At 39.4% G+C, this 72,089-nt stretch overlaps 1 protein-coding gene and 1 pseudogene across 2 annotated transcripts; one reads left to right on the top strand and one right to left on the bottom strand.

Annotated features, from left to right (window-relative positions):
* Positions 1-10,028: 10,028 nt before the first annotated feature.
* LOC138163974 (protein FAM50A pseudogene) lies at positions 10,029-13,091 on the bottom strand (annotated as a pseudogene).
* A 7,615-nt stretch (positions 13,092-20,706) lies between these two features.
* On the top strand, positions 20,707-55,827 carry LOC138164205 (disks large-associated protein 5-like). Of its 2 annotated transcripts, XM_069091809.1 has the most exons (15): positions 20,707-21,192; positions 29,209-29,475; positions 30,820-31,031; positions 34,767-34,829; positions 38,476-38,572; positions 38,676-38,777; positions 39,123-39,199; positions 41,125-41,423; positions 42,393-42,517; positions 44,575-44,704; positions 45,673-45,758; positions 46,748-46,908; positions 47,771-47,863; positions 51,500-51,728; positions 55,387-55,827. In XM_069091809.1, exons 2-15 carry the CDS (start codon positions 29,241-29,243, stop codon positions 55,464-55,466), a joined length of 1,989 nt encoding a protein of 662 aa, XP_068947910.1. In that variant the 5' UTR covers positions 20,707-21,192; positions 29,209-29,240; the 3' UTR covers positions 55,467-55,827. The 2 variants fall into 2 exon arrangements, with proteins under 2 accessions (XP_068947910.1, XP_068947909.1); XM_069091808.1 differs by lacking the exon at positions 55,387-55,827 and having other exon boundaries at positions 20,711-21,192; positions 38,491-38,572; positions 51,500-52,014.
* Positions 55,828-72,089: the final 16,262 nt, after the last annotated feature.

Here is a 72,089-nt window from a genome sequence, read left to right as displayed (position 1 = left end):
CATTCACATTATACATTAGTCAGGTTATAAAGACGGATTGTATCTGACAGAATGAAAAATGGTAAAGAGGACATAAAACCAAACAAGAAAAGGAAAAAGATCAGGTATTTTGCTTCCATCTGGATATAAACTCAATTCTTTCTAGTTCCTTCTCTGGATGCACACATTTCTCTCCATCATGAGTCTTTTGGGATTGACTGCTGAGAAGAGTCCAGTCTATCAAAGCTGGTCATCACTCATACCTTGTGTCTGTAATTGTGTACAAATTTCTCCTGGTTCTACTCTTCTCACTCAGCATCAGTTCGTATAAGCCTCTCCAGGTAAATATGAAGACAATCTGCTCCTCGTTTCTTATAGCACAATGGTATTCCATAACATGCATATAGCCACAACTTCTTCAGCCATTCCCCAATTGATGGGCACCCCCTTAATTTCCAATTCTTTGCCACCACAAAAAGAGCTGCTATAAACATTTTTGTACATATGGGTCTTCCTCCCACTTCTATGATCTCTTTGGGATATAACCCTAGGAGTGGTATTGCTGGGTCAAAGGATATGAAATTATTTATAGCCCTTCGGGCATAATTCCAGATTGCTCTACAGAAAGGCAGGATCAGTTCACAATTCCACCAGCAATGCATTAGTGTTCCAATTTTCCCACATCCTCTCCAGCATTTGTCATTTTCCTGTTTTGTCATCTTAGCCAATCTGACTGGTGAGATGTGGTACCTCAGACTTGTTTTGATTTGCATTTCTCTAATCAGTAGTGAATTAGAGCATTTCTTCATGTGCTTATAGATAGCTTTAATTTCCTTCTCTGAAAATTGCCTGTTCATATCCTTTGACCATTTATCAATTGGGGAATGACTTGTATTCTTATAAATCTGACTCAGTCCTCTGTATATTTTATAAATGAGTCCTTTGTCAGAGACATGGGTTGTAAAGATTCTTTACCAATTTCCCACCTCCCTCTTAATCTTTATAACATTGGCTTTGTTTGTACAGAAGCTTTTCAATTTCATGAAGTCAAAATTATCCATTTTACATTTTATAATGTTCTCTAATTCTTGTTTAGTCATAAAGTCTTTCCCTCTCCACAAATCTGACAGGTAAACTATGCCTTGTTTTCCAAGACTGCTTACAGTATCAACCTTTATACATAGATCACATACCCATTTATACTTGATTTTGGTATATGTTGTTAGATAATGGTTTATGCCCAGTTTCTGCCATACTATATTCCAGTTTTCCCAGCAGTTTTTGTCAAATAGTGAGTTCTTATCCCAAAAACTAGGGTCTTGGGGTTTATCAAACAATAGATTCCTATAGTCATTGACTTCTGAATCTTGTTGCCTAATCTATTCCATTGGTCCACTCCTCTATTCCTCAGCCAATACCAAGTAGTTTTGATGACTGCTGCTTTATGATACAGATTGAAATCTGGTATAGCTAGTCCACCTTCCCTAGCATTTCTTTTCATTAATTCCCTTGATATTCTGGACTGTTTATTCTTCCAAATGAATTTTGTTACTAATTTTTCTAGCTCTATAAAGTAGTTTTTTGGTAAATTAATTGGTATGGCACTAAATATATAATTTAATTTCGGTAAAATTGTCATTTTTATTATATTAGCTCAACCCAGCCATGAGCAATTGATATTTTTCCAATTAGTTAGATCTGACTTTATTTGTGTGAAAAGTGTTTTGTAGTTGTGGTCATATAGGTCCTGGGTTTGTTTTGGCAGGTAGATTCTCAAATATTTTATAATGTCTCCAGTAACTTTAAATGGGATTTCTCTTTCTATCTCTTGCTGTTGAATTTCATTGGAAATATATAGGAATGCTGAGGATTTATGTGGGTTTATTTTATATCCTGCAACTTTGCCAAATTTATTTATTGTCTCAAGTAGTTTTTTACTTGATTCTCTAGGATTCTCTAAGTATATCATCATATCATCTGCAAAGAGCGATAGCTTGGTCTCTTCTTTGCCTAATTTGATTCCTTTGATTTCTTTTTCTTCTCTAATTGCTACTGCTAACATTTCTAGTACCAGATTGAATAAGAGGGGTGATAGTGGATACCGTTGTTTCACCCCTGATCTTATGGGAAATGCTTCTAGCTTCTCCTCATTACATATAATACTTGATGATGGCTTTAAATAGATGCTACTTGTTATTTTAAGGAAGGCTTCATTTATTCCTATACTTTCTAGTGTTTTTAATAGGAATGGATGTTGCATTTTGTCAAAAGCCTTTTCTGCATCTATTGAGATGATCATGTGGTTTCTGCTAGTTTTATTGTTGATACGATCAATTATATTGATGGTTTTCCTAATATTAAACCATCCTTGCATTCCTGGAATAAATCCTACCTTATCAAAGTGTATTATTCTTGAGATAACTTGCTGTAGTCTTTTTGCTAGTATTTTATTTAGAATTTTTGCATCTATATTCATGAGGGAGATTGGTCTATAATTTTCTTTCTCTGTTTCATCTCTTCCTGATTTAGGTATCAGTACCATATTTGTGTCATAAAAAGAATTTGGCAGGATTCCTTCTACACTAATTTTCCCAAATAGTTTGTAGAGTATTGGAATCAATTGTTCTTTAAGTGTTTGATAGAATTCAGGAATAAATCCATCTGGCCCTGGAGATTTTTTTCTAGGGAGCTGACTGATGGCTTGTTTAATTTCTTTTTCTGAGATGGGGTTATTTAAGTAATTTACTTCCTCTTCAGTTAATCTGGGCAACTAGTATTTTTGTAAATATTCATCCATTTCCCTAAGATTGTCAAATTTATGTGCATACAATTGGGAAAAATAATTCCTAATTATTGTTTTGATTTCTTTTTCATTGGAGGTAGATTCACCCTTTTCATTTTTGATACTCATAATTTGATTTTCTTCTTTCTTTTTTTATCATATTGACTTAGGGTCTATCAATTTTGTTGGGTTTTTTTTTTCATAAAACCAGCTCTTAGTTTTATTTATTAATTTAATAGTTTTCTTAATTTCAATTTTATTAATCTCTCCTTTGGTTTTCAATATTTCTGATTTAGTATTTAATTGGGGATTTTTAATTTGTTCTTTTTCTAGGTTTTTCAATTGCATGCCCAATTCATTGACCTCCCTTTTCTCTAATTTATTCATGTATGCACTCTAGGATATAAAACTTCCCCTAAGAACTGCCTTTAATGTATCCCACAAATTTTGGTATATTGTCTCATTATTATCATTCTCTTGAATGAAATTGCTGATTGTTTCTATAATTTCTTGTTTGACCCACTCATTCTTTAGGATTAAATTGTTTAATTTCCAATTAGTTTTAGTCTGTCTTTCCATGGCCCTTTATTGCATATAATTTTTATTGCATCATGATCCAAAAAGGATGCATTTAATATTTCTGCCTTACTGCATAGAATTGTGAGGTTTTTATGCCCTAGAACGTGGTCAGTTTTTGAGTATGTGCCATGAACCGCTGAGAGGAAAGTATATTCCTTTTTATCCCCATTCAGTTTTCTCCAGAGATCTATCATACCTATCCTCTATAAATCCTGTTCACCTCCTTAACTTCTTTCTTATTTATTTTGAGGGTAGATTTATCAAGTTCAGAGAGGGAGAGATTAAGGTCTCCTACTAGTATAGTTTTGCTATCTATTTCTTCCTCTAATTGCTTTACCTTCCCCTCTAGGAATTTGGATGCTATACCACTTGGTGCATATATGTTAAGTAATGATATTGCTTCATTCTCAATGGTGCCTTTTAACAGGATATAGTTTCCTTCCTTATCTCTTTTAATTAGGTCAATTTTTGCTTTTGCTTTACCTGAGTTAAGGATTGCTAACCCTGCTTTTTTTACTTTAGCTGAGGCATGATAAATTTTACTCCAGCCTTTTACCTTTACCCTGTGTGTATCCCTCTGTTTCAGATGTGTTTCTTGTAAACAGCATATTGTAGGATTATGATTTCTAACCCATTCTGCTATCCATCTCCGTTTTATGGGAGAGTTCATTCCATTCACATTTACATTATGATTTTTATCTGTTTCTTTCCCTCCATCCTATTCCCACCCCTGTTAATGCTCATATTTTCCCCCCTTCTCCCTTCTACCTCTTAATAGTTTTCCTTTTGACCACCACCTCCCTCAGTATTCCCTGAGCCCCCCTCCCTTTTCCTCCCCTTTCCCCTTACTTCTTCCTTCCCTACTAACTACCCCCTCTTTCGTAGCCCTTTGCCCCTCCTACTGCCTGTATGATATTTTTATACTTAATGAAGTATTTTATTTCTTCTTCAAACCAAGAGTGACAGAAACAAATCTAATGCAAAGCTCCTCTCCCTCCCCTCTCCCTCTAAAATGATACTTTTTGCATTTCTTCTCCATAGAATCCTATGCTTAACTGGTTGTTATTCCCTCCTTGCCCCAGAACCAATGAAGGAAAAGCTCAGACGATTCTTAAAACCTTCCCTTCTTTTCCTCTGCTATATTGTTTTTATGCCTCTTTGTGTGGCATAATTTACCCTTTTCCATTTCATTCATTCCCTTTCTTCCATTGCAGTTCCTTTGTAGCCCTTAATAAGATTTTTTTAATTGTCATTTTGTGTATTTTATACTCATACCCTCTACTTGTCTATAACCAGTTTGCTCTTATCAAATAGCAGGGTGTGTGTGTGTGTGTGTGTGTGTGTGTGTTTTCCTTGTTTACCTTTCTACATCACTGTTGCATCTTGTAATTGGAGGTTGAATTTTCTATTGAGTTCTGGCTTTTTTATCAGGAAGGTCTGGAACTCTGTTATATCGCTGAAGGACCATCTCTTTGCCTGGAAGAATATGCTCAGTCTCGCTGGATATGTGATCCTTGGTTGTAACCCCAGCTCTTTTGCCTTCTGGAAAATTGTATTCCACTGCCTCCAATCTTTCAGTGTAGAGGCTGCCAAATCCTGTGCGATCCTCACTGTGGACCCTCGATATTTGAATTGTTTTTTTCTGGCCACTTGAAGTATTTTCTCTTTTATCTGGTAGTTCTGGAGTTTGGCCACAACATTTTGAGGACTTTTCAGTTTGGGATCTCTTTCATTAGGTGTCCAGTTGATTCTCTCGATTTCTATTTTACCCTCAGGTTCTAGTATCTCAGGGCAGTTTTCCTTAATGAGCTCTTGGAGAATCTTGTCCAGGCTCATTTTTTCATCATGATTTTCTGGTAGGCCTATGATTCTCAGATTATCTCTCCTGGATATGCTTTCCAGGTCAGTTATTTTTCCATTGAGGTATTTTAACTCTTTTTCTAATTTTTCATTCTTCTTGTTTTTTTTTTACTAATTCTTTTTTCTTCATAGAGTTATTTGTTTCAATTTGGTTGATTCTAGTTTTTGCAAATCATTTTCCTTGGTTAATTTTTGGAGCTCCTTTTCCATATCATACACTTCTTTTTAGAGAGATATTTTCTTCATTATGATGTTTTTCTAATTCTGCTATTTTGGTTTTGAGAGAATTATACATTTTGTCTTCTATCTTTCTCATTCGGTTTTCAAAGTTCCTTTTGATCTCACCTAGGAGAGCTTTCTGTGCTTGGGACCCATTCCCTGTTGATTTTTCAGCTGTGGGTGTGGAGTCCACATTGTCTCCCTCTGAGTTTGGTTCCTCCCTCTGAGGATAGTAGGACTCCAGAGTCTTTGTAGTCTGCTTTCTATCCATTTTGAGGCAGGGTGCTAGCCACACCCTTCCTCTAGGGACCCCAAGCCTTTACTGTAGAGGGTTTTGCCCTGGGGCAATAGTTACTATGTTTTCAGGGTCGGGGGTGGAAGGGTGGGGGGAGTGTGTTGGATCAGGTGAGGTTCACTGTCATCCTGGTCTTTAGAGGTCCTGATAGCAGCTTTTTTTTTTTAATTTCTGGGCTATGAAGTTGTAGCCCCAGGAGTATTTTCTGTCCAGGACAGGGGCCCCTATATTTGGTTCTTACCTTGCTCTTTCAAGTCCCAGCACTCTGGTGATAGGCCTGTTAGTGGCCCTTGTGTTTGGTGGGATGGCTTGCCCTCCGAGTTGATCAGGCACCTTCTGGTCTGCCGGCCACACCTTCTGGGCCTGCCTTGGTGTCTAGGAAGATTCTTTATTATACTCCTGTTAACCACAAATATTTGATCTAACAACAAACACTTATTGGACACCTATTATTTGTCAAGTATTCTGCTACTGTCCTGGAGGAAAAAATGGAATCAAACAATCCTTGCCTTCAAAAAACTTAGGTAATTGTTATGTAAGTGTAGGTTTCCTAGTCTATGGCCTCAGGCTTACCTACTTGAGGAATTGACTTTCTCCAAGTATGACTACAGACCACCAGGTGGTAAGTATTTCAAAGTCTGAATTGATTCTTCTCAGGAGTCCTTTTTTTTTTCTTTTTTAAAGCAAGTTTATGGGTCTGAGTGAAAATCTGAGCCATTTTTAATTGGATTGGATGAATCGGATAAAATTAGCTTTCTGAAGGACAGCTGGAATGTGTAGCTACAGTAAGTCAAAGGAGTTTGTTATGGCCACATTCAACAGTTAATGACACCTATAGATGCATTCATGAAATATTTTTAAATACATAAAGCAAAATATATAAAACTAAATGGAAGTATTTATTAAAATCTGAAGTTTAAAAAATATTTTTCCTAAATTAACTAGTGTAGACTGTACAGAAAGGTAGGGAAACAGAACCTTTTGAAAGGGAACTGGCCCCTAACGGTCCAATTTTCAAAGCATTAAGTAAAAGGCTCTGCCTGCTGCCCCTCTATATCATTTGGTTGGAGAAAGAGTTTATGAGTCGGCTTATTGAAATATACAATGGGGTTGTAATATAGAACTGATGGTCCCAATTCAAAGCTTTGAGGGTTTTTTTTTTCATACTTATCTCTTTACTGCATCATGAAAAAAAATCTTTTAAACAGGCTAATTGGCCACAACTGTTGAGAACCAAAAAGCTGTCTGACATGGAAGGGCTCAGTGGATATAGGCACATTTTATGCACTGTCTGTAGAACTGTGAATTGGTCCCACTATTCAGGAAAGTGATTTGGAACCATGCCCAAAGAATGTTCACTAAATTGAACCTATCCTTTGACCTAGTGATACCACTATTAGGTCTATGCCCCACAGACCAAAGAAAAATATGATTTTTATATCTAAAAACATTTATAGCTCTTTTGTAGTAGCAAAGAACTGGAAACTAAAGTGACTGAATATATTATGGTGTATTCATATAATTCAATATTGTGCCCGAAGCAGTGAAAAAAGATGCCACTTGTGGATGTGTAGAAATTATATTCAACTTTCCTTTAATCCAAATGAAAGGGTAGTTCAAGGAAACTTCCTCCTACCACTATCCCTCTAAGTATGAAAAAATTTTATCTTATGAACCCCTAATAATATAAAATATAAAATAGGGATTTCCCTTCCATTTCTCTTTACACTTAAAACTATCAAAACAGAACAGAATCGGGGGCAGCCAGGTGGCTCAGCAAGTAAGAGCACTGGCTCCAGTGTCGGGATGACCTGAGGATCAAATCCAGGCTCAGATACTTAGCACCACACCCAGAAATAACTGGTCATGTAACCCTGAGCAAGTTACTTAACCCTGATTGCTTTAAAAAAAAAAACACAGAACAGAATCCCATACCCACATCCCAGTCTTCTCTTATTTAGCTTTCTCTGAGACTCACAGATATTGGAGTTCTAATTGAACAAATGTATGTACTTTTTTTTTAAAGCAATTAGGGTTAAGTAACTTGCTCAAAGTTCCGTGGCCAGTTTGTGTGTGTGTGTGGGTGGGTGTTAAGTATCTAGATGTATGTTCTTTCAATATTTCTCTTACCTCCTCTGTTTCCATTTCCAAATGTCAACTCCCTTCTATTGTTTGTCTGGATTGCTTGGAAATCCTGATTGTTGTTGAATGTTTATTTTTCCCCCTGTAGAATCATACACACTTTCTCTCCCAATAGCTTATTCTTGGTTACAAGGCACTTATCTTTCCTTTTGAAACATAATATTCAAAGTACCTCATTGTTTTTTATAGTGATAGGCACCAAATAATTTTTTTGTGATTCTGTTTATTTAGTACTTGAACTTTTTCTTTTTGGTTGCTTGCAGTTTTTTTTTTTGGTTGTTTTTATGTAATAGCTCTGGATTTTTTTACTTTGATCTTCCAAATAATCATTTGGGGGTTTTCTTTTAGTAGATGACCTGGGGGTTCATTTCTATTGCCCTCCAACTCTAAGATATAGCCAATTACAATTTATTTCTTGTTTGGCTTTTTTGTTGTTTTTATTTTGGTCATGAATTTCAGAAAATCTGACGATTCTTAGACTATCTCTCCCTGACTGGTTTTCATGGTAAATTTTGGCTATTATATTCCTCACATTTTCCTCTTTTTAAAAAAAAAATACCTTTTCAATATGTTGCTCATGGATTTTGGTCCAATCTAATTTTTAAGGCATTCCTTTTTTAAGTTCCCCACTGTGTTTCTAAGGTATCAATTCTTGCCATTTTAGTCTCCTTAGCTATTCCATTTTCTCTCTCTTCCTCCCCAGATTCTCTTGTACTTCTTTTGGCTGGGACATTTTCTCTGAGGCTCTTAGGCCTTTTGTGGAGTTACTTTTCTGAGTTTGCCATTTTTACATCCCTCCATCCAAAGATATTTCTTTGTATTTGGTAATTTCTTTAGTTAGCTCATTTTACTAGCCTCAGGGTCTAGTTTCAGTACTTATTTGGGGTCCAGCTCTACTGCTGGATTCTCAGATAGTATAGGCAAAACCTACTTGTTTCTTAGTGCCTAAAATTAGGCTCCATCTTTTGCAGAAATTGATCTGCTTTGTTTCTTGCTGTGGTTTAACTCTAGTCTGCCTTGACTGATGGGTTAAGACTTCCTACTGTGGCTGGGGCTAACCTGCCTTTGAGGGCTTTCTTCTGCTTTTGTAGGGTTTGAAATCACCCCTAAGCAGAATTCTGCTTGAAGTCTTTCTTCCATTGTCCCTGGGCTTTCTAGTTGTACTGTCTGTGCTACTACTTTTGTGTTGTACTTTCCATCCAGCATTCTGATAGTTGTTTTTTGTTTGTTTGTTTTATTCTTGTCCAGCCTTAGACTAAAAGAGATTTATAGGGGCGGCCAGGTAGCACAGTAAGAGCACCAGCCCCAGTATCAGGATGACTTGGGGATTGAATCCAGGCTCAGACACTTAGCATCCACCCAGAAACACCTGTCTGTGTAACCTTGAGCAAGTTACTTAACCCCAATTGCTTAAGGGAAGCCAGGTGGCTCATCGAGTAAGAGCACCGGCCCCAGTGTCAGGATGACCTGGGGATCAAATCCGGGCTTAGATACTTAGCACCACACTCAGAAATATCTGGTCATGTAACCTTGAGCAAGTTACTTAACCCCAATTGCTTTAAAAACAAAAAACAAATAAAAAAAGAGAGATTTTCTAAATATCTCTATCTATCTCCCTCCCTTTTTAGGGCTTCCCTGGGGTATCTTTTTTTTCTCTCATGCAAAAGTTTATTCTAAAATAAAAAACATGTAAATAACAGTAGAATTAGGGAGTAGAAATCCAGGGACCAATTCTACCACAGTCCCAGTCAGTCTGTGCCAGTCCCAAGGTCTGTTTCACAGTTGGATGTGTGGACTTAGGGGACCCAGATACCCCTAGAAAAGCAGTGGGAAGGGTGAAGCCCCATGATGGGGAAGGTATAGAGGGTTAGGAGGAATGAGGAGGAAAGAAGGATATCTAAAGGTAGCTTCTAACTTTCTCTGTCAGGTTTAACAAATGAAAGAATGAGTGGGTGGGTAGGTGGAAATGGAGGAGAGCTGAGGTGACAGAGATCACATGCTATCTTTCATAGGTGCTATATCAGCAATGCAATAGTCACAATGCCTGCGGAAATTATAAATATGCTGATGTGGTTATTAATCACAAAATATATCAGGCTTTCTATATGGGTGATAAATCTAGAACATTTATTAAAACACCAAATGACTGAGTCCCAAAACCAAACAAGTCAAAGCCATCAGAGTAGTTATGAAATTGGCACAGGTAGATAAAGTAGAAAGCACCCACATTCTCAAGCCTTTAAAACAGAACAGGCTACCTCAGGCAAAGGTCTTCCTCTCCCCACTCACAGCAATAACTCAGCATCCAGGAAGCGTGCTCCTAGCAGCTCCGGACCCTGGCAGTCCTCAGCAGGAGTCCTTAGCAGAAATTCTGGCTGGCTCAAAAAGGGGTTCACGCCTCCACCTCCACCTTGGCACTACCACTACCACTGCCGCTGCCGCTGTCACCACCACTGCTAGTCACTGCAGGAACTCTAGCTTGGCTTCTGCTTCCTCTTATCCCGCCCCTTCCTGCTATGTCAGCAAGTCCAGTGGGGCATGGAAGATCATTAAATCCCATAACCCTTACAGGTGCTCATCGGATGGTGTATTTGTCCCACTTTTTCTCTGGGTCATAGGGCTCCCAGCGGCTGGCTGGGAAAATATGCTTGTTCTTCTCGTACCAGCTTCTTAGCACCACCTTTCCTGCGTGTGACTCATCCTTCTCTACTGTGGCATCGCTGAGCAGCCAAACATCATCATGGACATCAAAGTTGAAGAGCGGGCCACTCTTCCCTCTGGCTTTGGTGACGATGAAGTCATAGAAGCTGTGATGATGAGGTATAATCAGATCTTCCTTGATGTACATGAGCTGCTCCACACCTGCTGACCTCAGCTCACTGAAGTCTTTCCGCAGGATCTCCAGCACCTTCTGCAGAAACTGTTGCATCGTGTTCCCCTTCTTCATCTTTACGGTCCTTCGGTGCCCAGAGCCATCCCAGTAGCTAAATGTGATTTCAATTTCTTCACTCTTGATCTTCTCCTGCTTGGCCTCCCATTCCTGCCGAAGTTCCTCCCGGAGCCTATTTTCCTCTTCCTCTCAGTCACGGTCAGGAAGAAAGCTTGTGTCCACATCTGGGTTCTTCCCTAATTTCCTCTTCTTTGGAGGGATCTCTTCATTTAGATTGTTAACTCTCTGAAGGCAGGAAACATGTCTGTTCTTGTTTATGTCCACATTGACTTCCTCATCCATATCTTCCTCCTCCTCCTCAGGCTCCTCTTCCTCATCCAATGTGATGGACAGGCTGGAGATCTTTCGCTTCTCTTCCTTCTTGCATTCCTTTTCTCGAAGTTTCTCTAGCTTGAGCTGAAGCTCTTTGGACCATTCCTTCTTAGGCATCTGCTTTTCCCGCTCCTTCACCAGCGCTTCCTATTTGGCCTTCATGTCATTTAGCGTTACAAGACCCACCGTACTGGACTTGAGTTCAGCCTCTACCACATCATTATGAGCTAAGAATTTCTTATCAATGTTTGACTTCATGATGTTCTCCTCAGTGATCCCTGTGTTTCATCTGCTCCATCTGCTCCCGCTGCTTCTCCCGCTTCTTCATTAGATGAATGGCACAGCTCGCCTCACTGGCAGCACCCTTGTACTGAGCCATGGCAGTGGCAGTCACTCTGGGTCAGGGGCTGAGAAAGAAGTCTTGTCCCCACCCTCTGATGTCACTGCGCTGCTGTGTCAGCACCACGTGAGCAGCAGGAGGGGGAGGGGAGAAAGGAAGGCGTAGCTGTGCTGATTCGGGACATCTGGGCTCTTCTAGGGTCTGACATTTTCCTTTCCCCCTTCAGGTAAATATTAGTACAATCTGCCCTTAACAGAACTCCAAATGCTTTCTTTCCCATGACTGGATATTCCTCTAGTTGAAAATGGTCTGGCTAAAACTCTTATGGTATTCCGAGGTGAAGAACTGGCACCAATAAAGTATTTGTGTGCTTTTTCTGGGATCACTGAGTGCACGGCATGTATTTATTAAAACCCAAATGCTCATCATCATTTTGTAAGTGTTGAAAGTTTTTTTAATCTATAAATATGCAAAACCTTTATATCTTTAATCTCTGTGACATAATAAAGTAATAAAAAAAAATTTTGCCTTTCTCCATGCACAAGTACAATTTCTTTTTCCCAGGGGACCCCGCTCATTGGGTTTTTTTGTAGTTGACCTTTAAGATGCATGTACTGATTAGTCATGGATTCAATATACACTTGCATTGCACTTGAGGTCATTAGCCATCCCACATTCCCTTCTGGGTTCTTTTGCTGTCTCCAAGAGTACCAAGGAAAAAGTGCACCTAAGCTTTGATGCCATTCGGATGGGGTCAAATTCACAGCATTTAGTTGCTAGAAGTTCTTTTCTCATCTTTTTGGGGTGCTCAGAAAGTTTTTCCTAGGTATGATATAGCTTCTTTGGGCACCTATGAACCTGTATATCTGTCTAGTTTGTCAGCATTATAGTACAGACATTGTTAGCTGATCTGGGAGACTTAAAATACAGGGAAGTGGGAAGTTCAAAATTCTCCAAATGCTTTGAATTGTCTAAGGTGCTCCTCCTTGGACTGTAAGAGATCCAGGCTGGAGCTACTCAACAGTTCTTTCTCAGGGGCATTAGCTTAATATTCTTGCTTGTTCCAACAATCCAAATGAATCCTGGTCTAACTAGGTTGGTATTTTATAGACAACCTGTGAGACATGGCTAAAGTTCCTTGGCCTACCCAATTTGAGGGGGAGAAGCGTTATTTCACCTTGAAGTATCTTTCAGAGTTGGTCTAACGCCTATCATTGATGGAGACCGTCTCATGTAGTTAAGATACTCACTGACAATGCTGACCCCCCGTGGTTGTGCTCTTCTTGGCTTGACTCGTGTTAACCATGGGAACAGCTCATGCTACCTATGGAGTGGCAGGCCAGATTCAGACAAAGCAAATTAAAGGTTAGCTAAAATCTCCAGATTCAGGTCATCTTGACTTAAGCTACTTATCAGGTGCAGATCTTCACAGGACGTGTGACTATTTAATGCCCAGAAAGGGTTTATTGCTATCAAAAGGAGGATGTTTGCTTTATGGATCTGGTCATTGAGGTCCCTTGGGACAAGGTCTCCTCATGCTCTCAAACTTACCTGAAAGTTTGCTAGGAAGGAGGAGGTCAGGAAAATAGATGCTTCTTATGAGTCATTCTCTCAAGACAACTGGCAACCAGTGAGACCACACCTGCTGGGTACATGTAAGAATTCAGTGTCTAAGAGGATGAGCTCCAAAGCAAGCAGAGGGTTTTGTTTGCTAACTCTGGCATTAGCAGAGCAACTAGAGCACTGCCTTTGGCTAGGGCAATGTTACTGTGGTGAGTTATAACTGGACTGACTTTCTCCAAAACTAGGCAGAAGCTAGGGGTCTCTTCTGTGCCCAGTCTTTTCATGCAGCTAAAACTACACACACACACACACACACACACACACACACACACACACGTGCTTCCCCTCCTTCCCCCACCTCATCACCAAAGAAAACCACCTGTTAGAGAGGTAGAAAACTCATAGGGCATGTGGACAAGTGGCATCCTCTTGTTGAAAGTTATGTTGACTCAATTACCCGTCGTTCCCAGCCCTGTTTATCAAAGAATGAATGGAAAGGGAGATTTAGAAAACCCACTGCTCCAACAGAGAAGAGAGACTGCTTACCCCACCCTCACCATGATCCAAGCCCAGATTAGTTGTGGATAATGGGGATAGATATTCACAGTTCGTGGAGAGGGAAGGGGACTTGGAATGTGGGGTAGCCTGGGGTAGAACTTTCAATGCTTTGATTAAAAAAAGTTTCTCCTCTCCCTTTTCTGACTGTGGCCAAAGTTGGAGAGGCAGACAAGAGACAGATAAGAGAAATATTAGAAACCAGTGAAATAAGGTGTAGTCTGGGATGTGATTGGTAAAGAAAGTGTCTGATTAGGATGTGAAAGAAATAAGGGTGCAGTTTTAGCAAAGTTTTAAAAAGAAGCTAAATGGAATAGAAGGGAGATGAGGAGACAACTCTTTTCTGCTAGTCTAGTAACTATATAATCCTCATGCTTCTGATCAGCTACTGTTTCCCTTGGACATGTTCAATAAGTAAAAAAGACACTTGTAGTTGCTACATCATATTTAAGGTATCTGAGAATTTGACGATTACTATTTGAAGAAGATGCACAGATTTATCCCATACTTGCTAGTGATCTACACGCAGGCTGACATCAAGACATTAATGACAGCCACTCAACAGATTCTAGTCCCACCATGTATGTGTAACTTCAGTCCCCAAACCCTTTGGTGTGGGAATTTCTCCTTATTGGTGGAGACTGATGCCCTGCACCTGCATGAGGGGTGAAGTGGAATTGGGTGAGAGTTCTTCACTCTGTGTGTGTGTGTGTGTGTGTGTGTGTCATTGATTCTCTCTAGACTTCAGGCACCCCTGGTTTCCAGCTTTCAGAGGGAAGATAGAAGATGCCAATCTCACTTCAGGGTGCTGAAGGAAAATACTCTTAGACTAAGCAGATATTAGAGGAGCCAACAATCTTCATGTTCTTCAGCTTGCTATATGAGAGACTTTGGGGAGCTGCCCCTTGAGTGAGATTTAGGACTCTCTAGTTAAGCTGAGTTACCTAGCTCATAATGGGAAAGCTCTTTCACTCTGTATTGTCTGGCATATATTCTCCTTTGTACACTTACCCCTAATGTCTGTTTTTTGCTATTTGACTTGGACAAATGGATTTCTTTATAACCTCCCTATATGTGTTTATTATGGAACTCATTTTTATGGGGAGTCAAGGCTTGGATACAAATCTTGGAGTTGTCCTACTTCCCCCACTAATGAAACAGCAGTCAGAATTTAGATCAGACCTGAAGATCACACACACACACACACACACACACACACTATAAAGAGATCAGGTATAAATTCTAGCCTGGTAACCCCTCCCTCTGAGGAGAATGTAGCTAAACCTCTGCCTTCTTGTCAGTAAAGTCTCCCTAGAAGAATGTTGGGGGAAGAAGAAATCTCTATTTCATTAAATATTCATTTTTCCCTTGATGTGTTTGCATAGAGAACAGGCAGTGTCTCTCACCACATGTATCTTTTCTTCTGAGTGTTCTGAGAGTAGATGAGCAAACCTATTGTAATGAGAATGTTCTCAGGGGGAAAGTGTGTCCTGCCACATGTATCTTCCACTTTATACTGTGTAGTTTTGTTGATTTTTTTCCCCTTCTCTTTAAGGAAAGATGTCTCTCCTGTCTCCCTTCATTGTTGCTGTTATTTGTCCTTCCAAGATGACCAATGACATCAGGAGGGTGATGTCTTGACTTGCAAGTGAATTGGATTTAAGTGAGGCAGGGCCGTGCAAAGTCATCAGCTTCACTCTCCTCCAGAGTTGTTTGGAGTCCAGTGGCAAGACATAGGCTAAGAAGAGGTTAAATATGTCCATTCTGCCTCCCCTCAAGCCTCAAGATGACACCCCATGCTACATGGGGATTGGGGAGAATAGTCCTTGCCACACATTCAATTTATATCTCTTTTTTCACAAGAATACCATGGGAGACTTCTTACACTATGTACTGTACTTCCTAAGATAGTAATTCTGTCAAAAGGGAGAGTTTAGTTTGGCAAGACCTGATCTTGATTGGAAGAAAAAAAACATACTGGACTTATGTGATTGCCTCTTCTTTTCCTGGATATTCATTAACCATCCTTGTAATGAGTTTGTTGATGTCAAGTTCATTGGCTTATAGTCTACAGACTCCATTATCTTTGAATTTTTTGAAAACCAGGGCAACATTTTGCTTTTGTCTAGTCCTGAGAGTACTCTTTCACCCTCTATAATCTTCAAAAGATCACTGCAAGGGAATCAGTATTGCTATTAACTAATTGTTATAGTTTGTTTGGACTTGATGACTCAAACTCAGCAAGAGCAGCTCACTATTTTTTTCTCCTGTTGTCTTGACTCTATAACTTCCTTTGTCCTGTTATCTCTAGCTCAAAGATATTCTTTGTTGGCAAAAAACCAAGTAATATAAGAGGTGAGAAACTGCCTTCTGTCATCACCCTATCTAACCAAATGGTGATTTTTTTTCCTTGCCATAATTTAAGACAATTTTTTCAATGTTCCATGCCAGTCTCCCATCTTTTCGAGTTTTAGTACTTTGTTAATACTTTAGTTAGTACTAAAGAACTTAGTACTTTAGTACTAACACTGTTCTTTATAGTTCCCCATCACACTTTTGTATTTATACCATGTTACCTGCCCTAATTTACATCTTTTTTAGTTCTTGATTTTAAGTTATTAAGTTTATTTACATCTTGCTTTAGACCACTTGGACATCAGATCAGAATTTTCTCTCTGTTCTCAAAATTTCATTCAAGGATTTCTCATTCCTTCTGAGCTGATCCTTTTTTTCTTCACTCACCTAGAACTTTTAGGCCTTGGGTATCCACTCAGACTTTGGACTCTTTGAAAACTGCTCCTCTCACATCTTGCATTTATCAGACTCTTCCTGATTTCTCATCACAACAAGGTTTCCCCCCTGAAAAGAGGCAGCCGGTAGTGCAGTGGCTAGAGTGCTGGACTTGGAGTCAAAAAACCTGAGTTCAAATCTGGCCTCAGATACTGTTATATTTGACCACAAAGAAGTCACTTAATACCTGTTTGTCTTAAGTTTTCTCAACTGTAAAATGGGGATAATAATGGCATTCACCTCCCAGGGTTCTTGTGAGGATCAAATGAGGTAATATTTGTAAAGTCCTTAGCACAGGGCTTAGCACAGAACAGGTTCTAAGTAAATACTTATTTCTTTCCTCCTTCCCCCAGACTATTACATAAGGAAAAAACTTATTAATTGTAGCATTGAGATGTTTTTGCTCTGATCCTACTTACTTGAAATAAATATCAAGACTCTCTAGACATGCCTCATATTTCTTATCATAATAACCTTGTTGAGCAGGGACAAAAAATGGATGACTTGAATTTTTCCCAGTGTGAAGTAATCACTGCCTTCTGTAAAGGTAAGTTTTGATGTCTTCAAACAACCTTCTGAATGCTCTATATGCAATGAAATTTCAGAAACCAGAGTGTCCCACATTGATACTGACAGATTTTTGGTTGTAGAGGGACATTCTGGCCTTCCCCTTTGTAATGGGAATGGGAATTTGAAGACCTTCCTGCTTTGAAAGTAAACTCTGTCTTCTAATAGGCTGCATGTAGTCACATGGAGCCTGTGGTGGGAGAAGTTTGCTGAAGAAAAGAAGACCACACAGGAAACTGGGAATCAGAGCTGGCCAGGTGGGGGAGAGGGACACTCAGGCAAGGAGTCAGATAAACTTGTGAGTAGATATGGATCTTGTACTGGTTTGTGGGAAGGCTGAAGGATGCTGTGGCTCTCAGCGTTATTATGGCTTCTGAATATCTTTGGTACTGTGATGGAATCAGCTTATTGGTTTGGGGATTCGGTTTTCTGGTGTTAGCCTTAGTTTTTAAAAAGCATGAGATATTTGAAAGTTTTTGTAGTTACTTTCTGAAGATTGAAGAGGTTACCCATAAAGAGTGTTAGGATTGCTCTGCAGACCCCAAAGTACCAGGGTCCTGCCAAATGAATTTGACTCAAGTCTTCTCTCAGCCAAAGAAAAGTAAAGTTTATTAGAAATTCAAAAAGTTTATTAGAAGTTCGCTTGTATTGGACACAGAGTAAGTCTGTGCTATGTCATTCTATGGAGCTCTCACCAACGTAAAGACAACATGGGGTCTTATATACTGGAGGCTGTGGGAAGAATCTAGGGGTGTTCTGGAGGAGGAGTTTTGGGAGGGTCTTCAGGAGAAGTTAATGAGGTCAATGAGTGATTAAAGGTGGGAAGTTGCTGGAGGCCACCTGGAGAGTACAGACAATGGTGGGCTAGGCCAGTTCAAGGGTGGATCAACACTTTGATAGGCTTAAGGGTAGTAACAGAGGCTGGGAAGTCTAGTAACAGACTTGCCTCATGCAAATGCCTCATCAAATGAGATGATCAGAGTTCAAGGGGGGAGGGGCGGTTCCCAGAGCCCCATACCTCATCAAAGATAGTCTCATTCTGAACCATTCATTAGGGATAGAGATGCAAATATATGCCACCATTATCTTTTGCATAATCTCTGTGGGTAAAACTCAATATGAATATACTTTTGGAGGTAGGCTGTGCTGTTAGTTAGAAGTTGCTACTGATGGGGTGCTTGGGATCTATGTCTGTAGTATCAGTCTGTAATATCAGTTTGTAAAATCACATCCCCCCCGCCCCCAGTTTCAGAGCATTAACTCTGCCCCTTTGCCCTGCCAGCACTCTGCCCAGCAACAACTCATGAATTGTTTATTTCTCCTTGGAACAATAACAAGCTACACCTATGAATCCTTCACTAAACCATCTATAAACATTTTAGCTTAAGCAAATGTTATCTTCCCTTAGTAAAGTGGCCAGCTACCTCTATGAATCCTTCAATGAACTATCTACAGGTTAACTCCTTAGCCAATTATACACATATTGAGTCTCTATTAGCTTGACACTGATGGGTGGCAGACTAGGCACTTCTCCATCAGCCTTGACTGCTAGCTGACTTAGTGACTTTTCAAGCCTAAAACCATACCTCCAGGTAGCCCCACCTTGGGCTATTTCCCAGTAAATTATGGGCAGTATGCCTGCACAGTTGACATTAAAAGTGCATGTTCTTTTAAGCACTGATCACTCCTTAACTCCTCCCTAATCCCACCCTTACTCACCTAGTTAGCATAATTGATATCTGATTTGCCTAGATTCCTTAAAAACTATGCCTATGTCTTCTTTAAGTTTGTAGGTTCCCTAAAGAAGTCTTGCCCGCTGTAAAGCATAATAATAAACTTTTATAATCCTGACTCCAAGTCCGCTTGGGCCTACTGAATTCTTTCCAGACTGAATCGCAGGGATTCCGGTCATTGATATTGATCAGAGTTCCTGTATAACCTATTGCCTTCTCCCACACCACTACAACAGATGATACTGAATCCATGGTCATTATCATAAGCTTTTTAGCTCATAATCTTAGGAGGGGGCTTTCTTTTGTTTTTTTAACATGAATATTGACAAATTATATGTATATACATGGTTTGAAGTTCAATTTATTCAGTACTTGGTTTTAATAACTATCACAACAGAAAAAGACACTTCACAAAGACATACAGCTCCAAGTGAAGAACTGAATTGATGGCTGAGCTTACCAAACCATGATTCTCATTTTTCAGTCCCATCCACCCCTAATACAAAGGTCTGCATTGAAATTTGACAAGTAATTTTTTTTTATCTTCCTTGATTTTGATTTCTCGGTGAATTGACATATGTCATTGATCAATCTTGACATACGGCTAAGACAATTCCTAAGACAATGGCTTGGACCAAATAAGCATAGAGGGGATCCTTGCTGGAGACTATAGGTACAGTCATACTGAGAGATCAATTCACAGAGTATCTAAGAAAAAGGAAGGTACTAAAAGCATGACAGAAAATCTGGGATATTCATATGCCACAATGTATTCAATCATTTCCAAATCAATGGGTACCCACTTTGTTTCTAGTTGGGTTTTTGGTTTGTTTTATTTTTGTATGCCACAAAAAAAAATGTTGAATTTTGGCACTTTTCTGTCTTCCACTTGGAATACGTGACTGGTGGTGGGATAGCTGAGTTTAAGGGCTCAACAACTATCATTTTTCTTGCATGATTCAAAACTTTTCCAGAAAAGCTTTAATTAATTCACAATTCCACTAATTGATAAGCAACCTGACTTCCCAGAGCTCCTCCAATATTGTATATTTAGTAGATAAAGAAGCAACTTGGAGCAGTGGTTAAAGCACAGACCTCAAACGCAAGAAGACCTTCATAATAGTTGTATGACCTTAGGCAAGTCACTTAAGGCCCGGAGTCAGCAGGACCCGAGTTCAGTTCTGGCCTCAGACACTTAACACCCACACCCACCCACAAAACTGGCCGTGTGACCTTGGGCAAGTTACTTAACCCCGACTGCCCTCCAAAAGGCCAAAAAAAGAGTTGCCCGAGCACTTGGAGACAATAGCAGATGAGGCGCTGGGCGGGAAGGGGGGGGGGGGGAGCCCGGAGGGAGGCCCGGCCTCTCTGGCCAGGAAAGATCCAGGCTCTGCTCTGGCCTCCGACAAGGGCCGGCTGTGCCTTCTGAGCGAGCGCTTCAGGCCGCGCTGGAGCTGCTGCCCTCCCTGGGCGTCGGGGCCCTGTCTCTGTCGCCGTCACCCTGACTCACTTCCTAGGCCGGAGCGCTGTTTTCACTCGCACACAGAACGTATCTGTGTATATTCTATTATTACCGTTGGTTACTTAGGGACCGGCTTCATCTTTCAGACGAAGAAGGTTTTCCCAGCTCAACACCCGTTTGCTTGTAGCCGGGCCCCTCGCCAAGCGCCGGCAAGACCCTCGAAGGGCAGCGGGAGCGCCTTTTCATCACAAACTCCCGCCGTAGTGACCAGAGAGCGCTCCCAAAGCGCTTCCGGAGCCGCAGAGCGCCCTCCGCGTTCCGTCACGTGACGCGCGCGCGGGCTCCTCGGGAATCGGGCCTCTTCCGGCAGCCTCTCCCACAGACCCGCTCCAGCATCCGGGCTGAGGAGGAGGGAGGCGGCCACCTAGGCCGGAGGACGGATCCTTCCGGTTTGGACTGCGTAGAGCAAGGCGGAAGTCAACCGCGCTTCCCGCCGCGGAGGGGGGGTGAACGGACCGAAAATCCCCCCCCCCGCCCGGAACCACCCGGAGGCGCGGAAGCCCGCCTTCCCCTCCCCCCCCACTAGGCCACCGTTCACCTAGGGAGGCTGGGGGAGGGGCAAAGGGGACAGGTCAGCGGGCAGCCGGCATTGCCCAAAGGTCTGAACCACAAGAACAGTAAACCCAGTTATGCAACAAGTGGAAATGAGGCGGAGATCCGGCGCCGCCAGAACAGCCCAGTGGAAAGCAGTTACTGACGTCAGTCCCTTCCTCTACGGCCCCTCCCGGCACCCGCGCGCTCTCTTTTGTTTCCGACTTTAGACCAATCCGGGAAGCTATCTGAACCGACCAATCCGGGAAGCTTGCTGAACCGACCAATCCGGGAAGCTTCCGATAGAGTTCCACCAATCCTAAGCTGGAGGCGGGAAATTTAAGCGTCCCGGAGCGGAGGTGGAAAGTCTGACTTCATTGGGAAAACTGGGAGTTTCCGGCTTGGTGGCGAAAGCCGCGCTTTCGGAATTTTCTTTGGATTCTACCTTTTTGTTAGCAAAGTCTGTCTCGCAGGTAGGTCTATCCGGAGGGGCTGGGGGGGGGGGGGGGGGGGGGGTCCCGTCCGGGCCTCCGCCTCTGTGTCCCCCTGCGCTCCGATCCCGAGGGTCCCTTCGCCCGGTGATGACGGCTGCGGAGAAGAGACGCCGAGTAAATGACTGTTCTGTCCCTGCAGCCGGCGCTCCGAGAGCCGCCTCGGCGCGTCCGCAGGCTGCTGACCCAGCCGTCACTGCCCGCTCGTGTTCTAAGCCGTCAGTGCGGGGACGGCGCCGGTCACCGCCGGGACAGGCAGCGCCCTATGCTTCTGGCAATCGATTTTTGTTGTTCAGTCTTTTCAGTCACGGCCGACTCCCCGCGACACCATCCGGGGTTTTCCCGGCACCGATGCTGGAACGGTTTGTTTCCTTCTTCAGCACGTTTTATAGATGAGGCAGTTGAGTGACTTGCCCAGGGTCACACTGCTAGTGTCTGAGAGTATTTGAATTCAGGTCACCTTGACTTCGGGCCAGGCGAGCCATGCACAGCTCCGCCGAGCTCCGCTCTACCAAAGTAACATCATCATTCTAATGGCATTAGCACCACGGGTAGAGCATCGCACCCGGAGGCAGGAAGGCGCGTCTTCCCAAGTTCGGATGTGTGACCTGGGTAAGTCCGTTACCTCTGTTTGCCTCGGTTCCTCATTCTGTAAAACGCTGAAGAAGGACATGGCGAGCCACTGCAGTTTCCTTGCCCAGAAAACAAGTCCGTAGGACCTTGAGGAGTCGGACAGACTGACCAACAGCAACTCGGAAGGTGTGCAGCACACGGATTTCATTTTCTGTCTAAAAAAAGATCCATTCATGACATTTTCTTTATTTTTTTTTCCATTTTTGGAATCACTTATTGCTACTTTCTCGCCAAACCCCTCTCCAGCAAAAGGGGCGAAAACCCTCCCATATGTTATGAGTGGAGTCATTCAAAAGGTTTATCAAATGCAGCTACTTTTTATGTCTCATTCTGCATCTCTAGTCCATCACTATGTGCCAAGTGTAGATCCACATCAGTCTTTTGGAGTCCTTGTCATCCATGGATCACAGTTCTTAAGTCTTTCATGATTTCTCTTTACATTGTTGTCTGAATCCTTTTCTCATGAATTAACTGTGTCATAACATTTATAAAAAAATTTGTTCAATAATTTTCCAGTTGATGAGCACCCACTCTGATGTCAGTTCTTTTCTACATTAAAAAGTGGTGCTACAAATATTGTTATAAATATGGGTTTGGCTATAAGCCTTAGTAGCTGTATCTGTAAGTCAGTGGGTATGCATAGATTAGTGACTTGGGGCAGTTCCAAAAGATTGAATCACGTCACAGATCACTAGCAGTGTGTTAGTCTGCTTGTACCCTTCTTCAGTAACAATACAGATAAAGCTTGGTTTTAGATAGATGCTTTTTACCATATTGAGGAATGCCTCGATCCTATGCTTCTTAACGTGTTTAACATGACATTGTCGATTTATTTTTTAAAAAGCTTTTTTCCCCTCGTTTATTGATATAAGAATAGGGTATTTATTGTTTTTGTTGATCATGTTTGCTATGTTTATAATTTTCTACTGTTGAATCCAACCCTATATTCTTTGTATAAGTCCAGCCTGGAATTTTCCCCCCTCAAATAATTTTATTTATTAATTGATTTTATAACCTCCCCCCAGAAAAACTCTACAGTCTTTCTAATGAGTAATTACAGCTGAGGAAGTAATAGATCCCATTTATTAAGACAAATTCTGATGAGTAATTACAGCTGAGGAAGGAATAGCTCGAATTTGAAGTTCCCAATTTTCTCCCCCTCCATCCCTCAGCGCCCTACGCCCTACACCCCCCCCCCTTCCCAGGCATGCAATCCTCTATAGGTTCTACAGTTACCTTCACATTAAACAGTAGTCAAGTTGTAAAGAAGAATTATAACCAATGGAATGAACAAGGACAAAGAAGAAACAAAACAAAAGAGAGAGAGCAAGCAATTTGCTTCAATCTGCATTCAGATTCCATAATTCTTTCTCTGGATGTGACTTTCCATTATGAGTCTTTAGAGCTGTCTTATAGCCTTCCATTGCTGAGAAAAGCCCAGTCTATCAAAGCTATCCATCCCAGATACAATGTGTCTGTAATTGTATACAATGTTCTCTTGGTTCTGCTCTCCTTACTCAACTGTCAGTTTATATGTCTCTCCAGGTTATTATGAAATCTGTCTGCTTCTCATTTCTTATAGCACAATAGTATTCCATTACATTCAAATACCACAACTTTTTAGCCATTCCCTAATTGAAGGGTATCCCCTTAATTTCCAGTAGTGGTATTTTGCAGAGTCAAAGGTATGTATGCACATATTTATAGCCCTTTGGGCATAGTTCCAAATTGCTTTCCAGAATGGTTGGATCAATTCACAACTCCACCAACAATGCATCAGTGTTCCACTTTTCCCACATCTTCCCCAGCATTTATAATTTTCCTGTTTTGCCATGTTAACCATCTAAGCAGTGAAATGTAGTTGTTTTGATTTTCATTCCTCTTATCAATAGTGATTTAGAGCAATTTTTCATATGATTATAGATAGCTTTCATTTCTTCCTCTGAAAACTGTTCGTAATATTTGTATTTGAACAAGATTTCAGCATGTAATTCAGTATACAAGCTTTGTATCAACTATAATAATCAACTATAGGGGTGGTCAGGTAGCACATCGAGTAAGAGGTCGCGATGACCTGGGGATCGAATTCGGGCTCAGACACTTAGCACCTACCCAAGAAACACCTGGCAGTGTAACCTTGAGCAAGTTATTTAACCCCAGTTGCTTAAAAAAAATCAACTATAAATGTTTGATGGTATGAATCTCTGTACTTAGCAGGTTTTTTTCTGTTTGGCTTTTTAGATAATATATATTGATTTTTTTTTTATTTAAAAAAAATCATGTTTTATTGCTACAAAGGAATGGCCCTGTATTGTAGCCTTAATTTCTTAGGGTTCAGTGTGTGATTATGAGGAATGGGTGCACGTTTGCTGGTTTGGAAGAAGGATGTATTTGGAAAATTTACTGGGAGGCCCATTCACATTTTCTTCATGGGTGGGCCAGCTGTTTGAAGGAGGCATGGCAAGCCTGTGCCAAACCTCCAATTAAATTAAGGAATTCTCGAAAGTCTGACTGCCCATCGCAGTTAAGGTCCAGTTTCTTCATCATTCGGTCCAGAACACCCATGTCCTTCTGGTTCTGTGTGAAGGAAGCCAGCTCTATGTTCATGAAGGAAAGGAACTGAGTCTTGGAAAGGGTGTTTGGGTTGTTAGTGATTTCCCGGACTGCATAATTCTGGAAAACAGCTATCATGGACTCAATGCATCTCTCTGTTTCAATGGGGATGACTTTTTTTGGTCATTGTGGAGGGGAGAGGAGGATCTGGAAGCGGAGCCTCTCTAGAAAGTAGTATCGGAGCGATCAAATGGGATGAGCAGATTTGTGGGGCTCGGAATTTATCTCAGGATTATATTGATATTTTTAAGTCATCTTTGCTTCTTTTTTTTTAAAAGAGAAGTTTGTAGTAACCTTATAACAGATAAAAATAAGCCTTTCCTTTATGAATAAAAAAACCTTCCTGTTCATATACCATTTATCAATTGGGGAATGATTTGTATTTTTATAAATTTGACCCAGTTCTCTGTATATTTTAGAAATGAGGCCTTTGCCAGAGACACTGGTTGGAAAAATTCTTTCCCAGTTTTCTGCTTCCCTCCTAATCCTGGTTTCATTGTCTTTGTACAAAAAGTGTTCAATTTAATGTAATCAAAATTATCCATTTTACATTTCATAATACTCTGTCTCTTGTTTGGTCATAAATTCTTCCCTTCTCCATAAATCTGACAGGTAAACTATTTCTTGCTCTCCCAGATTGCTTATGGTATCAAGTCTTTCTTTGGTTGTTGTTGTTGTTTGTTTTGTTTTGTTTTTTTAAGCAATTGGGGTTAAGTAACTTGCTCAAGGTTACACAGCCAGTTATTTCTGGGTGTGGTGCTAAGTATCTGAGCCCGGATTCTATCCCAGGTCTCCTGACTCTGGGGCTGGAGCTCTTACTCACTGCGACACCTGGCTGCCCCTAGTATCAAGTCTTTATAGGTAAATCATGAACCCATTTTTTACTTTATTTTGCTATATGGTGTAAGATATTGGTCTGTGCCCAGTTGCTGCCATGCTATTTTCCAGTTTTCCCAGCAGATTTTGTCAAATAGTTCTTTTCCCAGAAGCTGGAGTTTTTGGATTTATCAAACAGTGATCACCTATATCAAACTATAGTTTATATATATATATATATAATAGATGTGTATCAAACTATAGTCATTGACAACTGTGTCTTGTGTACCTCATCTATTCCACTGATCCACCACTCTATTTCTTAGGCAGTACAAAGTAGTTTTGATGACTGCTGCTTTCTAATACAGTTTAAAATCTGGTATGGCTAGTCCACCTTCCTTAGCCTTTCTTTTCATTAATTCCCTTGATATTCTGGACCTTTTGTTCTTTCAGATGAATTTTGTTATTGCTTCTTCTAACTCTATAAAGTAATTTTTTGGTAGTTTGATTGATATGGCACTAAATAGGTAAATTAATTTAGGTTAAATTGCTTTTTTTTTTTTTTTTAAATTATATTAGCCTGGCCTAACCATTAGCAACTGATGTTTTTCCAGTTCTTTAGATCTGACTTTATTTGTGTGAAAAAAGTTTTGTAATTGTGTTCATATAGTTTCTAGGTTTGTTTTGGCAGGTAGACTCCCAAATATTTTGTAATGTCTACAGTAGCTTTAAATGGCATTTCTCTTTCTATTTCTTGCGTTAGGCTTCTTTAGAAATACATAGGCATGCCAAGGATTATGTGGGGGAAAACAGTTCTTTCTTCCGTCATATTTATGTGCTGTAATTTGTTCCAAACCATTCCCCAATTGATGATTATCCATTTTATTTCTAATTCTTTGCTACCATGCATAAAGTTGCTAAAAAATATTTTGTACATAGACTATTTTCCCTTTTTTAACTCTTTGGAGTATAGACCTCACACTGCTGTTGCTAGGTCAAAGAGTATGCGTAGTTTAGCAGTTTGGGGGACCTACTTCCAAATTGCTTTCCAGAATGGCTACCAAGGGTAGGGAATCTGTGGGCTTGAGGCCTTCTAGGCCCTTGGGTTCAGCCTTTTGACCGAGTTCAAGTTTTACAGAATAAATCCTTTTATTAAGGGGATTTGTTCTGTGAAGGCCAAAGGTTCCCTACTCCTAGACCAATTCACAGCTCCAACATGGTACCATGTTTTACTGCAACCCTTCCAACAATTGTCATTTTCCTTTTTTATATCTTTGTCAATGAGTACACTATGAAACAAAATTTCAGAGTTATCTTAATTTGTATTTCTGTATTCATGATTTGGAACATTTTTTTATGACTGTTGATTGTTTGATGCCTTCCATTGAAAACTGCTTGCTTATATCCTTTGACCATTTATTTTTTGTGAAAAATTGCCTTTCCTACATATCTTAATAAATTTCTTGGATGTCTTGAATATCAGAGTTTTATCAGAGAAACTTGCTGCAAAGATTTTTTCCCTAATGAATTATTTCCTTCTTAATTTGATTTTGTTTATGTAAAACCTTTTCAATTTCATGTAATAAAAACTAATATTTTCCAAGTTCTTCCCTATCTATGAACTCTTACCCTATCCATGGTTACAAAAGTTATCTCTTTCCCTAATTTATTTATTGTGTGATATTTTATATCAAGATTCGTGGTCCATTTCACGCTTATTGTACTAAATATGAGACCTTGTCTTGTACTAAACCTAATTTGCCCTAAACTGCTTTCCAGTTTTTATCAAATAGTGAGACTTTCCCCTCAGCAGTTGCAGTCTTGGGTTTTTCTAACTCTATATTTCACTGTATTCTTTTACTTCTGTATATTATGGATCTAATGTACCATTGAATAATGATAGTGATGATGTAAATCCTTGCACTATCCCTGATTTTACTGCAAGGCTCTATAGTTTATCTCTATTGTATATAAAGTTGACACTATTTAACATATTGAGGAAAAGATCACTTATTCCTATGCTTAATGGTTTTTTTTTTAAATAACAAATGCATATTGAATTTTCTCCAAAAGCTTTTTCTGCATCTACCATAATTAAGTGGTTTTGATTCAAGTTTTTGTAGTTAATATGGTTAATTGTAATTTTGCTAATTGACCCTTTCCTACTTGATCATAATGTGTAATTTTTTATGTGTTATTATAACCTCTTTGCTAATGTTTTATTTAAAAATTGTGTCAATGATCTTTAAGAGTATTGTTCTCTTATTTTCTTCTGATTTGTTTCTCTCTACTTTAAGTATCAGTACTATATTTGTATCATAGAAGCAATTTGTTAGTACATGTATTCCTTTTGTTCTTATTTTTTGCAAACAGCTTATGTAGTATTGGAATTAATTTTTACTTGAGTGTTTGAGAATATTCACTTATAAATTCATCTAGTCCCTGAGTGGGATTTCCACCCTCCCTACTCTGGAAATTCATTTATGGCATATTCAATTTCCTTTTCTGAGACTAGGTTATGTAGTTTTTCTATTTCTTTTGATTGAGGATATTTTCTATGTTTATAGATGTTCATTTAAATATTTACTTTGACAAGTTGGCATATAGTTGGGCAAAACTTTCTGAAATTACTTCCTTTATATATTGTGATTACTTCTTTCATCCTTGATTCCTCACTGTCACACATTCTACATATCCAATCCATTATTAAGTCTTGTCATTTCTATCTTCACATCATCTCCTGTATTTATCCCCATCTCTCAGCTGACACAGCAATGCCATGCTGCTATCTAGCCTAGATTGTTACAGTAGCTTGCTAGCTGTTTTCCCTATCCCAAGGCTCTTCCTCCTCTAGCTCATCTTCTACTTAGTTACTAAAATGATTTCTGTAAAGCTCAAGTCTGACCATGTCACCACCTCCATCCCCCCATTTAACAAACTCCAATGGCTCCCTACTACCACCAGAATCAAATAGTAAGCCCTCTATTTGGCTTTTAAAAACCTTAATAACTCGATCTCTTCTAACCTTTGTAGTCTTCCCCACCCTTATTCCCCAACATGTATCTGTTGACACTAGACTTATTGTTACACACACACACACACTACATTAACTTGTATACTGGCTCTCTAATGAAAGATGCCAATACAAGCAATTTTTGAAGCAATAAATGTTGAATATTTGGTGAAGCTAATTTTGTAATATCTGTTGGGAAGCGTGATAACAAAAAGACCCTAACACAGAGAGTATGCTTATAAAGATGAAATTCACCCAGACTTTTATACAACCAACTTTCCTTTTGCTTCGGATGCATGAGGTATTCTCCTTAGTCAAGGATAGCCTAGGCACCTAAACTGGAAGATACTCAGTGCCAAGGAAAGGACCGGCTGTGTGTGTGTGTGTGTGTGTGTGTGTGTGAGAGAGAGAGAGAGAGAGAGAGAGAACACACTTGTAAGAGTTATTTTTTTTGAATTTTCAGTGGTTTGTTAATACTCATATGGATAATAGTATTTTCTAACTCAGAATTTGGCAACCTTGCAAGGGTCACCAATATTCTATGAAAGTATATGAGTCCTTTTGGAAAAGCACAAAAAAGACAGCCCATTTGACATTTCCTGAACCATAGATACCAAAAGTCTTAGTGATCAACTGCCCTTTTCTCTAACTTATAACTACTTTCTTCCTTTTCCATTTTCTCAAGCTTGAACAAATTTTTTTAAAAGCTTTAGAACTAAAACTTGTCCCCAGTATTGATTTTTTTCTACTTATTTTTTGTCAGGGATACTAAAATACAAAGGAGTTTTAAGTAAAGATAAACAAACTATATTGCTGTCATTTGGGATGTACCAAAAATATTGGGTACCGATAAATCCTTGAGTAACATAAGATTATAGACCACAAAATTTAGATCTCAGTCATTTCTTTTTTGTATTACCTAGGAATAAGCAGGAGTGTTTATTTTTGGAATGAGATGGCATCTTCCTCAGTTCCTAATCGCTACAGAAGGGATGTAAGCACAGAAATGATAAGAATCAAAGTTGCTCGCCAGAAATCAATTACACGGAAGGAAAACAAATATAAAAAATATGAACAGAATAGACACTTTGGCTTAATAGATATCAATACCACAACCTTAGAAGAGAGAAATCTTCCTCCACTGGATGAAACCACTGAAAACATTCCAGAAAAGGACACTGTCAAGCCACGTAAGTATAGCTTATTGTAGCTGGAAAGTGATTGGAAAATTCCTTAAGAAACTGATCCAAAGGGTAATCACCTCCTGTGGAGAAGGTAGAGCTTCAAATTATTATTTCTGTTAAACACTTTAGCTGAAAGGTTTTTAAATATGGATGATGTAAAAAAGTAACAACAGCCACTAACTGCCTTACAGGAATTCAATTCAATTCAACCAATGTTTATTAACCACCCATTAGATGTAATGCACTGTGCTAGATACTAGAGATACAAAGATTTTAAAAATTATGCAGATGGAGGAGTTTTGGTACCTGATAGGATGTTCAAGAGATGGAAGAGTCAATGTTTTACTTTGAACTTTGGTAACTGGGAGGGTGGTGGTGCCACCAATATAAATGAAGAATTGGGGTGGGGGGGTGCAGCTAGGTGGCACAGTGAATAGAGTACTGGCCCTGGACTCAGGAGGACCTGAGTTCAAATCCAGCCTTAACACTTACTATCCCTGTGACCTTGGACAAGTCAATCAACCCCAATTGCCTGCCCTGCCTTCCCCCCTCCAAAAAACAAAACAAAAAAAAAGAATTTGGGGTTGTATAGAAGGGAAAGTGATGATGACTTTCATTTGGGATATGTTGAATACATGGAACATTCCTGTGAATATGGCGAGGTGATTGAAGGTGCAGGGCTATCATACCCAATCCTAGAGTTTGATTAAGAAAGAAGAGTTGTAAATATAAATTTGAATCATTAGTATTAAAGTAACATTTGATGCCATGAGCCAGAATCAGTTCATCAGTGCAAAAGGTGTGTGTGTGTGTGTGCGCGCACGCATGTGTAATATACTAGAAGTATATATAATACATACAGAAACACATTTAAAGAGAACTAAGGCCTGGAGAATATTACAGTTAGGGACCAAGAAGAAAAAGAGAGGGAATGTAGAAGGGAATCAAAGACAAAATGGAATTGGGGAAGCTTCATTTCAGGAAAGTTAAGGGAAGAGAGAACATCAAGAAGAAGGCTGTTCCACAGTGTCTGATAAGGAACTGAGAAAAGACCACTGAATTTGGAAAGGATGAGGCTACTTAAGGTATTTAAGGATTTATTTTCAGTAAAATCATAAGGTGAAGAAGCCAGATTGCAGTTTCTTAGATGGTGATTACAATGGGTTTGTATCAATAAAACATTGACTTTTTTTCTTAATTGAGAGGACAGTGGAATTGGGGATGGATGGAGAATGTAAAAAGTTAGTAACAACCTTTTTGAAAGTGTGCAGGGAGGGATAACTCGATGCATAGCTGGACAGACAGAGTCTTATACTATTTCACATGTTGCATTGTTTCTTTTGCCTTTAGAGTTAACTCTCAGTAGTATACACCAGATGCTAAGTGATCGGCGAAAGGAGATGCTTCAGCAGTATAAAGAGAGAAAGCTGCTTGAAAAAATGAAAGATCAGCGGGAGAAAGCCAAAGGAGGAGTATTTAAAGTCAGTCTTTACAAACCTGACCCCCCGCAGTTTCTTAGAGCTTTTCCAGAACAGAAGACAGTGAAACCTGAACCAAAGAAGGTAAATGGACAAAAATGAGCTAACTGTAATCTTTGTAAAAGTGTAAAGAATAATGTAATAATAATATCTAACATTAATGTAGTACCTTAAGGTCCAAAAAATGCTTTGCAAATATCATCTCATAACAATCCTGAACCCTCCATGAGGAAATTAAAGCAAATAAAATTTAAGTGACTTGCTGGATTTGAACTCAGGTTTTGCTAACTCTAGGCCAGCGCTTTCTTCACTGACACCATTCTATCTCTACTACAAATGGTATGTGCATACTAACTTTAAGAGAGTGATCACAAGTTTCTATTCTAAGATGACTTTTTTTTCTACAAGTTATATAATTAAGGCATGATATTTTTGGAGACATGAAAAATAGGTGAGAGACACTAGAAGTATCAGAATTTACAATTAAAAAGCCTAAAATGCAGGTAGAAATAAAGAATTAGCAAAAAAAAAAATGTTGAGTGGACTGTAGTATAATTTGTAGGTACAATTGGAATAACATTCCAGAAGGCAAAAATAAACCTACTTAGCCACTCTCAATTTCAATTAATTGCTCCAAGACTTTCAAAAAGCATTGAGACATTTTTTTGCCAAAGACTGAATCAGCAGGTAAGTTTGTGTCTATGGAAATGTTTTATAATAGCTGTTGTTTGGGTAGGAAATACCTAATACAGATAGAGAGGTCTTTTAAGCTGAGTGGAGGGCTAATGAGTTCTCTCTGCTTTTTCTTTTTTGTTCATTAAAAGAGGATTTGGAAATGAGAATATGCAATTAATATGTTTTCAGATAATACGAAGATCTTCTAGATATTGAAATGCCAAACTTGTGGGTGTAAACTGCAAGAAAACCTCACAAAGCTATTTGATAAAGACAAAAAAAAAAGACAGATTAGCTTTTGTATATAAAAGATAGCATGTTTTTAGAGCGTAATCCTTCTAAACTAATGAGGTATGAATTATATTCTTGGAGTCCTTGTGGATTGTTTTGGGAAAACCCCAACCCTGCATTCTGAGACCAAAAAGACCAGAATGTGGGCATCATTAGTAATGGTTTTGAAAGCCAAACGGGTAGTTTTATCCTAATGTGAAATATGCCTATATAGAAAGGAGTCAAAGATAAAGTGGAGTCTTTTTATACTTATGATATATACAATTCTTATCTCTGGGCCTTAAGAAAGAACCATAAAAGACCCAAAGAGGGGCAGTTAAAGTAATTAATTCAGTATTTGACAGGTATCTCATGAGAATAGATACCACCCCTTCTCCCTCCCTTCAGGTATGGAAAGACCAAACTAAATTGACATATTTAACGTTTTATTAAAATAATGAGAATGGATGGTGTTACTCTGAGCATTTTCCCCAAATGACTATCTAGAATTTGGGAACATATCTTGAAACATGAATGAAGCAGTTTTATGACAAATTAAAGGGAGTAACTAACTACTATTTCACAGAGGACATAGTAAGCTTTTAAAAATCTTACTAGTCCAGGCTTCTGCTAAAACAATAGAATCAAGCATTTAAATTAATCAATCAGTTAAGTATATTAGTTCCATAATGGATTTCAGGGCATGTCCAAGTAGATCACTAATCTTTTGAGGTCTGTTTTATGTGAGCAACCACGTATTTTCCACAAAATATCCTTCTCTGCCAGCATAAGAGATAGAATAGTAGATTGAGACAATTGAGCCTATTCAATAGAGCAGGCTATTATTATATGTCCAGTGTCGTTATGGTAAACTCCCTAAACAAAATAGTAACAACACTATAGATGGTGTTTGGTTTTTATGGATTATCTAAAATTCATTTAATTCACGATTCAAGTAAATTGGAGCCAGGCCAATTTGTAAATTTAATTTACCCTTTTAAAGTTAATTAATAATGATATAAAAGTACTTGAATTGCTTTCTGCTTTTAAATACGTTAAAAATCAGTGTAGGAATTGTGATATTCAGCATATTGTCTAAGTTAGTGTGGACTAAAACATGCTGTTTTATATTCATGACTGAACTATAACTTTCACAGTTATCAGTTAAGCACCCCAAATTTTGCCTATATTTTTTTGAGGGGGGTAGTGTGTGAACAATGGGGTTAAGTGACTTGCCTAGGGTCACAAAGCTAGTAAGGTCATGAACTCAGGTCCTCCTGACTTTAGGGTCTGTTCTCTATCCACTGTACCACCTTGCTGCCCCTTGCGTATTCTTTTAATCTCAAATCTCTTTTCTGTCATTCAGTCTGTCTGGTTCCAGTGGTATTAAGTAATGACTGTAGGTGCTATTGGGATGACTTAGGAGTTTAAAGAGTAAAAGTATGTTGGGGAGGAGTTATAGTTCTCAAAAGTTCTGGGGAACTCCAAATGGCCGTCAGCAGTGCGGGCAGAGCGCTCTCTCTCTCTCTCTATCTATCTATCTATCTATCTCTCGCTCTCTCGCTCTCTCTCTCTATCTCTCGCTCTCTCTCGCTCTCAGTCTCTGTCTGTCTCTGTCTCTCTCTCTCGCTCTCACTCTCTGTCTTTCTCTCGCTCTCACTCTCTGTCTCTCTCTCGCTCTCTCGCTCTCGCTCTCACTCTCTGTCTCTGTCTCTCTCTCTCTCCCTCTCCCTCTCCCTCTCCCCCTCTCCCACTCTGGGTCTTAACACTTAACCCAAAAACCAAGCCAATACAAGGGGATCTTTAAGTTCCATTACCATTACACTGAGCTGCCAGTCTTTGAAACAAATACAAACAAGCAAAACAAAAACTCTTTTTCTTGATTAGCAGTAGTTTTTCTCTGGGAAAATGAAGTGCTTCTTGAAAGTCTTTTGGGTTAAATTATTAGGAATTATTATGACAATAAAATTTAGCTTTCAGGGGAGAGTTCATTGGATTTCGGGATATAAGGGGAGTGGAATTCGTATATTTGCTACTCTGATAGGATAATACCAATTTTGCATTTGCCTGAATTGGGTATTTGATCCAAGAAAGCCTCAGTGATACAGAATTTCTCAGACTTAGGTTTGCTTTTTAACATGCTTACATTTACATAGCGATCAAGTTTGTCATCTTTGACTGAGAAGGAAAATGTGAGGTTTAAACAGTTTTACTAACCCCTTTCCCCAAAAGGAGGATTTGGAGGACTGACTTGGGGAAGCAGGATTAGTAGACATGTTCTACCCGACCCCAGAGGACAGAAGTAGGAACAATAACTAAAAGTTGCAAATAGATAAATTTAGGGTTGATTTAAGGAAATAATTAACAATTAGAATAATTCAAGATAGTTGAATGAACTTTCCTACATCTTTAGGCTAAAGTTAGCTAGCCATTCTATAGTAAGAATACTGTTTAGTTAGATATTCATTTAGATGGCTTGTGAGGTCCCTTCTAACTCGAAGGTTCTCTGATTCTGAGTGATATGACCAGTCATATCATACCTGAGAATTATTTGAAATAATTCCTTCAACAAATATTTTAAGAAATAAGATATAATTTGTGAACCTGCATTTAAAAACTTGGTTTTAAAACCCTGCAAATAAATAAACAAAACACTATAGAAAAGCTCCTTAACTTCTGGGAATTATTCCTCATTCAGGAAAGCAAAAACCTAAGTAGATGAAAAGAATCTCTTGCTCTTAATTTCATGGAATAGTATTGAAATATGGAGTAGTTAATTAAAAAAAAGAAAAAGAAAGAAATGGCCCAGAAGAATATCCCTTGACCGTTAGATTTTTTTTCTCTAAATTCTTTTATTTATTTTCTTTATTCTAGGCTATCCAGCCCTCTGTAAGGATCACCAGGTCAAAGGCTAAGGATCAAAAGGAGCAGCCAAAGGTATTTCAATCAGCTTATGAAGTCTCTTTGTTGTCTTTTCAAAGAATCAACAGTCAATTTTCTGGATTTTACACACTTGTAGATATTTACCATCTGTGAAGTATTGGTAATTCTGTGAAAATTTTAGACCAATTAGCCTTTCCAATGCTTTAATAAGGAACATTTGATCCTCATATATATATATATATATTTTAAGCAATCAGGGTTAAGTAACTTGCTCGAGGTTACACGGCCAGTTATTTCTGGGTGTGGTGCTGAGTATCTGAGCCCGGATTTGATCCAGGTCATCCCGACACTGGAGCCAGTACTCTTACTCGCTGAGCCACCTGGCCGCCCCTTTGATCATTGTATATTGCCATACTGGTGACAAGTATTTGCAAAAAAGATCATCATGAAAACTGCAGCTTTTGCACCAACATCAGTTGCTGAGGTACTAGCAGAATTTTACAGAGCACTTGATAAGACCTGTCAAATCAATATATATTCTCATACAGGGTGACTTTAATGCAAAGGCAGAAAAAAATAAGGATAGAAAGAAGTATGTGTGAAAATATGGTTCACGAGAGAAAATCAAAAGCTAAATACTTATAATTTGTATTGAAGCCTCATGCCTCTGTATCATGAACACTTTCTTTTAATAAAAATCCTAAGTGCTATTAATGTTGAGCAACCCAGTCCAAGAAAGGACAGGATTGACTACATTTTAACAAAGATATTGATATTAATATGGGAGTTATCCCTGAGTTAGCTGTTTTTGTACATTCTAACCATCAACTTCGCAAAACCGATAAGAACAAGAATTGGTTTTAAAAAAGAAAAATGAGAAAAGGATGAATGAATGGAAAGGAACTTATTAAGTTCTTATTACATGTAAATTATGCGCCAAGCATTGAGATTACATGGAGGAAGGCTAGTATTGTTCAACAGTGGATCTCAGTTAACTGAAAGATGTTGAGAGATCTCATTGTGCTTATTGTTGATTCCAAAAAAAGTATTTCATTCCATAGAACAAAACTTCCTTACAAGCTCTTATAGCAATCTCAACATCAAGATCATTCTCAGTTCCTTGGAAGACACAACAGAAATCACCCTATTCAGTGACCCTCTAAGAATAAATACATCGGGTGAGGAATAAAACAGGGAAACGGGTACTCATCAGATGTGATGGAGGCAGTCCAGGGCACAGTTCAGGTCAAGAAGACATTCCATGTGACTCATGATGAAAAAATGCTGTCTACCTCCTGAGAGAGAATTAATGTTAAGAAGAACTGATGAGCGGGGCGGCTAGGTGTCACAGTGAGTAAGAGCACCAGTCCTGGAGTCAGGAGGACCTGGGATTAGTTCCGGCCAAAGATACTTAACACTTGTACAAAATAACTGGCTGTGTAACCTTGGGCAAGTTACTTAACCCCAATTGCTTAAAAAAAAAAAAAGAACTGATGAGCTTTGAATATAAATTGAAGTATAATTTTCTCACTTTATTTTTCTTACTTTTTTGTTAATATGGCTAATATGAAAATCTTTTGTATGATTTCACGTGTATAATTGATCTGTTGCTTGTTTCAGGGTGGCCAAGAGGGATAAAGGGAGGGAAGGAATTTGGAATTCAAAAACATTTTTCTAAATAAAAAATAAATAGTAAATTAGAATGTCAGGGGGGAAGGAAGAAGGAAGGAAGGAACATGCAAACATTCCATGTGAATGGTGAGGTTCTCCAGGTTTTGCTCACAGATGGCATTGTGATGATTATATCCAGCCCCAAGGGATGGTGACGATTCTTTCGGTCTGTAATCATTCAAAGGAATTTGGTCCGTCCATTTGCACAGGAGAGATCAGATGGACTAAGAATATCTTGCACAAGTTTCAGCAGACACATCGATAGATAACTTGCTCAATAGTAGATATATCTGGGACAGACAGTATGGTCTGACAATGAGCTGGGCTTAGAATTGAAAAGGAGGCAAACAAAGTGAATTGCTTTGGGGAAATTACAAAACTTTTTCACTCACCCCAAGCTTCCTGTGAAAGCAAAGGCCCATCCTTTTATGCTCAAGTTTTACTGATGTTTCTATGTGACAGAATAGCACTGCCTACAAAGAACCAAAGATGTATCATACAAAGGGCAATGGAGACAAATGGTGGGTGTCAGCAGTCTGCAAGATATAACGAATGAAAAACTGAAGAATCGTAGTAAAGGATGTCATGATGGAACTGAATGATGGGAAGAGAAGATGGGTTGGTCACATAACAAGAGGGATGAAAGATAGGCAGCCTTAGTTTCTGCTGTGGACTCCCTCTGTGGTGAATTGTTGGAACAACATGAACAAGGTGCACTGGATGTGCTATAATCTTACATCACCAGAGATCAGTGAGATCCCAGGTCCATTAGAGTATGTTTTACATTGTACCATTTGAGGTTTGAAAACAACACTCTCAGGAAGAATGGATGGTGGTACCTTTATTTTATTGATGAGAAAACTAGGGCTTAAGAGTAAAGTGACTTGCCCAAGGTCATGTCACTGGTAAGTAACGGAGGTGAGACTAGAACTGGATCTTCTGATTTCTAGCCTATTATTCTTTCTACTCTATAATGAGATAATGGATAATCTGAGCTATAAACGAGCAATTAAACTTACAAGATATTAACAGGACCAACTAGATGGTCTTAGTCTTCATTTAACAATAGTTAAATGCATTAAGGTTATGCTATGTGCTGGGGGGAGGGGGGAGCACAAAAATGTTTGCTCCTTGCTCCTAAGGAACTTGCCATCTAGGAGGGCAATGTGAATTATGTATTCAATACCAGGAATGGTAGAAATAGTATTCTTTTTTTTTTTTTTAAAGCAATTGGGATTAAGTAACTTGCTCAAGGTTACACGGCCAGTTATTTTGTATGGGTGTTAAGTATCTGAGGCCCGAACCGATCCCAGGTCTCCTGACTCTGGGGCCGGCACCCTTACTCACTGTGCCACCTGGCCGCCCCAGGAAATAGCCACTTCTACCTAGGGGTAATATGTGTGCTGGGCCTTGAAGAATGAGTAGGCTTTGGGCATTTATAGATACAATGAGGAGAGAGGGTGTTCCAAGGACATTGAGAATCATGTCCAATAACATGGAGGTAGAAAATGTAAGACATTTTCAGGGTGTGGCTAAATCCAGATTAGCTAAGGGTTAGAGTGTGTGGGCATACCTGTGAGAGTAGTAGGAGGTAGAGCTTGGAAGGTAGCCCAGGACTCTAATGATGGCAGCCCCAAACAGTTGGTCCTTCTTCATCCAATGTCTGCTAAATTCCTACCCTCTTCTCACTTTATCCTGATAATTCAATTGATCATTCCATTGCTTTGCCATATCTCTGAACTTTGCAGATTTAGGTTCAGTTTAAGGAACAGCTTTCTAAAAATTAGATCCAAAAGTAAAGTAGATCTTCAAGCAGGTATATTATCAAAAGAATTCTTGGGCTATCACTTGGGCTAGTTGGCCTCTGAAATCACTTCCAATTCTGATGTTCTATGATAGTTATCCTTTCTCTTATTATCCTGTGTTGCTTTGGCCTTTGTTGTCATTTATGTTTTGTGTGTTCGAGTCATCTGAGCCTTTGCCAGTTTTTGTGGAAGAACTCCGTTTAGCATCTACTAATTTTTAATAGATCTATGTTGATCAGGTCAATAATGGGCACAGTATGGAAGCAGTACAACCTGGCCAGAAGCCAACTTCTGAGCACCATTCTAGCAACGAGAGGAAAGGTATGAAGATTTTGGAACTATAATGTGTTGATGCTGCCACAAGAATAGCTTACTGTATTCCACAGAGAATTTGATTTCACTAAAAAGGACTTTTTTGTCACAGCTCTGCGACCTGATATGACCGTGACTAAATCAGCAGCCAGACAGATCCCTAAACTGGCTTCATCTCTTCCAGTGAGAAGACCAATGCCAAAGCTTGCCAGTGGTGAGTAAAGGGCTCATCGTGGACTTATCAGACAAACAAATGTTCTAGTTACTAGTGACTTGTGTGCTTAGTATTTAAATTGGAAGTTGTGTGTGTGCTTTATTTTTAATGGTAGAACAGAAAAAATAGGTTAAAGGAAAGCTGGAGAAGCACATTGGCTCACGTGGGGGGATGTTCCTCTCATTTACATGCTCTCCCACCCCCATTCTACAGTGGGCTCTTCAGTGACAACCCTTCCGAGATAATGCGTTTTTATAGTTTGCTTTAATCTCTCAAAGAATAGCATTTGCTTAGCTATGGTTTCTTTTGTCTAGTGAAATTGAATGTTTTTATTTCATCTTTCAGAAAACCAGCCAGAAATGAAAGCACCAAGTGAAGAAAGACCTCCTCCAAAGACTGGACTTACAGCTAACAAAGCAGAGGTATGAATTTCATCGGTGCCCGGTGACACTGTATTACTCCTCCCCAAGCAGAATGAGGGGCTTCTCCATCCCTCGTCTTCAAGCAATGACTAGAGACTGGTCATAGATTCTTCTTCAGGAATGGCTTGGACCATTTGACCAACGAGGTCTCTTAACTCTTAAGATTATGTAGGTCTGAGATTCTATAATGCTCCCTTTTACTTAGCTAGGTTCTTTCTATAAGCTTATTGTTATTCCCTCACTAAATCTTGGGATTTTGGAACTGGGATAACAGTCAGAGGTCATTGAACTATTTTCCTACCTCCAACCCTGAGAAGAATGTAAGCTTCTTGAAGCAAGCAGAGTTGCTTTTTTTTGTTTGTTTTTGTTTTTGTCTTACTAGTATATACCTGGCACACAGTAGGCAATTAATAAATACTTGTTGAATGGTGGGGGGGAGGCATGTAGGAGCTAAATTTTTCTAAATGCCTTTGGAAATCTTAAATATCTAAAGTAACTGAAATAAGAAAGCAAAAATTGACACTACAGTGCCAGTCTATTAAGTTAACTGTCATGTTCCCAGACTTTTACTTAAACATAAAGCATCATGGCTGTTTCACAAACCAGACGCTCCAGCTCTTGACTCAGGCAGTGACTCTGGCTGTTCTCCAGGCCTGGAATGCTCTCCCATCTCTGTGCCAACTGCTGGCCTCCCTGGGCTTCCTTTAAGACCCAACTAAAATTCCTCCTTCTACAGGAAGCCTTCCCTAATTCCTCTTAAATCTTCTACCTTCTCTCTGTTAATCATTTCCTACTCATTCTCTATATAGTTTTCTTTATATATTTTTAGTTACATGTCTTCCCCATTAGATTGTATGCTCCTTGAGGGTAGGTTCAGTCTTTTGCCTCTTTTTGTATTCCCAGTGCTTAGCATGGTGCCTGGCACATAGTAGGTGCTCAATATACATTTATTGATTGATTGGCATTTTTTTTAGATATCTTAAAGCATTCAGATTCAACAGCTATATAAGGTGTAAGCTAAGAAGACTTGGGCTCAGGTCTTGCTTCTCATACAAGATGCATGTTCCTCGCAGTGCTCTAAGACTCATAAATTGCCAAGAAGGGGTCAGCCAGCATTGGTGGATTTGTCTTATCTGTGAATTCCCTATATCAGTGAAATTGCAGATACAATCCCTGTTCTTGTTATCATCAGTGCTATTATAACAGAGGAAGACTGGTAACAGGACAAAAAGGAATATGAAAATACAAGAAGGCTTCTGTAGCAAAGACAAGTTATGAATAAGAAACCAGATCCATTTTATGTCCTGTAACCTTTCCCATAGTTCTGGAGTACCAAGGTTTGGGGTTTCCTGCTGTGATGCTGCATGTGTTTAGTGGCCACAAGGGAAAAGAGAGAGTACTGATCCTGATGATAATTGGTTGTACAACATTATAGGTTACCATGATTTTCTGTAATGCCTTAACTTCTACTTAGGGACAACATTCTTCTACCATTAGAATTTCTAACCACTGCTTGGACTCACTTGGTTGGTGCCTAATGGCCAGGAAACTTTTAAAATGAATGTTCCATAGCAGATTAATTTTCTGGGTGTGTTATCAGATGAATTTGTTGGGGGAGAGGGAAGGTCTGAGATTCCATTGACATCGATAACTCCCAGGAAGGAAATTATTTCTACAGATATAGATTGCCAGGTTGTGTTATAGCTGAGTCCTACAGAGATGCTTGGAGGTATTGAGATTGTAATTTGCCCAGGTTTCCACAACCATTGTGCGCCCAAGGCAGAACTGGAGCTTGAGGTTTTCCTGACTCCAAGGCTAATTCTCTCTCCAAACTGCCGGCTGTCTCGCTATGGCCTTATACTTGTATCCATTCATTTAATATGTCGTAGCCTAGTTACATTAACCTACTATTACTGCTTATTTAGGTCCTTCCTTCCAAAGTTGGTGGGAAAGGAGATTGCTCAAAGGACTTGCTTACTGAAGAAACTTCTCATAACTCTGAAAAATCGCCAACAGAAGAAATTGCTGAATTTCTTGGAAAAGAACACTTATTTGAGACAAGTTTTGCTTCCCAAGTGAGAGAAAAGCCCTCCTTTGCACCTGAAAATTTTGTATTTCAATCACTAGATAGTCTAATGAACTACAGAATGAAACCTATTTCCCCACAAAAGAAACATACTTATGTGGAACCTAGCTGTTTCTGGAGTCCTTTACAAATTAAAGCGTAAGAATTTAGTTTTAATTATTTTATTGTAGTTTATTTGTTGCTAAGTTGTGTGATGGAAGTTAGAGAGTTATATTTTGTTTAGCCTGTGTTTTTTTATAAGCACTACTTAACTGTAATTTCTTAAATTCAAGGGATGTTTTTGTCCTAATCCTTCAAAAGATTCCAGTAAGAGACATTTTCCTATGGATTTTTTTGGGGGGGAGGGAGGCTCCTGGGGAGGGAGGTACAGTTAGAAGGGTAAGCCCTTCAATGTAATCTTTGTTTTCATTGCCGATCTTTGTTTGCTTATCAGTACTTCCAGAAACAGTTTCTAAGGAAAGCATAATTGCTGCAATAGCAACATTTCAGAAAGGCTTATTTCTAGAACTCTGTTCTTAAAGAGGACTACCTCTAGAAATAAGAAAACAAGTGTCAAGATGCTTTCTAAAGCTAAGGAAAACCAATAAGAAGTTTGGGATAATAAGATGGTTACAAAGTTATTTTGCAATGGCAGTCAGCAATTTTATCTTCCATTATCCAATTTCTTCTTTTACTGGGCAGTGATTTTCTTTAGTAAGTTTCTTACCTGCCTTCAGAGGCAACTAGATGTCTCGGTGCTAGGCCTAGAGTCAGGAAGACCTAAGTTCAAAATAGGCTTTTGAATCACTTAAACTCTATTAACCTCTGTTTGCCTAATCCACTGGAGAAAAAAATGGCAAACCATTCTGCTGTCTTTGTCAAGAAAATTCCACACAGAGTCACAAAGAGTGAACTGAACAAGTTTCCTTTAGTACTCCAATAAGATGCTAATGTATCTTAGAATTTCTTTGATTCAGAGTAAATATGGAAGGTGTCTATAAATAAGATTTTTTTTAGAAAGTAAAATTTTTAAACAATATGTAAATCTAATTTCAAATTGTATATAAGTAAATATGTGAAGTTATGTTTATTTTCCATATTGCCTGAAGTAATTTTTTTTTGTTTTAGTGATAACGCTCAAGAATTGAAAGGAGAAACTTCGAAAGAAAGCAAAGCTCACTGTAATACTCCAGTTGAGCAGGATTTGATTGATTTGCAAACTCCTCCAAGATCCCAGGAAATTCTGGATAAAGGTATATAATAAGTGAACTTATTAAATTTTAACCTTTTTAGAGTACAAGTTATTGAAATCTGATTTCTACTGTGTGATTCAGGATTCGTTCACATGGAAACCCCCAAGGCCAGGAGAGGTGAGGAAATATGATTAGGGAATGGTGACAGTGACAGAACAAGAATTACCAACTGAGAAGATGATGAATGAATGAAAAAAAGAATCTCTACTGAAGAGTTTAGAGAGATGAGAGGCTGAAGGATGGCCATAGCCTAGATTGAACCGTCACCCACAACAGTTCCACTTCCATAATTAAGAGCACAGAGAATCCTTTATATGATGATCATCTCCTATATTCTGTCTCTAAGTCTGTTCTTCCTTCTCTCCTCACCTTCCAGTTCTTCTGCCCCCTTGTGGTACCTTCCTTGGCTGTCATTGCTACTCTGACTATGCTCTTGTCACTTCCCACTCTCAGTTCTTTACTGAGCTGGTTCAGTGCTACCCCATCTGCTGCCCTCTAATCCCTTGTGCCCACGTCCTGTCGCCGTTTTCAGTCACATTGTCCTCAGCTCCTTGCCCTCTGTTATCCCTGTATTCAAATTGTTGCCAAGTCTCTTAATTTCCTCCTCAAGATCTCATGCATAGTTTGCCTGTCTTCACCCCATTTCAGACCTTAATCGCATTTCACCGGGACTATTGCAATTGCCCATTTGTTCTCTCCCCTCCAAACTATGTTTGACAAAGCTACTAAAATGATGGTTCTAAAGCAAAGGTCTGATCAATATCACCCCCTCTACTCAAACTCCAGTGGCTCCATATTCTAGGATTACATAGAGGCTCCTCTGTCTGGCATCTAAATCTCTTTACAGCTTGGCTCCTTTCTGCTTTTCCAGTCTCATACATTAACCACACTGACCTCCTTGCTATTATGAATGCATTGCACTCTGTCTCCCACCTCTCTGCCTCTGCCTGACTGTACTCCATGCCCTTTCCTCACTTCTTCCTCTTGGAATCCTGGCTTTCTTTCAAACCTCAGCTCAAATACCTCCCCCACCCTCCCACCCCCAGCTGCTAGTGGCCTCCCTCTGTGGACCTTTCATTCATCGTATATCTATTCTGTATATGCTTATGCACACCGTCTTCCTTGATCTCTCTAGAGCACTTGGCCCTGCAGACCCCTCTCTCTGAGTTTTCATGACATTGTTCTCTGGCTCAGGGCAATTTGACTGAACCATAGAGTATCAAAAGGGAACTAATAGGTAAGAATGTTGGAAAGGTAGGCCAAGGGCAAACAGAGGAGTTAATATTTGATCTTAACGTTCATTGGGAAGCAGTGGATTTTAGGAAAATCACTTTGACCGATGGGTGAAATATGGGTTGGAGTGAGGGGAAACGAGGCAGGGAGGCCTAATATGAGGTTGTTGCCAGCATCCGGGTCTAAACCAGCATAGTGGCTGTAAGTGAAGAAAACGGGTGGAATGCCAGAGATGGGGAGAGAGAGAGAGAAAAAGAGTGAGTGAGCAAGTGAGTAGGATCTGGAAACTGACTGGATATGTGACGTGAAGGAGAACAAAGAAGCAGTACATGTCAGAATGATGCTGAGGCCGTGAATCCTGAGTAACCAGAAGGATGATGGTTCCCTTAGCAGAAATAGATGGGTCTAGCAGGGTAGATTTGGGGCTATAAGTGGAGACATTCAGCTAGGGACATGTTGACTTGGAGATGCCGGTGAGACATCCAGTTTAAAATGCCAATAAGCAGCTGATTTATGGGGACTGGAGCTCAAGAGAGAACCTAGGACTCTAATCTATAGTCATCAGTATTGAGATAATAATTAAACCTCATGTTGAGCTGATAAAGACACCAAGAGAAAGGGAAGAAGAGGGGGCCTAAGACAGCTTTGGGGTATATCTAGTATCCCAATATTATGTTACATACCTTTTAGCCCTGGGGGAAGAAAATAGCAATGGAAAACTCAAAAGGCTTGTGAAAATTAGTTGCCAAAGGGAGGGACTGTTTTGCAAACTTGAGTTTTCATATTTATGGTTTGGGGATTTTGTTTCTTTTTTTAAATTATAGATCATCTTTTAAATAAAAATGGAGATACTAACACAAATTCAGATAACCTTCCATTAAATGCACGTGTCCCTTTGCTTGAAATAAATGAACATCAAGCAGCACCACCACAACGTGATGTCCCGTATTTCAGGTTTGTCACTTTGATTTTTGGCAACTAAAGATTTTTCATTTGACTTAATAAACTTTTTATTAAATATTGATTATGCAGAGAATGAGCATCAGAAGAGATACAGTGTAGATGTAAGATCTGCCCCAGGGGAGCCTGTCGTCATATGGGGTATAATATACACATTGAGAAATGTAATGCTAAATATTATATCAGTGTAAGATATTACATTCATCCGTGTAAAGGTGCTACATGAGATGTCAAGGGTGGAAACCCATGGGGAGGGTTCACAAAAAGCGTCATTGAGGACTTAGTATTTCACTTGGGTTTTGAAGGATGAATAGAAATTAGATAAGTGAAGAGAGAGGAGAGAAAAACATTCTGACATTAGAAATAGTAGCAAAAGCATTAACATCAGCAAGGACAGGTAACTTTGGGAAAAGACAAGAGTTCATTTTGTCTAGGAAATAAAATTCAAGATGCATAATGTCCCGACTGCTCTGGCTACATTCATTTCCATAAGAAATCAATAGAGAGTAACTCTGCACATGTCGCATCAAAAACTGATGAAGGTTTTTGCCCTTACTGTTCTCTTTAAGGATTATGTTATGGGAAGGCATATCCGATTATGCAATTGCTTAGTGTAATTTCAATTTTAAATTTGAATATCCTATACTACATTCTGTGGATTGAATAATTTAAAATATTTATATTGAAAGACATGGATGGGGGAATAGAGCACCAGTCCTGGAGTCAGGAGGACCTGAGTTCAAATCTGGCCTCAGACACTTAACACAAAAACTAGCCGTGTGACCTTGGGCAAGTCACTTAACCCCAATTGCTCTGCCTTCCCCCCTCCAAAAAGCAAAGAAAGACACAAATAGTAATTCCTAATATTTGCATTTTGTGAATGCATGTAGGAATGTTAATTATATCAACTGCTAGGATGTGGGGAAACAGTTGTAAAATTAAAATATTTCTGTCTTAATTAGAAATATTCTTCAATTAGAAACTGAGAGATTAACAGGATTCTGCTATGAATGGGAAAAGAAACTTATACTAGATATTCCTGATGATGGTAAGAAAATATTATTTATGTAGTACGGTCTCAAATTTATTTTAGTGATTTTTTTTTTTAAATCAAGAGTTGACCTATTTGAGAGCTTGATTATTGCCCAAGGAGAAATTTCTGTTTAGTATGATGTTAACATTAATTTTCTTCTATTCATCTGCTAAAGTGGAATATGGCTAATAGGACATAAATAATTTGTGCTATTTGATCACAATTTTTCCTCTGAAAAAGACCATTTTTGGCTTCTTTGACCATTTTCATTTGCTACCTCTGACTTCCAGCTTCACACTCAACTGAAATCATTCTCCTCAGCATAGCTGCCAAAATACTTTTACTAAAGCACAGGTCTGATTCCGATTGTGTCACCCATCACCATTCAATAAAGTTCAAGTGGTTCACTGTTGCCTCTATTTATTAGACAGTTTTCTTCCCATAAAGAGCACTGGGTCTAGAGTCCTGAGACCTGAGTTCAAATTTGGCCGTAAACACTTATAAGCTGGGGAAGTGACTTCCCCTCTGTCTGCCTCACCTTCATCAGCAATAAAATGAGCATAATAATGACAGCTACCTCCCAGGGCTGTTGTGAGGATCAAATGAGATAATAATTATAAAGCACCTAGCATAGTGCCCAGCATGTAGAGTTGGCACTTAATGAATATCTTGTTCCATTCCCTTCCTCCACCCCTAGCCAAAACTAGCCATTTGGTTGTGTGGATAAGTCATTTAATCTCTCAATAATCTCCTCTCTATCCCCAGGGCAGTTTTCTTAGACTATAAATTACAGAATAATTGCCTGTTTATACTGGGGTGACAGAATGAGTTTCCTATACCAGTGATGTTACCTTCCAACCTCACATAACTCTCCCATTCACAACCCCTGCCCTCAAAAAGGAAAATTGGGGTTTGGGATCTTCTGTGCACAGTCAGGTAGCAGATTTGAGGCTAAATATTTGTGCTTTATGAACAAAATTTTTTTAAACCCATTTTTCAAATAGCCAAAGATCTCATTCGCACAACAGTTGGTCAAACAAGACTCCTTATAAGTGAAAGGTTCAAACAGTTTGAAGGATTGGTAAACGATTGTGAGTATAAATCTGACCAAAAGAAGATTACCTGCATGGATCTGGATGGATTTTGGGATATGGTTAATTTTCAGGTACGTAGTGTCTATTGGAAATATAACTCAAAAGGAATGGAGTTGTTTTTTTTTTCTTCCATTAACATAGTAATAATGTTTAATATGTGGAATAGAAGTCTGGATTTTTCCAAGAGCAATACTAATCCATAGTCACAGCATGTTTAAAGTTGAGTTTCAGATTGAGTACTATTGGATACTGCTTTCAACTTTTTCTAGATACTACTTTATTTCCAAGAAAGATTCTAAGTCTGAAGGTTTTATTTGCCATTGTAAGGTGAAGAAATGTCCATAAGGACTTTGTTCTTAAGCATAATCCTTTATGTGTGTTTTAGAAATGCAAGCATAACTGCACACTGATAGAATATCAGTATTCTAAATCCCTTAACCGGTTATTTAAAAAAAAAAACAACCACCAAATTTGGTGATACTTAGGAACAATTTGTAGCTATTATTTTCTCGTTTTCTTTTTTAACTTGTGGCACCAGTCAGTCACTAATAACATTTATTACTTGTGTTTTCACATATTTAGTCAGTTTATCTTGTGCTGCTTTACTGGTATTTGGTTATTTATGTGTTACTACTGTGATTGTGAAGCAGATGAGTGATAGGTATTTCCTGTCTGATGCAATCATTGGGGAGACACCTAGCTAGTTAAGTGACTCATCCAAGTTCACACAGAAGTGGAGACAGTTAAAACTAGGGCCTGAGCTTCCAGTTCCTCAATATTTCATTCCAGAACTTTACTACTGATTTTAATTGTCCATTAGAAGTATATTGGATTGTGAATTTCTATTCAAAAGGATCCTAATGTTATTGGAGTTGTTTAATCAGTCACCGTTGCCATGGATTTATAAACAATTGAATTTTCATGTATCAATAGGTAGAAGATGTGAACAAAAAATTTGAAAAACTGAGTAAGCTTCAGGAATCAGAATGGCAAGAAAAAAATACCATAATCCAAAAAGTTATTCGGGTAAGCTCATGACCTCAAAATCTGGTTTCAACTCTTCTATAGCACTTCAACTGAACATTTTTAATTATTCAGCTTTAAAAATATTTAGTGGTCAGTTTTATTTTTCTTCACTAAACAGAATTATTCAACAAACCTTTATTGAGCACCCAATATGTGCAAGGCACTATGCTGAGTCCCCAGAAAGATAAGCTCCCTACCCTCCGGAGTTCCGTAGGAGAGAGATGTGCAAATGCCATGCTTCTTGCTAAGACCAATCCTTTTACATTACTTAGATCCCATCCCTTCCTGTCTTATCTAGCAGATCACCCACACTATCGTCTGTCCCCCTTCTCCCTAATGTTCCTGTCTCCTTATTTACTTGTTCCTTCCCTACTATCAAAAATCAAGCCCAGGTACCCTCCATATTTAAAAAATTATCACTGAAGCCTATCATTTCCTCTAGCTATTGCCCTCTATTTCTCTTCCCTTTTTCATCCTTGACTTCTCTCCTTTCCATCTCTTAGCCTTCTGCAACATGACTTCTTACCTCATTCATTACACAAGTGAAACTGCTCTTTGCAAAGTTACCAATGTCCTCCAAACCTAATATCCTCTTTTCTAATGTGTCTCTTCCTTCTTGACCTTTCTGTAACATTTGGCAGGGTGACCACCCTCCCAGGTACTGTCTCTTCTGAGTTCTTATGATGCTGCTCTCTTGGTTCTTCTCTGAGCTGTTTCTCAATCTCCTTTGCTAACTATAGCTGTACTCCAAATCTTTATGAACCCTCTTTTCAACTGTATGTTCTCAGGAACATTATCTTTTCACATGGGTTTAATCATTATCTTCAGATGGCTCATATATCTATATATCTAACCATAGTCTCCAGTCCCCTATCACCAGCTGTTGCCTATTAGATTTTTAAGATGTCCCATAGACATCCCCAAACCCAACATGTCCAAAACAACTCATTTTTCCTCCTGGACCCAACCCACTTCTGAATTTCTCTATTAATGTAAAGGGCTCCACCATCCTTCCAGTTTCTCAGGTTTGCAATCTTGGCTTTATCCTCAGTTCTTCACCCTCTTAGACTCCACAGATCTAATCAGTTCCCAAATCTTGCTGTTCCTGCCTTTGTAAAATCTCTCACTTAATTAAGTCTCCTTCTCTCTGCCCACAGTCACCACCCTAGTAGAGGCAATTGCCACTTTTCAAAATAGTGGATTTGAAAGCATTGAAAATTCAAGGATGGAAATTAATAGTCATGATTGGAGAGATGAATCGGGATACCTAAATCTGCATTTCAGAAGTTCATTATTAATAGTAATTAACATTTCTAATATGAGTTTCTTCTCTTTGCCAGGGTTTTATTTTTTCCTTTCCAGGGTCACTATGTTATGAAATAGTGTTTATCTATAGCCCTTTGAGGTTTCCTAAGGCTTTTATCACAATAAAAAGGAGAAGCAGAGGAGATAGAAGGGTTACCTATCTATGGCATGTCCCAGCCACCCTCCTTTTTCTTCATTTAGAACCTCTAAGGAAAGGCAAGCCATAAGGATATATGTAAAAAGATCCTAAGAGAATCGGGGTGTCCTCGGAGTTTTCTTGCATGAGGTTGAGGAAATCGGCAACAGTGGCTGGGCAGTTGGGGAAGAGCAATCTTGAAGGGAAGGCGGGGTGAAGGACCGCTGCCAGTCCGCCATCGCCTGGGAGGGAAGTGTGTTGGAGCGGTTCTGTTTCTTGGACATTCTTCACAGACACCACACTCATCTGGCTTTCTTACCTCTTTTTTTTTTTTTAAGCAATTGGGGTTAAGTAACTTGCTCAAGGTTACACGGCCAGTTATTTTGTGTGGGTGCCAAGTATCTGAGGCCGGAACCGATCCTGGGTCTCCCAACGCCGGGGCCTTTCTCTTACCTCTTGAACTGTTCCTTCTCTGTCCCCTTGAGTGGCCTTGTTTTTTAACATTTTGATAACTATATTTCAGTATAACTGGTTTTCTTTGTAATCCTATGTATTTTTTTTTTTTTTGCGCTTTTTGGAGGGAGGAAGGCAGAGTAATTGGAGTTAAGTGACTTGCCCAGGGTCACACGGCTAGTAAGTGTTAAGTGTCTGAGGCCAGATTTGAACTCAGGTCCTCCTGACTCCAGGGCCAGTGCTCTTTTCACTGTGCCACCTAGCCAATCCTAACATTTTTTATTTTTTACATTTAATGATATTGTCCTGAGATGGAATCATAGGTTTCACCAGACTGCCAAAGGGGTCCATGACCCAAAAATGATTAAGAACTCTTGTTCTAAGCTCTTCCTCAATGATCTTTCATTTCATGGATATGGAAATGGATCCCAAAACTATCACTAGCCTTTGGATCACAAAACTATCTCTATCTTCAGTTGCCAGTAATACCTCTCAAGATGGATGTCCTTTCAAATTCACCATGTCTACAACTTAGGTTTATCTTTCTCTTCCCAGCTTTACTATTTCTATCATTTTTACCACCTTAGATTCCTCATGTTCAAAACCTACCCTATGTTTCTTGGCTCTTCCTCTTGCCTCACTTGGAATCTAATCAGTTACCAGGTTCTGTTAACTCTACATTTGTAATTTTTTTATATCTGCCCATCTCCATTCCCCTGCCCTCCCCTCGTACAGGCTTTTAGTACTCTAGTCTTAGACGACCTCTATTCGCTTCTCCCTTTCCATGGATACTAGCTTTTTAAAACTGAAAGCCAGCTGGAGCCACTTTCAAGTTCTGTTGACAAAACTATGCATTAAGTAAAACCTTAGTATGTATAGAGGCGGAAAATAAGAAACTTAGGCAATGGAAAGTAGGCAGCATGCTTTTTAAAGCAATGGGTAGAATAAAACTACTTAGTCTGATTTTTGGTATAGGCAAGTGTATTCAGATTGGCCTTATAATACTTCCAGACTAACCTACCTTCAGTGTGTGTGTGTATATATATATATATGTATTGTCATAGCACTGCTTACAGGTGCTAAGTGGTTTACTGTTGCTTCATCAGAATTCTTTGCCTGATACTCCAGACTCTACAGTCTGGCACCTTCATTCCTTTCTGCCATTATCTTTTTCTGTTCGCTTCTATACACTGTGTTCTCCAGCCAAACTTGGCTATTGTCTCTGCCTCCCTTAATACCACTTCCCCAGTTTGTCTGTCAAATATCACTTATCTGGGGATTCTCCGAACAAACTTCGGGGATCATTTAGTTGTATCTATGCTAGGATGGCTTCCCTTTCTGAAACATCCCCAGCAAGTAGTCTTTCAGCTTTGATTTGAAGAGTAAAGGAAAACTCTTTATAAAGATCAACTCCAATGTCACCTTCTCAGTGAAATAGCCTTGACCTCCCCCTTCTCCCACGTCCTTTATTAGTGAAATTTATCTTTTTTATCATCTTAATAAACTGTTGTTCTATCATGTATTATAGTTCTGTAGGTTTTATTTTTGTCTTGATCTCTCCCCTACCAAAATGTAGTTCTGTACAGATAAGCATCCCCTCTTCTCCCCTCACCTTTATTACTCTAGCTGGACCTAGCAGTCATCTGTATACAGTAGGTGCTTGGTAGAATGTTTGCTGAATAGCTTACTGTAAGTAGAAGTGAGTATCTTTAATACATATCATTACCTTTTTCTCTTTTTAGAAGAAAGCTGTCCCAGCTGAAAAATGCAAGTCCAAACAGGATGATGCTGCCAGAACTGCAGCTCGAAGTCGCCTAGCTGCTCTGAAAGCTTCAATGAGAGAGAAACTTAAGCAGGAAGATCCTCCATTGGAGATTGTGGCTCCCATGGTACCAAAAGCAAAGGAAATTGATAAGATAGTTTTTGATGCCGGGTTTTTCCGAATCGAAAGCCCAGTTAAGTCATTCTCAGGTTAGTTCTGTTGCTGAAACCATTCATTAAGTAGAACCTTGTTTGTATGTAGGACCTAAAAGGGGGAACTAAGCCAACGGAAAGGAAACAACATATTTTCTTCAAGCACTGAGTAGAACAACAATATTTACTTGTGTTTTTTTGTTTTGTTTTGTTTTCCCTAGAGTAGGCAAGTGTGTTTATAGGTAGATTGACTTAAATATGAAAGCAAAAATGTTTTTCTTTCAATGTAAACTTAAAAATGACCTGTTTAAAATAAACATGTTTTAAATGCAAAAAAAAAAAAGTTCTTTAAAAAGTATATATTTTTTTAAAGTTCTGCTGTACCTTTTATTTCATTTTATCTTCATAATAGTGACTGTCATCAATGGACAGATAAAGAAATTAAAACTAGTTCATAAAGTTTCAGTGACTTGCCCGTGGTTGAATGGCTAGTTGGAGAGAAGTAAGGCTAGGATTAAATATGAAAAGGTAGCATAAATAATTGTGACTTGACTATGTATCCTTCCCTATTTATTTTGTTTGTAACCTTAATAGGAAGATTTGTCTGTAATACTGTAAATTTTATTTGTCTAAGGTTGGGGTTCTCAGTACTTTTTTTTGTGAAAGAGGGCTATTTTTCATTTTCCCTGAAGCCTTAAGATCACTTAAGTGGGGTATTTTCTGCATGTTTTCTGATGGCGAAGTCTTAGAGCTGGTGAGGAGGGAAAAGCAATAATGACTGGGAGTCCAGCAGGAGGCGGGAGTTCCTATCTGTTTTATTTGCCTTGCTGGGAATCCCAACAAACCTCAGAGATTGGTGTGTGGCAGCGGCAGCTGGCCTGAAGGACTACTGGGAAAGCTATTCAAAGACCTGCTGCTAGAGGGCGGTCTACTAGTTGGGAACAAAGATACTTGAGTCCTCAGGGTTTTTTGTGCCTAATGGGTTTCTATGATGTCATTAGAAAATACACCAATCTGGACTGAAGATGCAGAATGAGGCCTGTTTTGGACATGGTGAATTATTTTGCTTGTCTACACATTTGTCATAAGGGTTTTGCTTTTTCCTTTCCAATATTTAAAAATAGTTTTTTTAAAAAGAAAAATATACCACCTGAATCAATTTTTAGTACTTTAAAGATCATTCTCATTTTCTTTCACTACTTTCCTATTTCCTCAGTGGTTATTTTTTTTTCATAAGTTTCATTTTCCATAGTCTCAGTTAACATATGAAATGAGCAATCTTAGCTTCCAGAGCTAAAGTTCATATCAAAATTATCTCTAGACTTAATCCTTGGTAAACAATTCTATTCAATGTATTTAGGCAATAAAATATGGCAGAAAGGCATCAGACTTGGAGCCAGAAGGCCTGACTTTGAGTTTTGCCTGGAGCACTTAGTGGTTATGTGACCTGGGCAAAACACTCACTCTCTCTAAGCTGCAATTTGAACTCCTTTAAAATGGGAATAAATAGCATTTGCATTACAAGGTTAGGCAGTATGCTGCAGCAGAGAGGATTGAATTTAGAGTCAGAATACCTTGGCTCAAATCCTGACGGCCAGTAAATAAATACCTGTGTGACCGTGAACAAGTTCTCCTCTCTGGGCATCCATTTCTTCATCTGTCAAAACAAGAGGGTTGAAAGAGATGACCATTATGGACCCTTCCGACTCTAAATCTGTGATTCTACCCACCAATGTTGTTGGGAAGAATGCTTTTTAGAAAGGCCATATGATATGTCAAAACACACTGGATTTGGAATCAGGACCTGAGATCTAACCCCAGTTCTGCTATGTACTAGCTGCATTCCTTTGGTCCCGTCACTTAAGCCTTCTGTCCCTCACTTACTTTATCTCTCAAATGAGAGTATTGAACAGATGATCTCGAATGTCCCTTTTAACTCTAAATTCTATGACTCTGAAGTCAAACATTAAACGTCTATGTCAATGTAAATTGTTTTGATAGTGTAGAGATAGAACAGCATAAAGGATAGAGGACAGATCATGGAGTAAAAAAAGACCTACTTCTGACCCATTAGAGCTGTGTGACCATGAGAAAGTCACTCAACTTCTCAGTGCCCCAGGAATCCCTCAAAGTTACAGAGAAATTGCTGATTTTCAGTGTGATGATGTTTCCACACTTTGAGTTCCTCACTCTAATGAAATCACAGGTCCAAAGCAAAAACAAAACAAAACCCAAAACTTGTGGGTGGATACCTTTAGAAGGAGAAGGCAAATCGATTTACCTGTTCTTCCTTCATATGTCTGTACTCCAAAAAAGTATTCTGCAAATAAAACCTGAATTCCTGATAGTGGGCTTTTCAAAGTGGAACTAGCATTTTACTGCAGTCATGTTGAATGCATCAATGAAAATAGACATTTATTGAGCACTTATTTGTGTGCCTGGCCACAAAACTAAGTCCGCTGCCTCAAAGAACTTACTTTCTAATAGGAATAGATAACGCGGAATAGTGATGACTTTTGTCCTATTTTAGAGATCATCAAAATTTCATAGAACAACTTTACAAAATGCCAACCTAGGAAAGAAGCACAGATTGGCCTGGGGACAAGGTAACCAAAGGGAATGCTAAATAAATTTGTCTTATACTAGCAGCAAGTGAAACCACTGAATAAGAGCAAGCTGATCACAGACTTTGTCACAGATGGGCATTGTGGCTGTTCCCTTCCAGTGGGAACACCACAGTGGAATGCAGCCTCATACTGAAGCCAACATGCAGGCTGTGGCTGCATCAGCGCCCACAGAGGGTAAAGAGGGTGACTCCTCTCAGAGCTTCTTCAGGACTGGAAACCAAACTAACCATCTCAACTGGGCTTGTCTTGGCATCCTAACATGTGGTTACTGACAGTTCCCTGCAGCAAATTCCTTGTTCTCCAGCCTTGAGCTTTGCCCACTCTGTGAACCTACCTTGTTCACACATGAAGGTTCAAACTAGAAGGAGCCTTAGAGATTATTAAGCATAATAATCCCCTCTCGTTTTACACATGAGGGAACTGAAACCCAGAGACGTCCATGCAGTGACTTGCCTGAGGTCCCTCAGTGGCAGGGCCAGTGCTGAATCTCAGGTCTTCTGTCCCTCAAGGTCAGTGCATTTCTAATAGTGCCATGCTCAGCCTGTTGCCATATCTGGAAGGCAGGTTGACTCGTGATTTCTATACCCAGAGAATTCCAGATTTCACGCTGGCCTAAAGTAATTCAAGGCTTAGCTCAAGTGCCATCCCGTCTACGAGGCTGTTCTAAGATTTTTATCCCCTCTCCTACTTGTTAATGATAAATCCTACCCTCCCTGAAGTTACCTTGTATATATTTCCTATTTACTTACCATTTTGTATTGTTGTGTCTTATTTTCATATGAGGGAAGGGGAGTGTTTCCTCCCAATCAAATAGAAGTTTCTCCAGGACAGAGACTGTTTTCATTTTTTACTTTTAGTACCTAGGACATTCAGTAGTATTGATATACTGACATCTTAATTTGGAGTTTTATGATTAAAAAAAACTTAGCTGAATTATCATAAATCTCACCTTCCTGAATGTTTCCAAAGTTCCCACTTAGGTTCCAGCTGCTCTTATCCTTACATTTTTTGCTTCCAAGCATTAGAGAATGCTGTTGGGATTTTTTCGTTCTTATAAAATCTAAGAAGTATAATTTTTTTTACTTTAGCCATAAGTATGTCTAAAGAGATTGTACATAGCAAATCAGAAGATCCAATTGAACACAAAACATCTGGGAATAAGAAATGAAATCTTCTTGAAAGAAACTGGAGCTATTTATGTCCCCTTCCCCCCCCCCATTGTATCACTAATGTAAAAAAGTCAAAATAAAACCCTGATTAAAAATTGTCAGAGTCACTCATGAATATTTTGTAAGCTTCTGTTTTCAGAGGATTACAAATTTGCTCTGGACACCTTTGTTGACACTAAGTAGCCTTGGAACATTGTTTATTTAAGTATATTTCCAGATATTTCATTGATCATTGATGTTGCATCTTTATTATTTTTATTATTGTTGTGCTGTTCTATTTTATGTTAGAGTGATTGTATATGGTAAAGTATTTACAGAATAAAGTGTTAAAGAGTGAAACTACTTCTATACATGCTTTGAATCTTTGTGCATATATGTATGAGTTAAATTCAACATTAAATATTTCTGTAGTTGGAATAAACATAGCAATAATAATAACTTGCATTTATATAGCATTGTAAGATTTGCAGAGTACTTCATAGTATTCTCATTTGATCCTCACAACAACCCTGTGACATGGGTGCTATTATTGTCCCCGTTTAATAAGGAAATCAAGTTTCTGAAAGATCCAGTGACTTGTTCCGAGTCAAAAGGCTAGTAAATAACTGAGGCAAGATCTGAATTCAGGTCTTCCTTCCTCCAAGTCCAATATTATCCGTTAGACCGCCTGCTTCTAAATATATCCTTATATGCATTAATACATTAATTTGTGGGGAAATTTTATTTTCTTATAGGGAGTACTATTGTTCATCAGAAAATTACTGGTTTCACTAATGGCAAGAAAGCGTCTCAGACTTTTTTTTTTTAATGTTAGCATGTAACTATGAGTGGTAATGACCATTTTCTACTTAAGGAACACAGTCCCCAAATCAGACAACACTGTTAGAATAATTGGTTTAGAAATCTAAACCCAGCAAACTTGTTAGGTTAGTAATATTTGTATCATTTTTATTTTTTCCTCTATAATTTTTTTCAAATCATCTCAGAAATTTGGCATTTTCAAATGATCAGATGTAGTAGCAACTTTCTGAGATTGCTGTGCATTGTAATTTCACCTGCTCTGTGAAGAACTAAGTCTTTAAAGTTATCCTCACATTGCCCCATTTATTATGAAATGCTTGTAATTGTAAACAAACTTCCCCTCCCCCAAGAAATCTACACATTACAAACTGAAAAAATTATCTTAATAAATTTGAAGTTTTAACTTCAACTGAACTATTTTCCGAATGAATAGAATTAGTTTGATTTTTTTTCAGGGAAAATTGTAATTTTCAAATGATCATAAACGAAATGGCTTTTAGAAAATAGGCATAGTAAGTGCTGCTTATATGTATAAAGGCCTCCAGTACACAAGATGCATAAGCATATCACGCCATATACAGGATATTCCAAAAGACTTAGTGCAGTTTTAAACTTCAACACCCTCTGTCTCATACTAAAGTAAATTCATTTTGTGTAGATGAGAGTAAGTCTCTAAGTACCTTAGGGTCTGTGATGTTATGGTCCAAGTGTGGTAGTTCCACTGGCCTTGATTCCTTGATAAATACTTTTTCAAATCCTTAAGAATCATCTATACCATAACTGAATTGAATCTACACCATAATTGAGCTGAATCAATTAAGACATTAGTAGCAAATAGCAAGATTTCATAAGCTCTATTCAGATGCAAAGCATATAAGATGCCATCGTGCTTATTGATTATGAAAAAATAACCCAACCCATTTGATTCCATAGAACAAAGTACCACTCTACAGGGAGACACAGGCAAGGTGTCTCCCATCCACACTTCAGGATTGTTTGCTATTGATATAACAACAGGAACAGCCCTGTTTGGTGACCAGTAATTAATATCAAATACAACATAAAACAGGAAGATCTATTCTTGCCACTGTGATAGGGAAATCCAGCACAGAGCCCAGATCAAGAAAGGGATTCCCTGTGGATCATGGTGTCCTCCAGATTCTCCTATTTGCAGATAGCATTGTACTATCCAAAACACTGCCAAGCCCCCAAAAGAGATCTGTTATTGCTATAATCGCTCAAAAGAATTTAGCTTGTTCATCTACACGGCAAAGACTAAATGGGAAAAAACATCTGTTGCCCAGATTTCAAATTGCATGTGGATGGAGATAGTCTATAGAGCTTGTCCGACTGTCTGTGTGGAACAGATGGTATAGATGGACAATGAACTGGGCCTAGAGTTTAAAGGGATTTCAGGAAAACAAAGCTCAACTACTGACATTCCTCCCCACGAGCTTCCAGTGAAAGCAAAGACGACCCATATTTTTAATACTGGTGCTGCTGACACTGCCGCCAAAGATGAGTACCACAGAAAAGGCATTGGTGAGGAGAGGCACGTGGTAGTTGTGAGCAGGGCACAGCATATAACCGGGGGCCTCTGAAGAGGAATATTAAAGGATGTCGTGGTGAAATTGTCCAACAGGAAGAAAAGATATCACATGGCAAGAGCAAGAAATGACACGGACAGCCAGAGTGCACCAGTACTGCTCTCATTACATCTACAAAAAGGGAGGAAAGCCTCCAGGACAGTGTGAACTCCAACATGGTGGGGTTTTGTGAGGATATGGACAAAAGTTACTGAATGGGCAAGCCAGAAAGGATTATCATCTGCATCACTGGCAGGAACTCTCCAATCTTTGACAGCACAGATCTACTTGAATATTTGAAAGTAATGAAAATGTGTAACATAACATTTGAAATCACTGGTTGTTATGTTTTTGAATGTGATTTCATTAACGATCATTTTAAAATAGTGCTGTGCTTAATAAATATGGACATTAACTGTCTGGAATCGGAGTATTACTTAAAAATTGGGTGGTGCTATCATAACCTCTTATTTTTTCTTCCAGGCCTAAAATTAATAATCCCAGTTTTTAAAAGATAAGTCATTTTGAGTAATTCCTCAAATTCCTCCTTTAACTTAGACAATGAATATTGCTAAAAAAAAAAAATAAAAGCTTGTAATATTAAAGCAAGGATTAAATCCACCCCACTGCCATCATACATGTCAGAGTAGATTTATTTCCTCAAAATAGATAGAATAATTACAAGTGATTTATTCCATTTGTTGCACCACAAGTAACAAAATTGTACTGGGTTCACACATTGATCAAATCTCTTCTAGTAATAGCAGAACCAAATATCCTCTACTAATATAGACAGAATATCCACAAGTTATATAGATAAACCATATATGGTTTGTAAGGGTAGTGTGGCATGGTAGAAAGGGTTTGGAGTCTGAGGACCTGGGTTCAAATCCCGGCTCTGCGACTAATTACTTGCGAGACTCTGGACAAGCAACAACTTCTCTGGGCCTACGTTGTCTTAGCTATAAAATGAAAGATGCGTTAGAAGGAATATTCTAAGGCCTTGTGAGAATAGACGAGTTTTTCCTTAAAGGATATTGAGATTGCCCTGGATTCTTAATGGCTGGCCTAGGAGCCTAAGGTTTGGGCCATTGACATAACTTCTTTTTTTTTAAGCAATTGGGGTTAAGTAACTTGCTCAAGGTTACACGGCCAGTTATTTCTGGGTGTGGTGCTGAGTATCTGAGCCCGGATTTGATCCAGGTCATCCTGACACTGGAGCTGGTGCTCTTACTCACTGTACTACCTGGCCGCCTCCATTGACATGACTTCTTAATGGTCTGCTTACAAAAAAACACTAAACAAGTCAACAAGCACCTCCTTACTTAAATTTCCAGCAAGCCTCAGCACTGAACCAAAACTCAGCCTTGCTCAATATTCTTTCTCTACTATGCCTAGTAAACCTTTTGTTAACTATAACAAAATGAGACTCATTTCTTTTTCAGTCTCACATTTAAACTACCAGTCCAGCCTTTCTATTCCACAATTTATGGGCACCCCCTGAGGTTCCCATTCTTTGCCTCCTGAAAGAGAGCCATTAACATTTTATAAATCCTTAGAGTTTGTTTTATTTAGGATTAATTTCTCACTTAATCCACCATCACTCTAATTTCTCCTCCCCCTTCTCCCTCTTCCTAATTCCTTGTTGAATGAAATATTCCTGTACCCAACTCCGTATGGCAGGGCATGTGTGTTTATTCTTCCTTCCTTTGACCAGTTCAGAGGAGAATGAGGTTCATTCCACCACCACTGTTTGTATAGATGTCTATTTGTGCACCCCTAATTATGTGAGATTTTCCCCTAACCTTTTCTCTTCACCTCCCTCTGCCCTCTCTTTGCATTCCTCTTTTAAAATCAAGACATAACAGAACCACTGTCAGGACTCTAATGACCCTCGATGATGCTAGGAAACAAATGTATGATGATACTAGAGAACAAATGTATCATCTCTGTATACTTGAATGTACACAATTTTTCCTTGTCTAGTCTATTATTGTTCATCCATATTACTTTTTTAATGTTTCTCTTAATTCCTGTGTTTGAATTTCAGAATTTCTATATAGCTCTAGTCTTTTCATCAGGAATGCTCGGAAGTCTTCTGTTTAATTAAACATCTATCCCCCTTTGCTGCTCCCCCCCCCCCCCCCCCCCATAGCATTATACTCATTTTTACTGGGTAAGTTATTCTTGACTGTAAACCTAATAGATTCTTTGCCTTTTAGAAATACCATTTTTTAAATTCTCTTCTTTTACAGTGTGACCTTGCTGTGACTTCTTGGTTTCTCGGTACTTGAATTCTTTCTGGTTCCTTGTAGTATTTTCTCCTTGACCTGGAAGCTCTAAATTTTAGCTGTAATGTTCCTGGGAGCTTTAAAAAAAATTTTATTCAGAAGGTGATCAGTGGGTCCTTTCAGTTTCTACCTTGCCCTGTGGTTCTAAGGGATCTAGGCAGTTTTAAGATTTCTTGGAATATGATGTCTAGGCTTTTGCTGATGGCTTTAAGATAGTCCAGTAACTTTTAAATCATCTGTCCTCAATCTTTTTTCTAGGTCAGTTGTTTTTTGCTATGAGGTACTTAACATTTTTTTTCTATTTTTTAACTAAATATACTATTTACTGAAACAATGCAATAGAAAAAAAGGGCTCCTCCAACCCCCTTCTTTATAATTCTCTCCTTATATATGATTTCAGAAAAACCTGGAAAGACATATGAGTGATGCAGAGTGAATTGAACAGAACCAGGAGAACATTGTACACAGTAAAAACTATTGCTTGATGAAAAACTGCGAATTATTATTGCTATTCTAGGCAATACAATGATCCAGGACAATCCTGGATCAAAAATCCTGGACATAAGGACTACTTTCCACCTCCAAAGAAAGAACTGATATTGACTGAATACAGACTGAAGTATGCTATTTTTCACTGATTTTCATTTTTTTCTTTTATTTAAGTCTTGTACAAAATGACTCATATGGAAATGTTTTACATAATTGCACAAGTGTAACCTATATCTGATTATTTACCATCTAAGGTGAGAGAAGGGGGAGGGAAGGGAGGGATAGAATTTGGAACTTAAAACTTTAAATAAAAATAATCTTTTTAGTCACCAAAAAAAAAAATTCTCTCCATAATTAAACAAAGCTTTAACCAAAATTGAAGGAGACATACAAATGTAAGAACTATACACAGATAGGAAGTGTTTACAATTATCAATTCAAAACATGATGTTAATTGAAGTGAAAACTCAACCAATGCTTTATAGTCACCTAGATTCCCCTGGAGGACAGTGAGTCGATGCTTATAAGCCTTCCTCAGAAGAGACAATTTTGATTAATATTAGACACATTTGATTCAGTCCATTGAACCCTAAGGAAGGATAGTCTTCTGATATGAGATATGTCTTTTTTTTTTTTAATAAATCAATTGGGGTTAAGTAACTTGCTCAAGGTTACATGGCCAGTTATTTTGTGTGGGTTCCAATTATCTGAGGCCGGAATCGATCCCAGGTCTCCCGATGCCGGGGCCGGCACTCTTACTCACTGAGCCACCTGGCCGCCCCATGAGATATGTCTTTAATAATTCTGCTGTTTTGCCATTCCAGGCATTAACAACAATGTGGTATCTCTAAGAGAAAGCCTTTGAATTCTAGGAGGAAGCACTCAGGTCTTTTTCAGAATGCTTTAATAGTTCTCAGACTTTATTTTAAAAATTCTTGTTATCTAATGAAGTCATTGGCTTCTGTTTGTTCCACTCTAATTATCAGGGAACTTGTTGCATGGGCATGGTTTTGTTCATCTTGTGCCAAGCTATTAATTCCCTTTACAATTTTTTTCTTCTATAGGTCTCATTTCTTTTCCAATTTTTTCCTCTCATTTCACTGATTAAAATTTTTTTAAACTTCTTTTTTAAGTCTTGCTTCATCTCTTCCAGTAATTCTAGTTGAAGTTCTGCCCATCCTGTGCTTTTCTTTGAGACTTTGCTAGGAGATGTTTGGAGTCATTCTCTTCTTCTGCATTTGTTTCTTAAGCATTTCTGTCACTATAACAGCTTTTTATGCTGGAATTCTTTTTCTGTTCATTCTTCTAATACACTTCTTGATTTTGGATTTTGTTAGGGCTTGAAATGCCCATGACCTCATATACTAAGCCCCTGTATGTAACAAATTTGGAAAATTACTGAATTCTTCCTGAACTCATACATGCCTAGCCAGGGGCCCCTCTCTTGCGATACAATGGTAAGACCCACCTTGCTGTACTTCCTGATAAGATGTCAGAATGACCCTGGGCAGGACACGGACGTCTGGGGCCCCGATAAGTCAGGGTAGGGCTATACAACTGTCCAGATCAAGGCCTGACTATAACGGACCTGTTTATCTACCATTGTCAAACTAAATTTACTCCCCACACCCATTTTGCAGTTTTTGACTTTAAATATTCCCCCTTTCCTGCTGGTCGGCGCAGCTCTCCCAAGGTTTCCTTGGCAGACTGTCAGTGGCCAGCTCAATAAAATCATGCTCAGAATAATTGACTTGGCTTTGGGGTCATTATTTCTAACTGGCCATTTCAGGCTGGGTACTGACATACCTCTGGAGGGACCTTCTGAATTAGTCCTGATGCAGCTTTCTCGGAGTGTTGACTGTTGTTATTCCAGGTTCTCAAGGACAGCTCAGTCTGGAGACCTTCAGGTGTTCAGTGCTCCCAGATTGATCCAATCCAGGGCAAAGTCTGACTTCTGCCCCTTGCTCTGAGCTCTGTAACTTTTGGTCTGGGTTTGTATCCAAACAACAGTAGACTGCTTCTGGATTCAGCTACTGTCAACCTCTTGTGTGGCTCTGCTGGTTCAAAGTGACAGAACTGTAAGCTTGTTTGGTCTGGAATTTCTGCCCTGGTTTTCCTATGCAGACTTCAGACTGGGTTAGAACTGAGACCCCATTCTACCCCTAGGATCCAAGACACAAATGCTGCTTGCTTCTGAATTTGCTCCTCTCTCTGTGGGTGCACAGCCCAGGGCCTATGGTCACTCTTTACCCTGGAAATGCCAACCCTAAGCATGGGTCGCCTTCTCAGTTCACCCTAGATTTGCAGCCTAGACCTTTGTAGTGAGCAGCACAGGCTCCTGAACCTTGCATGAGTTCAATTCTAGAATGGGTCTGAGACTTCTTGCCCACACACAGCCTCTTCCTCTTGTTCTTACACATGGCATGCTCCCTACCGTACACTCCTGCCCAGTCCCTGTTCCCAGCATCCACAGACCTCTGTCTCTCTGTGCCGACATGAGATGGAAAAGTGACTCACTGAGACTTCTTATTGGATTGTCCCATCAGGGTTTGGACTGATATTTTCTGGATGTGTTTGGAGAATTTGTAGTGGGACATTCTCTATACTTTCTGTTACTTTGCTATCTCAGGTTCTGCCCTTTAAACAAGCTCTTAAATACCCTTTCAACTCTGCTGTTCTAGGGTGCTAAGGTCAAATTGCAACTAATTAATCTCCCAACCAACAAAGAGAAAATTCTTGAGGATCAGAATTTTTGTAGCTAGAATTTTTAGATATCTGATCCAAACCCAAAAGGAATCCCCACTTTAAAACAGACCTAAAAAATGGTCATCCAACCTCTTGAAGAGCAGTCTCGAAGACCCCCATCATCTCATAAGGCTGTCCATTCCACTTTGGGGCAGCTCTCTTCAGGAAGCTTTTCCTGACATCAGTCTAAATTTGCTTCTTTGCAACCTACACATTTACACACCTTTTCCAGGCTCTGCCCTCCAGGGCCAAACAGAACAAATGTAATCCTCTGCAGCATGTTACTGTGTCAGGTATTTAAACTTCTTTCTACTCTCACCCTCTAGGCTAAACATCTCCATTTCTTTCAGCTGCTCCCACAGCACAGGCTGAAGGTTCTTCACTCCCCAAGACGTTCTCTGCCTCTTTCTAGCTGGTCAGCCTCCTGTTTTGTTTTGTTTTGTCTTTTTTATTTCTTGGCCAAGGTGGGGGAGCAGAGGAGCGGCCGCCTACATATGCCTTCTGCAACAAAATGTTATAAAAACAACCTGCATGTTCCAAAGTTGCTCACACTTCTGGCAGGAAGCGACCTTTCAACTTCTTTCTCCCAGTGTGATGATACACTGAAAGCAATGCATCAGAGCCGGTGCATCCACCTTATGGAGAATCCCCCCCAGACAGTGCCATCGTGCTCAACTCCCACCGCAATCATAAATGAATCAAAGAATAAATCTTTGTGTATTCAAAATAAAATAGTATTAATTACCATTTATTTTTCCTGTGAATCTTTTTTTTTTTTTTTGCTTTTTGGATGGGAGAAGGGAGGGCAGCTGGGGTTGAGTTGATGAGGGACGGAATCCCAATAGGTTCAGCAGGAACTCTGATCTCATCTAAGACCAGAAAACCTGCAATAGTCTGGAAAGAATTCAAGGTCTCAGGCTTAATTGGAGTGTGACTTGTAGAAGTTTATTGTTAGGCTTCTATAAGAAGCAGGCAAGGTCTTAGGGGACCTGAGAGTGAGAGGGGTACAGGCTTTTACTTTTAAAGGGTAGGGCCGCCATTGTCGGGGCTGACTGGATGGATGTAAGGGACCTCAGTGCATAGATAAAGGTTAGGGCTGACTGAGAGGAACTTGTGACTTTAGTGCATTGATAGTTTAGATGAGATTTGGGCCAGACCCGAGGAGACCTGAGGCAAGGACAAAGGAGTATTTGGGCCAGATGGAGGAGACGTGAAGAGATTAAGTAAGAACAAAGGAGTCACAAGGTATTGCCTAGGCCGAGGATAGGGGGAAGGGGCAGAGCCTGAGGCTGGGAAAGGGATTTCACAGATTACAATTTTACAATACAAATTGCAGTTACAATTGTACAAACTAGTTTTACAAATTGGTTTTACAATTTAGACCCCAGGTTTAGGGGGTTTTAGATTTAGACCCCAGGTACCCCATCAGAGTGACTTGCCCAAGGTCACACAGCTAGGAAGTGTTAAGTGTCTGAGGCTGGATTTGAACTCAGGTCCTTCCTACTCCAGGGCCGGTACTCTATTCACTGCACCACCTAGCCGCCCCCTTCCTGTGAATCTTTTTTTTTTTTTTTTTTTGCTTTTTGGAGGGCAACTGGAGTTTTTTAAGTAACTTGCCCAAGGTCACACAGCTAGGTAGGGGTGTGTGTGTGTGTGTGTGTGTGTGTGTGTGTGTGTGTGTGTGTGTGTGAAGTGTCTGAGGTCATATCTGAACTCAAGTCCTCCTGACTCCAGGGCCTGCACTCTACTCACTGTGCCACCTAGCCACCCCCTTCCTGTGAATCTTAATCTTTCTGTCTCCTCTATCTGACCAAGGTGAGTGAATTTTATTTTGCTAAAGCTCAGCTCCAGTAGTGCCAACTGTTTATCTGATTGAGCTTATTCAGATTTTGATGAATAATGATTTGGATATTTGTCCTTGGCCTAAAATTCCTCTAAAGTGACCACTATATATTTTTGTTTTGTGTTGGTAATAGTAATAGCTCGTATTTCTATAGCATCTGAAGGTTTGTAAAGCAGTCTTGAAATATGATTTCCTTTTATTGTCACACCAACCCAGGGAGGGTGCTGCTGCTGTAGTTATTCCCATTTTATGTTTGGGAAAACGAAGTGACTTCCTGGGATCACACAGCCAGAAAGTGTCTGAGACTGGATCTGAACTCGGGTCTTCCCAACTCCAGGTTTCGCTCACTGCTTGTCAATACATTTGCTCCTGTTTGCCAAGGGCCTACAGCAGTGTGCCTTCCTCAGTAACACCTGCCAAGAAACATTACTCGATAAAGCTAAAAGATCTCAAGTTTGGAGACTGGCCAATGGGAGCCCAAGCATGTGCACATGTGACTTTCAAAAGAGGTATTTGATGACAATCCTCTGTCTACTTACCACATGGTGAAAAGGGGCCTCTTCAACTGTCTGCTAATTCAAAACTGAATGTGCAGATTTCTCCGGGTGCAATTCAATCTTTTTTTTCTTTTTTTGCTTTTTTGGAGGGGGAGGGTAGGGCAATTGGGGTTAAAGTGACTTGCCCAAGGTCACATGGCTAGTTTTTGTGTTAAGTGTCTGAGGCTGGATTTGAACTCAGGTCCTCCTGACTCCAGGGCTGGTGCTCTATTTACTATGCCACCTAGCAGCCCGAATCTCTCCTTTTTTTAAAAAAAACAACTATATTTTTTGGAGAGGGGAAGGCAAGGCAACTGGGGTTGTGACTTGTCCAAGGTCTCATGGCTAGTAAGTGTGTCAAGTGTCTGAGGCTGAATTTGAACTCAGGTCCTCTCACTCCAGGGCTGGTGCTCTATTTACTAGCTGCCCCAATCTCTCCTTTTCTGCATCATAATAACTGCTATTAACTTCTGTGTAGGGAGAGAAGCAGTAACCTTCTGCCGCAACCTGCTTGTCTCTGTGCCAGATACAATTTATAGCCATGAACACGGCACCTCCTGGCATTTGTTCTTTCCTTCTGTTAGGTGAATGAGCGTCTGAGACAGAATGGACTAAGCTACAACCTTGTGAGATCTCAAAAGGTCCAGTAACTACACCCCATGCCAGGGTTAGCTGCCAGTGCACTCCCAAGGACCAGCCTGCAAGGTCTACCCAGCAGTGAACTAAACTTGCAATTTCAGTTGCAAATGCTTTAATTTTGAGTGTATTCTTCCTAGGGCCTGGGGTGGCATAGATAGGGGGGGGGGTTCTTGGTTGGAGGAATGTGTTTGCACTTCTGTTCTCACTGTATCTTCTCAGTAATTATTCCTTTTGTTAAAAGCTAATTAATATAAATTGGTTAAATGATACCATGGCACTAATCAATGGTACTGATGAAACTGAAGAGACGGTTACTGACGTTGGTTAGATGATGTCCCACACCCCATACTCTTAGAACCCTTAAGGGCTTTTGGTGTAGCTGTCCTTGCTCTGAGGGACCCAGCTCCTCAGAATGATAGGATAAGGACCCACAGAGCCTTTATGGGCTGTATATGTAAAGGAACCACATGTCTCCTGAAGGGGAATAAATAAGAGGGTGCAGACAGCTACTTAACTATGTTGTGATTGGCCAGGGCAGAGTGCAGAGAGCCTTAAAAGCTTACAAACAAAAATCTGTACTGGATCCAGAGAAATTGCTGGATCCCCAAATAGGCACACTGTGCATGTCCCTAGAGGCCCCAGAGTTAGCAGAAACAAAATGATTCACACACAGAGGCCAAGCGGAACGGAAGGAAAGAGCACTTATTAAACACTTACTGCACATTCTTTTAAGCCCTGGGAATGTAAATACAAGTAAGCAACACAGTCCCTGTCCTCAAGGAGTTTTCATTCTACTAAGAGAAGACTACGCATCTAGGGGAGTGATGGCTGAGGAGTGCTTTGGTTTGAGTTCATTTGATTTCTGGTCTCAGAATTAGAGCAGGGTAGGAAAATAGGGTGCATAAGGAAAAGGTGCCCAGGGAAGAACAAAGTGGGTCTGAGACCAGGCAAGCAGTCAGGAATCAGAAGCCCACTGTGCCAGGGCGGGATCTGGAAGAACCAGACTGGAGGTGGAGGCTGGACCCTATATAGCACCAAGGAAGACAGGAATGATTACCTTTACCAAACACAGACACCAAAGGGAAGACAGCTGAAGCTTGTATAATTAGGCAGTGGGTATAGGTTCAACTTCCATGAGATCACTAATGTAAGGCTTGTCACTGAGGAATAATGTGCATTTGTGGGTGTGTGCCTCAGTGTACATGTATATTAGTGTGTGCATATTTTTCACATACCATCTATCTACACAGGAGTCAGCTTTTTGCAATGGGTACATGCACACCCCTATAGGTCAGGTATATTTGAATTAACCGTGGGGCACCAAGGTGCCAAACAGGCCTACACAGTACGTAACTGTGGGAGTGCAAGGAAATAGAGGAGTCAGAGCTCCTGTGCCGACGTGAGGGATGTACAGAGCGCAGTTAACAAGAGCTTACAAACACAAGGCTTCCTTTGGCAGTGCTTTGCGCAAGCTCACAATATGCTTGTAATAGCAGAGTGGGAGGTCAGGGATGGGAGCGGGACCAGTGGTTTGACTGACATGAGGAACCTTCTCTGCTATGAGAGAGCTGCCTACACCACCAAGAAGTTAAGTGACGGCCAAGGTCACAGGGCCAGCAGGTCATCAGAGTCCAGGCTTGAGCAAACAAGTGTGTCACCTACCCTTCATTGTTCTGGAGGAGCTTCCAATCCATTATGCAACACTGCCTCTAGTGGTATAATTATTTTAATTTATTGCTTCTAAATGACACTAACCTTTATCACACACGCAAAGGGAAAATGAGGGGATGCAAAGTTATCTATGAAGGGGGGAAAATTCATCAAATATTTAGTTTGCCGTAACACCTAAACATATTTATGAGGGGGAGGGAAATCATAGAAATGAACAATTCAAGATATTCTGGAAAACTCATTCATTTTGCAAACCTATATTTTTTGAAACCTCCAAAGGTTAGTTTCACTCATTTGTATAAAGGCTTCCACCTTTATAGGATATCATCCCATAATTTAAGTCTGTAAAAACAGAGAGAAACAAGAAATCTCCAATGCTCTGGATCAGAAATTTCATTTATTTTAGTTTTGTTATGCTATAGAAGATGCCTTATTTCTTCACAGGCTGTCAGTCGACAAACTTGTATTAAGAACTTACTTAGGGGGCAGCTAGGTGGTGCAGTGAATAGAGCACCAGCCCTGGAGTCAGTAGGACCTATTCAAATCTGGCCTCAGACACTTAAGGTTTACTAGCTGTGTGACCTTGGGCAAGTCACTTAGCCCCAATTGTCCTGCTTTTCCCCCTCCAAAAAGACCAAAAAAAAGACACCTTAATAAGCTCTGGAGACATAAGAGAAAGACAAAAATATTGTCCTTTTTTCTAAGAAGCTCACAATCTAATGGGAGAGACCAAAAGCAAAAAGCTCTCACTCTCTCTTTCTCTCTTTCTCTGTGTGTGTGTGTGTGTGTGTGTGTGTGTGTGTGTGTGTGTATGATACAGTGCAAATGGAAGGGAATCTCAAAACGGAGACACTAGCAGTGGGGGCGGGGGGTGGAGGAGGGAAAATCACTAAAAATGTCTTGCAGAATGTGGGTTTTAAGTAGTGACTTAAGGGAAGCCAGGAGGTAAAAATGAGAAAGGAAAGGATTAGGGGTATATGGAACAATCAGTGCAAGGGTGCATAGTGGGAAATGGAGGATCCTATTCCAGGAGCTTCAAGGCAGTGAGTATTATGGAATTGTAGAGTTAGGGCAGCTGAGTGGCACCGTGGTTAGGGTACTGATGAGGGATGACTTCCTCTAGGTTCAGAAGTGATTTAGACCCCAGATACCCCCATCAGTACTGGACCGAGAGTCAGAAATGCTTATCTTCCTGAGTTCATATCTCTGACCCTGGGCAAGTTACTTATCCCTGTTTGTAAAATAAGCTGAAGAAGGAAGTCACAATCCACTCCAGCATCTTTGCACAAAGTCAGACACAACTGAAAATGAATGAGAATAAGTGGAGGGAAGTAAAGCAAAAGGAGACTTAAAAGTAAAAAGTCATTGCATTTTGAAAGGCTTTAAATCCCAAGAATTTACATTTGACTTTGGAAGTAATAGGAAGCCACTATAGTTTATTCAATAGCCAGGGGACATGGTCAGACATGTGCTTTAGGAAAATCCCTTTGGCATCTTACTGGATTGGATTGGAGATGGAGATGGACTTGAGACAGGGAACCAGAACCTCGCTGCCCACAACCATTGCAGCACAGCCTTAGAACCCTGGCCTTCTGAGTCTTGACTCTTCCAAATACCTAGGAGAGACCACAGTCTCTGAAGTTTCCATTCTTTTCAAATCTTCAAGTCTCAGCTTTGACAATAGGCATTTTGAGGCTCTCCCTGCTGCGGCTTCCTGCCTCCCTCCAGTAAATTACTGTATTGCTATGTGAAGCTATTTGCATGTTATCTGAAAAAAATATATATACATATATATATATATATAATTTTGTCAAGATTTTAAAATTTAATTATTGACAGCTTGTCTCATATTGTTATTTGGTTGTTTCAGTCATGCCCCCATTTGCTTTATTGGCAAAGATTACAGGAGTGGTTTCCTTCTCCAGCTCATTTTACAGATGAGGAAACGCAAATAGGGTTAAGTGGCTTGCTCAGGGTCACACAGCTAGTGTCTGTGGCCAGACTTTAACTCAGGAAGATGAGTCTTCCTGACTCCAGGCCCTGCACTGTACCACCTATTCCTTTTCTTTAATATTTCTTTTCATTTTGCCCAGAATCACACAAAAGATATAATTGGACTCAGCATGTAGTTACTGAATATGGCATAATTAATGGACAGTCCAGTGCTTTAGACACACCCATACAATATCAAGAGACCTAGATAGAGGCCTCCACTATGCACCGTGGGCCTCCATAGTGATCCACAGATGCATCAAAGTATTCAAAAAGTGTGATTACTACATGGTCTAAATCCAGTTTTTAAGATTATATTATGTCCTTGTGAAAGTAGTGTGAATGATATTTAAACAGTTTAATCATAAAAATAAATGTTTTAAAAATTATAACAAATAAAACAATAAATGTACTTTCTGTTTTTGCTTTTTTTTTTGGTTTTCATATGACAATATAGTTATGTTTGTGTGCTTGTTAAAAATATTAGCTTTGAGATGGAAAATGCTATCTACATCCAGAGAAAGAACTGTGGAGTCTGCGTGCAGATTGAAACATACTATTTCTCTCTTTTTTTGGTTTGTTTTTTCTTTCTTGTGGTTTTTCCCTTTAGTTCTGATTCTTCTTTATAACATGACTTATATGGAAATATGTTTAATATGATTGTACATGTGTAGCCTATGTCATATTACATGCTGTCTTGGGGAGTGAGGAGATGAGGGAGAGGAAAATTTAGAACTCAAAATCTTATAAAACTGAATGTTGAAAACTAAAAATAATTAGTTTAAAATATAAAATATTACTTCAAAAATCTATGATTTTTCAGTGTGGATACTCCCCCTACCAATGCAAACCAAAACCTCTCTCCAACTTGGTACAGTTTTCAATAACTGCTATGATTGAAAAATTCATTAGTGTAGCCATTCTTGAAATGCGCAAAACCTTGGACAACAAACTGTACGGTTCTGCCGGGAGGAGAGTCAAATGAAAGGTGCAGAAGAGGCCCAGCTGCAGAGGCTTCTTGGAGTCTCCCCACCTTTTCCCTGTGGATTGTGCCTAAACCTGTTTCTTTCCCTCCCTGCCCTCCCACATATTTTTTTTTAATATTTATACATTTCCTTTGGTTTCTCTCTTTTACCAGAAGACATCCAATCCCTGAGAGGACTGGGGCCTATGCAACTGACCAGCCCAGAAATTAGCCTAAGGATGAAAGAAAATTGGTGGTCATGGGAAAGGGAGGGGTCCAGAAATCTGGAACTTAATACAAGTATCTAGTGCAACCGTGATCTATGGAGCGGATACACTTGAGGGAATAAGATGATCCATAGAGTGCAAGAACAAAATAATAGAACTTCAATTTATTCTTAAAATAGAGAAATTAATCTCTACTAATACTTAGTAGATAGATTGACCCTGATGACCTCAATTCATAGGTCAGACACTCAAGATCATGTATCACATGGGAAATATCCCCAGGAAGAGTGAGAGTTCTACAGTATAGAAGGGCTGACAGTCATCCGTTTTCAGAGCATTGTGATGTATTACAGTTTATGTGTACCTACATGCATTTATCAATTATCTAGCCTTAATTAACCTAACCCTCACAAAAGAGGTGTGGTTCAAAAAGATTCCTACCAAAAACAAACCGACCGCCATAGATTGAAGATAATAGTAACATGCACAAAAGCAAATGGCGAAGACGAGATTTATAGATTTAGATCTGGAAGGAATCTTGGAGGCCATTGGGTCAAACCAACTCAGTTTACAGACGAGGAAACGAGGCACAGAGAGGTTAAGAGACTTGCCCAAGGTCACACAATATCTGATGTGGAAGTTGAACTCAGGTCTTCCTGACTCTAAGGCTATTGCCCTTCACGCACCACCATGCTGCCTTCTGCTTCTAACTCTAGCTTTTCAGTTACAAGTTAAAAACAATCAGATCTGACAAAAACTCAGTCAAAATAAGTCAAAATTGTCAAGAATAGTGTTTGAGATAGGGATTTATACCTACTCTTGTTAACAATAAAACTCA

This window comes from Petaurus breviceps, unplaced genomic scaffold, assembly GCF_028583685.1.
Source record: "Petaurus breviceps papuanus isolate PSGF00001 unplaced genomic scaffold, PetGlider_PUasm1.0 189, whole genome shotgun sequence".
NCBI lineage: Eukaryota > Metazoa > Chordata > Mammalia > Diprotodontia > Petauridae > Petaurus > Petaurus breviceps.
This window is presented reverse-complemented; position numbering and strand designations above follow the sequence as displayed.

Coding starts and splice junctions, on each gene's coding strand:
- LOC138164205 (XM_069091809.1), top strand. CDS start 29,241: ATGGCATCTTCCTCAGTTCCTAATCGCTACAGAAGGGATGTAAGCACA. Junction 46,909..47,770: donor GGGATATGGTTAATTTTCAG/GTACGTAGTGTC, acceptor ATGTATCAATAG/GTAGAAGATGTGAACAAAAA. Junction 51,729..55,386: donor CCCAGTTAAGTCATTCTCAG/GTTAGTTCTGTT, acceptor TTTTTACTTTAG/CCATAAGTATGTCTAAAGAG.